The following is a 53,786-nucleotide window of genomic DNA, read 5'->3' as shown; positions in this document are numbered from 1 at the left end:
CGTTGAAAGAGACTGACAATTGGCGAGTAGATTGCATGTTGCAAAGGTAAAAAGGTGTGACAATGATCTTTGCCAGGCTCAGTTTTAGCATCCAAAGCTTCAGGTAGTCTGCGATTTGGGCCATGTCATCTGTACGTGCTTCCTTTACCACATGCCAGTATGCTTGTCAGAATGGAGTAGTGCCAGATCATCAGCATAGCCGTACTGGCGTGACATAGTCTCTGGCATGTCACTGATGTAGATGTTAAATAGTAGAAGTGATAAGCATGATCCTTGCGGAACACCATTTCTTAAGCGGCTGGGCCGGCTGCACTTCCCATCACTCGTCTTCAGCAAAAAGGTCCGATTTGCCAGAATGTTGGCAAGAAATCGCACTACCTTTTGTCTGGTATCATGCGGAGAAGCATTAGGGTTAGCCCTTGATGCCACACAGTATCATAGGCAGCAGTGAGGTCTACCAAGATAACTCCTGCTTCATTGCCTTTCTCGAAACTTTCCTCAATATCCTCGGTCAGCTTGACTGCTTGATGAGTCGTACAGTGTCCGTGCCGAAATCCAGCTTGTTCTTTTGGTAGCTGGGAATCAACAACTGGCTCGAGTCTAGTTAACAGGAGCCGTACCAGGATTTTATATGGAACGCAGAGTAGTGATATTGGACGATAGCTCTTAGGATCATCAGCTGGCTTGTTTGGTTTAAGTAGGCTAGTGTTACTACAGTTGCTTTTTGCCAGATTTTAGGTATGGCCTGGAGGGTCAGGCAAGCAAAATAGAAGCTTTTCAACCATGCCGAATATTTGAGATCACAGTGCCTTAAGAATTCTGGAGGGGTATCGGGCCCTTGTGCTTTCCACTTTTAACTTGTTTAATGACAAGTGCAAGTTCTCTGTTGCTGAAGGGGGCTAATGACTATCTACGCTTGGGGCGTTCCAGAGCCACCTGCATTCCTGCTTCACCGCATGGGCATACTTCTTATTTACCACTTTAAATTTGCCATTGGTAGTGATATCCGTAAGCTTGGACTTAAGCGAATTCAAAAAGCTCGATCAAGACATCACGAATAGAGAACAATGCGACAATTCTGTATTCCGCCCTTAAAGTTTGACGCCAACGAATACTACGATATGGTTAACTGGCAGCTTTTCAATCTCACCGAGCCTCCTGTGACAAGAAACATGGGGGACAAAGAATTGCGAGACATGATTGCAGCTAAGGACACTCCAAAACTTTTATTCCCTCGATTTCCTTGTCACACACAGGTGGTAGAAAGGTGCGTCAAGTTGGTGACGGAAGCTTCAGCGGCGGTGTGCGGGGTTAATTCGCGAGATGGATTTATGCGCTCACGCATTGAATCACGACAAGAAATGCCCAAGTTCGAATAGAAACGTGACTATTTCATCGAAAGTGAGGAAGTTTGATACATATTATCATTTCCATTGCATTGTAATAAATCTCTATGCTAACGTCAAATTCAAATACATTTGCATGTATTTTTGTATTTTTGCGTTTTTAGTCGATAAGTAATGGTCTGGTTGCAGATCAAAAATTTGCTCGATCGAAATATACTTTTAGCACAGTGTTCTATGTGCCCAATGGCAAGTTTTGGCTACCCAAGCTAAGCAAAATGAGAAAAAAAGTTTTACACCCCCCTAAATTGATCCACCCTAATATAGAAGGAAATAGTAAATTTTCAAGTGGCTGGTGGCAGATCAAGATGTCGTCAGATTACATTCTAATTTTGCACAACTGTTTTTAATAGTAATTGGCAAGTTTTCCAACCCCAAGCTAAGAAAAATGAGGAAAAAAGTGTTTTCACTCCACCCTATTAAGCAAGGCTTTGATGACTCAAAATAGCAAGTTTTACTAAATTAAGCACAAGTTTAAAAAATTTTCAAACAAACACACCTTTTGTATGTGTCAATTTAATTTAACTCTGATTTCAAACTTAATTCAATGAAATGGCAATTGGTGGGTTGGCTGCAAAAATTGTGTAAACTTCCTGATTGTGAATTTCACAACGCCCAGAATCAAACAATATTTAACGTAGTGCAACGTATAAGAGATTATATTTAATGAGAGCGATTACACAAAACAGAAGAAAGAGTTTCCACGTCAAACAATTGACACAAAACTAATTGGCTGTTTCTGTAATTCAAATAACAGTCGACCTTTTGATTGGTTGAACTTGCAATGTAATTTCAAAATACATTTTGCACTTTTTAATTTGTTAGTATTCGTTAGGTGATAATTACAAACCTACGTTTACCGCTGAAGCAATATTGGACCATCTGCACGTGTTTCCGCTTTACTGTGTGGGACGATGAATCAGAATGATTACGTGTCATTTGTGATACGTTTTCCGCGTCGAAAGGTTCAGTCCCTATGTGCAACCAGCTTTTCATGGCGACTCTCTAGCCCAGTGGTTCCCAACCTTTTTGACCTTGCGGCACCCTACCAAAGAGATAAATAGTTTGCGGCACCCTGGCAAAACTGGATTAATTTTACGAGGTTTCTGTATTAAAAATAACTGTATGAAGTAACACAGAATGAGTTGTACAGAACAGAGCGCGTAAACAAATGTATTTATTCAAAAGTCAGTGTGAAATTTGGGCTTGACTTGGCACAAAGGCCCTTAATATCCGGGGCACATTCGAAAAAGCCACCCGCATTTCTTTCTCGACTTTTAGCAGTCGTTCTCGTTGTATAGTTTTTATGTTCGATAATACGAAAACCCACTCTCACATAGATATGACGTGGAAAACTGCAGCAAAAGCACAATAGCTTTCTTTCCAACGCAAGGATATTAATTTTGAATTTTTATTCAGAACTAGTCGAGATGCATCTGCTTAAAATTTGCATCGTTACGAATGTCAATTAATTCTTCTCCATATTTAAGATTCAAAACAATATGAGAGTCTACCTGGATTTTTTTCTTCCAATGATTTTAGTTGCTAAGTTACTTGTTAGTGAGACAACTTCTTTGTTCTTCATTTCAGAGAAGTGTGAAAGCATGTCAAAGTTTCCGTTCTCCACTTTTAAGGACCTCATTTGTAATTTTTCTCTCAGTGCTTTCCTTTTATCGTTTGAAGTTAAGAGAGTTTCATTTTTGCCATTTACGTTATTTAAATGGTCGAAGATATCTAATAAATACGCTAATTTGGAGACCCAATCGTGCGCCGTGAAACACAAAATAAAATCATGAAACCTGGCAAGAATGATACGTTTCAAACGTTTTTATGGAAAGAACAGCAACGAGTCAAAATCTCTTTCACGCTGTTTTTCCTGGGCGAGAAAACAAAGGTAGCCTATAAAACGGATTATCTACTTACAGCCAGCGACTTCCCCACTAAGCAACTCTCCTGGGGTTCCTGAGACACTGGGGGTGTTCCATGAGGATGCAAATGCGGACAGGAGCAAACAATGCAACATCTACTTGAATGCCCCCACCTAAAAGAAAGGTGCTCTGCACAGGATTTGGCCGAGTTCAACGATAGAGCAAGAGCTTGCGTGATGCTCTGGGCTACGGCCGTGTGAAACACGATGAAGAAGCAACTCTCCAGAAAGGAGCCGGGAATAACTGCGAGACGCGAAACTCGGTTAAAAATAAATAAATTTTGGGTTAAAGTTAAAACAAAAAATGGGCCGCAGTATTGCAATATCTCACGGCACCCTTGAGCATTGCAATTGGCACCCAGGTTGGGAACCGCTGCTCTAGCCATTGTACTACGCCCAGTCGGTCATGGTTTCTCTGTGTCATCTGAAAGTGCATTTTCAGCTTTGTTCAACCGGTTGCCCACAAGTTGTATCACGATGCTCTTGGTGGGAGTGAGTTGTTGAAAGTATCGTGTAGGATAGCGCAGCGTATCATAAAGAGGGCAAAGAAAACAAACAAGACGGTAGGCTAACCTACTTCATAACATTTTAACAACCCCTACGTACAGATAGTAAATTCAATTGCTGTCGGAAGCCAGTGTATGGATATGATAACAATATGTATAAGTATATAATAAAACAACGTTCATATAGCATAGGCTTGATTGTAATTCCTTAAAATCTTTGCTGCAGGGTTAAAAGAAAATTTTCTTTCTTTGCTGTTGCAACTTGCAAGCGACCTTTCAGACGAGGTACTGCCTGACAAAAATGTCGTCTGCGGTAAACCACTGTGTGTCATCTGACCACAGAAGGATGGGTATTGTTTCCATTTTCAAGTTGGTATCGCTTGGTGCCGGCACCCAGCCAGCAAATCAGTCCTTTTTTTACCGTCTGCAGACGTTAAATCGATGTAAAAAAAGGACTGATTTGCTGCTAGATGGCTCCAGACGCAGAAAAAGACATTTTTTGGCTTTCGCCGTTGTAATTGCCACTAATTCTATAACGCGGTTTTTGATTTCCAACTAATCGTCTGCAAACCAAACATTTCTAACGTTCGGTTTCGCGTGACTTGACGCAATTATGAAAAGAGCTCGATATGATAATTGATATAGTGTGTTTTAATTTGTTTATTGCTAACCTCGCGAAAGACTTCATAAAATTATTAACTCTTTCAAGTGATCATTATAGCCTAATCATCACTACCTCTTGCTTGGGTGGCTGCAATAACGGAAAGAAAAACCGTAGTTTTTTTTATCCTTTTTCGACGTCTTTAGACAATTTCATTTCGCAAGGGAGTTGCAATGAAGGAAGCCTATTTGCAGACAACACATCAACTCAATCCACATTATGTTCACTTTTCTTTGTTCTGATTTATCTTACACAATGCAAATCAAATTTACGTTTTTTTTACATCAGGTAACCGTATTTCGACAAAAAAGATAAAGGTCTTAGGAACAGGATGTTGCATGATAGACACAACCCCATCCAGAAAAATCCGTCATTTTACATTGATTAAACGTCTGCAGGCAACCTAGCAATGACGGATTTTGCTGTCTGGAAACTTACCACTAGATCAGAAAGCAATGAGTATCAAAATAGACCCCGACAACAAAATCCATCATTTTTACATTGTCTGAAGACGTTGAATGAATGTAAAAATGATGAATTTTGGTGTCAGGGGAATATGAAAGAACTTGAAACGGGAGAAAATATGCCGAGCGAGGGGAAATACGAAAGAACTTGCGGGAATAATTAAATTTCGGACGTTGTGACCAGAATTTTACGCGGTGAAATTTGGTCAATACATAGTAAGAATGCGTGAAAGGCACTTTTAAAATATCATTTCAAATAGATCAAGATTGTCAATCCGCCATCTGGCGGAAACACAACTAATATGCTGTTTCAACAGATGGCGCTATACACAGTTCGCTAATCAACCAACAAATTGCTAGTGATTTCATCAGTAAAAAATAATTCAGCCACCACCATGCAGTACATCATATGACTTTAACGTAATATTATGTAAAGGCAAAAGTTATTCAACACGTAGAAATATAGCGACACTAATTGGCTTACGCCTCAGAAGCAAGCTGGTCCTTTTTTACATTGATTCAGCTTCAGTGCATTTGAATGAATGTAAAAAAAGAGCTGATATGCTGCTGGACAAACTTTTACCAATTCTTCTCTAAGAAACCAAAAGAACCTACCTTGATTACCGAAAAAATGATTAACTGAATAACTTTTAAGTGGTTGCGTTGGTTTTACGTTGATCAACATATATATAATCAAAACAAGATAAGATTTTTGTTCAACATTTTCCATGCTTATAGATCAAAGAAGCAATGTCACAAGTTGCGTTTAACGATGTAAAAAAATAACTGCTTTGTTCTTGCAAGTGTCCAAGATAGAAAAATTGGTCATTTTTACAATGATTCGACGTCTGCAGTCGTCAATGTTACCAATTTTGCTAGCTGGGATAGGACGGATAATTATGTAGATGGCCGTGCCAAACATCGTTTTTGCGTCTAGCGAAGTTTATATGATGTAAAGCAATAACTTTACTTGTTGGAGAGGCCAATATTGAGCCAAGATAAATCAATTTTATTTACAAGAATTCTATAAGAACGTCAGGATACTTTCAACTAAGCAAGTCAGTTTTCTTTTCACATTAATTGCACATTTGCATACGTTCAAACAATGCAAAAAGACCGTTTGGTTGAGGTTTACTTTCAACAAAACTGACAAACAATTTTATTTCGTTGCTTCACTTTCAATGGACGTTGAAATTACATGAAAACGTTAACTCCTATTAACACTTTACAAGTTTAAGATATTAAGAAAGAAGCGTCTTCAAAAACAAAAATATCGAATCAAAGTAACCGCCGCCCCAGACAGCAAAAGTTGTCATTTTTACATTGCGTTGACGTCTAATAACGTTACCCGATGACAATTTGTGCTGGCTGGGGCGTATATATAATATATATCTGTGATAAAACATGATTGAGATCATATTACCTTTACGTTTTGCATTATATCTGGTCAGCTAGCAAAAGGTTGCCTTGGCAAAAGGTGATTTTTGCTTGCTGGCCAATCACCCGGGACAAACACACAACTGGCCACCGCTGGATTAATGTTTGGAAAGAAAATAGAAATCGTTAACTATTTTCTTATCCAAATTTGAAACTGAATATATTTAAAAAATCGCATAAAGTGCCCACTTTCAGTTCTACCATAATATAACTACACCCAATTATATTTCACCATTTACAAAATAAATCGACAGAGTCGCATTTTTTCAATTTGACCTATTGCGTTGGAAGTACTGGTAGAGATAGAGACAGCAATTGAGAATAATGAGCAAGAAAACGGAAACAAAGGAGGAAAGTATGTCTTTGCCAAATTGTTCGATGATTTCAAGAAAAAATGACTTTTCTTCAATAATTTGATCGGGTTTCTGTAAATCTCCTTTTCGAAAAATCGATCTGTAAAACAAATAAAAATGACATTTCTCTAAATCTTTTTGTATTTGTCCGTCTTTGTAAAGCATTGAGAGCAACGCATATCTGCGATGGCTACCACACCCTGTAAAACATATATTGCTATGACACAATTGAGTGCACCATGAATTAGAAAGATTAGCTACCGACATAGCTTTGCTACAACAAAGTCTAGAAACTGACCTCTAAATTGCCTGCTTAACTCATTCAACACTAATACTCATAGGCGCCGACTTTTCAAAAAACCTTGGGGGGCGAGAAAGGTGATGACGTCATAACCGTAACGCTATTTTACTCAATTAAAATAGTCTTTGATTAAGCTTAGTGTCTTGTTTATATCGACAAATAGGTCGCAAACCGAATTTATTAGAACCGCTGCTTGAAACGATTAGTTTTACGCATGCAGTAGGCCTAGTCGTAAAAATTTTGATATTGTTAGCTCATAATTGGAACAGTTGGAAAACAAGACGATTCGTTTCCTTTTCGTGCGAGTGAATAACAACGATCAAGACAGTGAAGTTATCGAAATAAAACGCAAAAAATCATGATCTCAAGCAGAGTGAAAACCCGCTATCAGTTTTATTAACCTCGTTTCGCTAATTACTTACTTTCAAAGCGTTGACAACGGCGAAGTGTTTTCTCTTCTGTTTTTTTATCGAAAGTCTTTGTAGTCTTTTATTGAATACAGTAGGCTATATACTCGAGTAAAGGGCGAGATGTTCGCAAGTGATTTTCACCTCAAAAAGGCAAGTTCAACTAACACGGGACATGCTGTTGTCTCCAGCTCGGCAGTTTTCAAAATGAACGCACTAAAAATCATTGTCGACGTAGATTACGGATTGTGAAATCGCGTCGGCCTAAGTAAAAGTTTTGAATACGTTTATTTGCAGTGATTCAAACTTAATTTTCAAATTCAATGATTTCTTGTCAATTCAAAACTTTATGCACTTGTTGAGCAATATGCAAAGCTCACGAGACAAAACAGAAAGAGCTGTTTTAAGAGATCATTTTTTTTGCGTGTAGGATATAATCGTTCTTATTATTACGTAACATTCCATGATCGTTAAAGTCGATGTCAAACCTTAGCGGCCGCATAAAACAATGATGTCAGGTTAGCTTGGTGATAATAGCGGTAAAAGACGTCGTTAATGCAGACAATATCTTCGACCAAGACCATTAAACACCTTTTCTTTTATCAGTTTTCGATTTAATTCTCACACATTGCGAAGAAAACAATGCGTTCTGTTGAATCATAATTGCCTCACAGCGGGGAAGACCTCGTTGAAAATAGCGCGTCTAATTTAGCTGGTTTACTGAATATTGCCGTGAATAGTTACGTGACTATTCCAGCAGCGTAAGTTACTCTACCATCTACTTTGAAATTTCCATACCGTAATACCGTATGAGAAAGCCATGCGATCAGCTGCTGTTTTGCAGGCAAAAGCAACGTAGGCTTTTCTTGCTTTCGGCATTCTTTGAGTCCGTTTAAATTATCTAAATCTCTTTCGCGAAGTGTTTTATCTTTAAAACACCACTTGTAATCACCATTTTTGTTGCCCCTCAACCATAAATTTACGGGGGGCGCCGCCCCCCGTAAGTCGGCGCGTATGCTAATACTGACAATGACCATTATCTGCGAATATACGATAAAATAACACATACCATAATCATATGCTACGAAAGAGATCTGTGAATCTTAACACTGAAAGCACTCACTCGTAAGAGCCAGTACGGTGGCAATGTTTGCTTGTCCCGGAAAACCGTCACGTGACGTGTCCGACCATTTCCGAAAGTTGCCGAAAGTAGTCTCGACGCAGAGGCAACACAAAAGTATGTTCCTGGGTAACTTTATCGCAATGTCTCTGAAAACAAGAATTCGTTTCACAATTTATTTCTCTCCTAAGCCTATAAGCAGTCAAAGCGTTGGGCTACTCATTACAAAAAAGATGTCACGTTTATGAACGTCATTATGACGTCATTTTAACGTCGCAGTGACGTTATTATTATGAACAATGTTCTGACACCTTGGTGGAAGATGTGTTGAAAGAACCTCCTTCATCATGGCAGTAATCAAGGTAGTCCTCCCATGGCTTCTCCAGTTGGGTAGGAAGAATGTGTCCCTCTGTATTAAAGATCGTTTGCATAGACGCTGCGTGGTGGAGCGGATTTTCGAAATCAAACAACTGAAAAAAAGTGTTGATTTTGAAGACAAGTGATGAAAGTTAGTTATTACTAACTAAAAACAAGCGCTGCTCACTCGCACAGGGTTTTTGTTGGTAACTTTGTGTGCTGGTAGTAATGCAATGGTTGCTCGGGGTATTTATAAGGAAAGACCCAGACAGCAAAATCCTTCATTTTTACATTGATTCAACGTCTGCATACCTTGAATCAACGTAAAAATGAAGGATTTTACTGTCTGGGACGTTTTCAAGGCGGTTAAGCGCAGAAGATTTGCATAATCAATCGGCCAAAGACTGAATTCTGGTTGCTCAGCTCTCCGCCTGTTTGGGCTAATCATACACCAGCGAACTTTGATTTGAGCATCCGTGTATTTCCGTTCTGCTTACACAATATCAACTCTTTAGCAGCGCCATCAAGCTTCTTACCAAATATAGGTACTTGCACGTCTCGCTGAGGAAAAAAGACTCCATTCTGTCTTCTTGCGACTTGTCCAGAACGTTGTGCAATGAAGCATAACCGCAATCCGTTCGAGCGTGACGCTCCAACGAGTCAAGAATCTCACGGCCGACATGGAGATAGAAGGGATTTTTTGTCGCCTGCAAAAATTTTCCAGTGATGTCATGTTACACTACACAGATTTGTTTGCAAAGCATATAAAGTTTATTGATTGTTCAAAGCGAGGGAAAGACTCATCAAAAGGTATTTTATTCGTGATGAAGTTATCTCAAATGTAATGCAAAATGTTAGGAAGAAAAAGTTTTTAGTAAAGTAAGATTCGAACCAGTGGCCATTGGTTTCTGAACCTAGGCTTTACCAACTGAGCTATACATTCCAAACCGATAGAAACGCTCAAATACAGCCACAGTGGTCAAAAAATATTTTAGTTTATATACTCAAAAGCAGTAGAGAACATTCCTGTATAGTGGCACCAGGATGTTAAGCTGTGGAACGTCGCAGCGGAAAAGAGCTCATTTTCAAATCACGCGATCCTACTTTGACACTCTGGTTGTTGATAAACATCGCTCATACTCAGGGTGTAATAAATTGGGTTGGCGCACTTGCTGAAGGAAAGGCGGCCGAGAGAAAGGAACCACACTACTTTCGTTAGTGTCGAAGGGTTAGTGTGATGAGAAACTATGTTCTCATCACCCGATGCTTGAAATCAAGTATGGAAGTCCCCCCTTTTTACCAAGATTTTATCAAGTATTTGCATTCTAAATAAAAGGTGCTTTGCTTAGTCACAGCTACTTCACATGAAGTTACTTATTAGACCATAATGTGGGATAATAATAATAATCGTGTTTTTATTTGCGCCCATTGCTATAACATACAGTACATTGCGATCACAGATGCGATACAACAGACGACAGGAAGCAGCGAAAACATATAATCTTCGAGTCAGCTGCTCCCATTAAGCGCGCAGACGTTCTCACCACTCGGCTACGCAGCCGACATTAATATGATATTAATAATAAGACAAGGACAAATGGGTCATATTATTGTATTACACTAGGTATTGTCTCCAAAGGTAAACAACTGAAATATTCCGACTCGTGTTGCAAGTTCAAAGAAAAAAAACGTGCTAGAAAGAGACCAACCTTTTTCATACATCAAAATTTTTGTGAAAAGTAGCTCACCCTGTAAAGTAAGTAAGTGCTCTCGATCAATTCCGGGCGGAGAGGGTAGAACCTGACGTCGGGTGCTTTCAGCTGCCAGTTGAAGCGCTCTGGTAAAGCGTCATATCGCCGCCAGATAGCGTAGTACAAAGCGTGGCAACAAATCGCTTCTTCAATATCACCATTCAACACCTAGAACGAAGAGTGGAATTTAACATAAGCTTGATTGTTGTACGAGCAGTTAACTCAATTAGAACCACATTTGCTGAAGATCTGTTTCAAGCAACTTCTTGTACTTGAACCATCGACACAAGCCACAAAAAGTCGAAAAATTGCAACTTTTGCTGTGCGGGATTGATCAGCGGTCTCCTATATTAATGATTTTTGACTTCAGTCTATGTTGTTAAAGTGTTGTTTTCTTTAGCAGGACATGATGTATCTACCTTTTCAAACTAAAAATTTGTCCTTGAAAAACTTTGCTCATTAGAGAAAGACTTGAACCAGCGCTGCTAAATCATCCCATGCAATGGCATGCATTCTCGTAAAGTCGGGTTATACGTTTAGCATAAATCAAATCAATAACTTTACAAAGTTCTTTCGATCAAATTTACATCTGTCACAGCCCACGATGCTATGGATAGCAATGCATGCACATCGCAATTAAGCTTCTACACTCCATTTTGTTCATACAGGCTTGCACAGGAACAGCATAAAAATAGACAGGCAAGCAATTTTGTCAAGCAACATCGAATGAAAACATAACCTATAATATATTTTAGTTGGTATGTTCACACCACATCTTTGTGGCGAGGGCATACAAAGGCTATATGGTTGTCAATAATTTACCACTTACAGAATGCAAATTAAAGGGTGATTTGTTAAGAAAATCTTATCCTGCTAAATCAAGTGATAAATATAAATAGAATAAGCTGAAAGAGAGAGTGCTTGATAGGATAAATGCAAGATAGAAATGAACTTCAATGAAAAGCACAAAAACCGTAAATATCAAATCGACTATCTTTAATTTTGTAGTGTGAAAAACTAACTTGTGTGGCTCACGAAACAGAAAAGTCATTTTGCAAACCGCAGCACTTGAAACCACCTCGTAAACCTGGAAAGTATCAAGGTAAACAAACCAACAAGAAGGTGACCTCGCCCCCCACACGACCTCGAAGTGAAATCGACTTTTTTTTATAGATTGTTTGATACTTTAAAAGGGTGTAACAAAACATCAAACAAACTCGTTTGGTTGGAGTACGCGGAAAGAGATTTGCGACTCTTGTGAAGATGCTCAGGCAGCAAAATCCGTCATTTTTGCTGTCTGGGTGAACATTCCAGGACTCTCATTTCTGTGTTACTCTGCTGCAGTTGCATATCAGGCACAAGGACTTAATTAAAATTAAGACCGCCATTTCTGCATTTTATCACAGATAGATGATGGATGGTATGACAGGCGCGAATGGAGCTTAAGATTGTGTTGACCTAGACAGAAAAATCCGTCACTTTTACATTAATTCAACGTTTGCAGACGTTAAATTAATGAAAAAGTGACGGATTTTTCTGTCTGGGAAATCGCAACAAACTCTTTTATATGCAAATGCATCCTTGACATGACAATGACCTTGCGGGGAAAGTAAAATATAAAATTAGCTCTAACTTTACTTATAATAAAATGCTACGCAACCATAAGTTGGCATCAACAACAAACAAGTTTCAGCTCGCCTTTTGCACTTGTAATTGTTTTTTGACAGTATTGCCTGCACTACGAATTCCACTATTTCGCAACATTTTGCTTAAAATGTGGTTAGGGTCATCAGACTCATCAGAGTACAAAAAGAGGAGCGAAAGACTTAATTTCAGCGTTAAGAGCAAGTAATATGACTTGGAAATATGAATGCAAGTGTTGAGAAAGACTTGTGGATTAAGATTCCTGGAAGGGAATAGACTAAACTTGAACTTGTAATGAGGCGGTCATGTGCTAATGCGCATGCTTTTTTGTGAACTCGATGCAAAAAAAGACCTGGCCTACTTTGTTTATTGATCACCATAAACTAACAAGCAAAGGGTTGTCAGTTATTGACAATAGGGTGATGTCGGCATAAGAAGAGGCTAAAAATTGCACCAGTGATTAAGATATAATCAGAAATGCAATCAGCATATGGTGCCAACCTGAGAAACAAAATCAGAAAAAACGGCAGACAAAATAGATTTTACCCGGATAATAGCACGGGTGAGACTTGGAATAGTCTGAACTGTTCAACTAATACCGTAATTAGCATTTTAACCTTCGGATTAGGGAAATCCCGGAATACTCCGAAAAGCTAACTCAACACTGTGCATTTCAGTCACCTGTCACTAAGTCAGTCAAAAAGTCGAAAGGCAATTGGTGTGGCATTGACAAAGCAAAAGTTATGCTCATACGGTAAGCAAAATAAGAAAAAAATGAACTTGTCGCATGGTACTGTCAAATTATCGACATAAAACGAAATTCCGAAGACATTTGGAGCAAAACGAAACTTTGATTCGAAGAGACAGTGCATCGCATCAGCAGCCACTGCAATAATGTCGGTACGTTTCAACTTTGTTGCAAAAAGCATCTAGTTTGGAATATACTTTGGCTACTTTCCTGACCATCTTGTTTCTATGACAGGGGACCAGGGGTAGGAGATTTTTCAAAATTTGTGGTAACTTAAAATAAAAAAAAAATTCCAACAGCTGCATAGCTTGAAGTCAAATATCCGCAAACATATATCGAGTAGCTTACAATCTTTTTTAAAATCAAGTTTAATAAGAATTCGATTTAAATATCTTGTAATAAAACCTGCTTTAGTGCTTCACAATCTGTCACCTGCAAAAGTGACCCCACTACGTAAAAGCGTAAATAAATCAATGGAAACTGAATCAGACAAAATTATGCAAGCAACACGCAAAGGTAATCGAAATTTCTTTTACACAGACCAGGGAGCTGATTAACAGCAACAATACGCACTTGTCCATTTCATAAACAATAGATTCCTTTTCACAAAGATTAATAGTGAATATGAAGCACTTATTCTGAAAGTACAGTATAAGTAAACTTTTTTTTACCAAGAACAAACTCACCAAAAGCCCCGGTAGAAAAGCTTGCAGGGAGTCAATCCAAGTATTGACCATGTGCCCGCTGAAAACATCAACGTTGACGTAGATGGGGGGATCCCCACTTCCGCGATTGCAGTGTTTCCGACTGAATTTAATAAATGTAAATATAAATTTCTTTAAAAAAAACGAGTTCTGAAAAGTGAAGCGTGTGTTCTTAATTACGCTGATCAGTGCCAATGGCTTCGTCTGCCGGTGAATGATCACGTCATAGTCTTGAAAATAAAACGCAACACTTACCCTCTGCGCAAGTGGTCTTTGACACTTTTGAAAGCTTCGTTGAACATCTCCAAATCTCGTTTTTGCCCAAACAAAATGTAAGCCTGATTGAAGAAAGAGAAAACTTTTTGAAATGATGGAATCCAAAATGATGCAGTTATTAAGAAAAAAACACAACTAAGTAAGACAGTGCACTACAGTGAGTGGAGAATCAGTACAATATTATGGTAAACATGAGTCAAGGACATATTGGCGATGCCTCAACCGCCCAAGAACTGGCATCGGCAGATGTAAAACGTTGATGCAGTACTGGGGGCATTCCTGAGGAAACACGAGTTGCAAAAGGAAACAGAAGCAACCGATGCAACATCTGCTCGAATGCCGAAAAGTGAACTGCTCTGCACAAGACTTGGCCGAGTTCAATGATAGATCAAGAGCTTGCGTGATGCTCTGGGCTACGGCCATGTGTAACACACGAAGATTATGCAATGACTTTCAACTAGACGCTTGAAAGCATGCTGGTTGCTGGTATGCACAATGTACATTAAGCAAAATTGAAGAAAAGCGTGCCTAAGGCAGACAAAGACTAACCTACTAAAACTAACAAAAACAACACTAATGTAATATACACCTAATACACACAGTGACACAGCAAAAGACCGTGAATCTTGGAAACTTTTCATACAAGAGGCTTGGAGTCAAGTACGACAATCGTCGTCGTGTAAGCCTCTGGGGCCAAGGGTCTATCCTTTTACCACCATTTTGATGTGAAAGTGAAGTAGTGTTGCCGCGAGGTGGCAGTAATCAGCTAGCGATGGTCCACAAACGATGTCGGCGTTGTTATCTCGTTGCGTTGGCCATGTACGTCATCTATGCTTTGTTGTTATAGTTGCAATTAAAAAAAAAATCAGTGGAAGCTTGCAGTGCAGCGCGTATGGTCCAAGGTCAACAGATTGCTGTTGCAAGAACTTATACGGAATAGATTGAAAAAGTAACGGGTTTATCAAAAGACAGTGATCTGAAATAGTCGATTAGTGTGGCCGTCACTGCCTATTGCAGCTGCTGGACAAAAAGTTACGTGCAATAAATTAACACATAGAAACAAATTACAAAAGCCTAGGCTAGATTACGAGCTTTGCAAGTAAGTTTTCGGGCGTCTAATCTGAAAATTTATTTTTTATTGACTAACTTTAGTGGGTTTCATCTTAGGAAGTTTAAAATCGCCATAAAAATAATTTGCAAATGTGATATAGGTTTAGCTATCGTGTAAACTAACGTTGTAACAACACTAAAAAGCATTACCTTGAACAAATACTCAAAAAAAGAATCCACACCAGCGCCGAGACCGCTCAGACGACCAACCCATTTCCCCGTGTTGACATCGATAGCAACTCCTGCATGAAAGTCACAACGTAAACAACAGGATTCAGCGCTTTCACCGTCAATACGATTCCATCCTTTTGCAAGAAAGTCAATCACAGGTGGAGCAGTTTCATAAAATCAAGTTTCCGGCAAGTTGTGCGCCAGTGGCTACAGCTACATGAAAAATAGTTCTTGGGCCATCTTGTGCGCAGCGTTGACAGTGAAACGTAATTTTATTGGCTTCTCAATCCTCACACATACGAACTGCTTTATCCTCTAATGAACTTCAAACAAATCTAGCGCAATAGTTTCTGCCTGATTTTTATAGAACGTTGTTGTTAGAAAAACAATTGATTGAGCGATCGCCAAGAACTCCATTTCTACGTCGAAATTGAGTTTTCAAGCTCAGAATAAGAAACTTTCATAAAAGGAAAAAAAAAAAAAAATAGCAAGTGAGTTATTTGAAACTTTGTCGTACCAATGAGGCCGGTTGTGCTGTCTCTTCTCGCCCAGATTGCATCAACTGCTCTCCGGGCTGCATTTTCGAATGTTGGATCTCCTATGAGACGACTGAGCGTGCCAAACTCGAGTAGAAGCGAACCAGCTCCAGCAGTGGCTGTATGAGTGATGGTGTCGTTTGGTACGCCGAACTTCAAATTAACCTGATTTAATCAAATGGCATGAAAAATTCATCTACGTATGACATTAAAAATATTTGGAAAGCGTTTTTATATCATAAGGTATATTGTATACAGTTTAAATATCTTTAGCCTTCACAGAAAGTAGGCGTATTAAGTTCTACGAAGAACATTTTTTTGAATTAAAAAAAATTATTTTTTTCTTTATATGGTACTAAGTTGGAGAGTTAAGTTCTAAGTTACAATTGATGTCGGTTTTGAGATAACGAATGCAAAAATTCACGTTGCTTATCAGATCTGTTTTTTTTTTCGCTTACAATTTTCGGTCATTTGTCCGAAATGACTTGAAAAAATTCGGTCATTTTTTATCTATTTCGGTAATTTTTTCTGATGAAAATATTTCCTTTCAAGTAGCTGATGCAAACCAAAATTTGCACTTTCTGACTAGCTACAACATTAAGTTTCGCTGAGAAACGTTGTCGTGTTTCTCCGCGAAACTTTGAAACAGCGTTGTCGTGTCATTTTGACCGAATTGACTATATATTTTTTCGGACATTTTGACCGAATTAACATTTTTTTTTTCGGAGATTTTGCTAAAAAATCAGTTAATGGCCGATAAATGACAAAAAAAAACAAAAAACCCAGTGACTCAGATTGCTTCTTCAGTGAACAATCAAAATGAAGCAGACCGTACCCGGGGAAAAGGAATTCCACTCTTTGTCTTCTCAAACGCAGGTAGCAACCGTACGGCGAGATCATGAGCTATAGACAAGAGTTCATCATTGTAGTCATCAGGTCGCATGTCTCCGAACGGTTGATTTGGATCGGTTATAATTATATGAGCAGATAGCAAAGACCCAAGCACCCTGGCCAAAGCAATACAAATGAATATTACATACATTTAACTTTAGTTTAAAAATTGCTAAAAAAGGTGGTTGCAGTGATACGAAAGTAAGATTTTTAATTTTAGGATCTTCTATGGGCCAAAAACTTAAAAAAAAAAAGCAATATCATCGGCTTTAAATTCACATATTTAGAGCTTAGTTAGGATAACGAATCATCAACTATCAGGTGAATCAATAACCTGACAGCAAATTAGTTTTTTTTTGTATTGATTCAACGTCTGAAAATGCTCAATCAAAGTACTAAAAAAGGACTGATTTGCTGGCTCATCTTTGATAAATAACTGCATCATACAGCTAGATCGTTCATACTAAACACCTGCGCTGAATTCTGAAATTAAACACACCTATCAATTGGCAACCATGTAATCATGTTGAAAAAAAAAAAACGGTTCATCGTATGCTTTTGTTAGCTAAAGAAGAACAGATACAAAAGCCTTTTGCAATGTAGTTTATCATGCTAGCTTGAAATGCAAGATCAAACAGTTGCAATAAATTGATTAAAAACAATAAGCTTACATTTCAAAACTTTAAAATTTTCGCGAAAATTATGATATGATAACCACAGCCACAGGTATACAAAACTTCACTCAAAGGCTAAGGTAACTTAATTCTTTAACTTTGGTATTTTTAAATGCATGCATTTAGAAGCACACTTCTACCTAATGTTGGTTTCAAACACTTGAACAGTTGAATTGAGGTCAAAAGAGACATTGTCTAACACGATTTGTACAGCATTCTTGAACTCAGATGAGTTTCCCATAACCTAAACAGAACATAGAATTATTATTGAAGAACAAAAGTTGCTGAATAAGAAGACTCCATCAAATAATGTCTACTTACAGCTAAAGTGTCCAAAGAATCTATGAGTCCCAGTGAAAAGTTGCCCAGAACATCATTGATGTTCAAATTGGAACTGCAAAATAGTAAACACCAATAACATGATAATTATCACACAAAACAAAATGTTATCTAAAGATAGGTGTCATTATTCTATATAACACTATCTAATATTTACATACAATTATATATACATCTTATAAGATTTTTAATCTATTTATGATTTAACCCACCACCTCTGGTTCAGTACTAAAATTTTTATTGCAAAAGTTAAATCAGTCTGCAGACTGCTGAGTATGCTGACAAGAGTCCATGTAATACTGAAATAACCACTAAGGTTACTTGCATTTGTAAGAAAAAGATACAAAACTGATAGAAACTGTTACAAATTCAAATATATTGCTTGGTTATATATTTAATCTGAAGATGTTTAACGAGAACATGACATGTTTGAGGAAGGATTGTCAGATCTGTCATAAATATATATATAAATATGAATTAGAGATAAACATCATATTTTGCTACCATGGAAGAAAGGGGATGAAGAAAAGCAAGAAAATTACATCACATTTTAATGACAAACATTGATAGTGAATATCACAGTATGTATTTCTATTTTATCGTCCTTCAGGAAAAAATTTTAATAGCCACCTATACTGTATGTTGGTACTACAGTATGTACCGTATATATATAGTGTAGTACCATTTGTAATTGAAACAATAAGTTTACTCACGGATCAGCAAAGTCTGGACCTCGACCACAACAAGCAATGGGATTGAGCTCATCTTGTGGAAATGCATATTTCATGTAGCTATCATACGCAAAATAAAACATATTTTTGGCATCATTTTTGGTTTGCATTCGCCTTGTTTCCGGAAAATGATGATACTTGTCTTCATAATATTTTCCCCAAAACTCATTTATGAAAAAGGCACTTTCATCTGTGACATTTAAGGCACAGCACACAATGGTGAGGAAGAAAAAGCATCCAGCATAAAGCTGTCCAGTGTGAGACATTTCAAAACAATTTTATGCATTTTCCTGTTACTAAATAGCTACTTACATGGTCCTGTCAAAAGTAAAACTGTTACCAAGCTTGCAGTGCACACTAATAGGCTAGTTTAATAACAATAAGATTTCATTTTTAGTTAGGAAGAAGTTTTTAATGAAATGTCATCAACATTGAAGTCAAATACAGACAAAATTGGTTGAGTGCATACTGGTTAAATGCATAGGTGCCTAACCTGTTTGATTGTATAAAATTTCTAAATTCCAAGCCATAAGATAACCAGATAATTGCTGGTATCAGTTAAACACATAAAAAAGTCTTTGAAAATTGAGATCCGTCTTTCAACAGGCAGTTATTCGCCTGTGGCTCATCGTTTTTTTTGTGTGTGTTCTAATTGTTTGTCACATGCCTGTACTTTACACCTTAAATGATCTGTTTAATTGTTCCGCGGTACAATTTACTCACAATCATTCTTGTATCACTTGTTTAGGGTGTGATTTTCAGTATGGTGTGTCGCTACAGTTCTAGTGCATAGTCAGATTTATCTTATAATTTTCATTTCATGTATATACATTGCAGATTTTTAAAGTAATCCTGATGAAGACACATGTACGAAGTACCGGTACATGTCAAAAACGTTTGAGTTGATTTTTTAAATTACCGTATGTTATATCTCTTTGCAATAAAAAATGTTAAACCCAGTAAATTTACTTTGTTTTGTCTGGCTGTAAAATTTAACTCGATAGAAAAGACATGCTTTGATGAAAAACCAACAGTTTGTTTACCATAGCCCAGATAGATGTTCGTTTGCCCAAAAATATGATAGGCAGGTACTGTTTAATTCTACTGTATCAGCTTGTAGTAAACTTTATAACACCTTCATTGACCTGACTGCAAAACACAACAATATTTTTGCTTTCTCTCAAAAAGTCTTGCAAAGTCAGTCATGGTTAAATTTTTTTGACAAAGCACTTGTCAAGCAATGGAATGGTTCAAAGAGTGAGGCAGCTTTCCAATGATGAAAATCTGGTTTAACCCCCAGATTAAGCTAGTTCATCATCATTTCATTTTTTATCATTACTATGTCTGGAATGAAAAAGATAGTGCTAGCTAGTAGATACAATATTTCAACTAACGAAGTCAACAACATGAGAAAACAGAATTGGCATGAAGAAATTAACAACACTTGACTATTGCTCACAATATCTTTTTAGACTTCCAGGGCTATATATTTAAATCATTGCACACAATGAAATGTAAAATTCAAAGGCAATTTTTATCCACACCAAGTTAGTCATCCGCATGACAATTGTTTCATTCACATAAGTTTTCTCCGAATTTGAGACACAATTTTTTTATCAAGCAACAATGACATGAATCCAAGCTCTTGGAAAGAGAGAAATGCTTATTTTATTTGCCCACTAACACTTTGACTGCGGTAGCATTTCTTGCTGTGCACTAACCAGGAATGCCAGTTTTGCAGTTTTAAAGCAGCAACGTTGGTCGTTGGTGCTAAAGTGTTTTGCTTTCATTTTGCCTAAGTCGCATTTTTTGCACAGACTTCATTGCTATTGCAGTAAAGAGAGAGTTGTGGTATAGGTAGCATAACGACAAGCTTACAACATTTGAAGACTGTGCAAAAAACAAAAAAAATCATGTTGATGCATTTGTATAATTTGATAAAATAAAAATGTTTTCTTCAGGCAAAGTGCCACTGTTCAAATGTTTATGTCATTCTGAAATATCTTGGAGCAGCAAACCATGCACAGAACAGGTTTTGAATGGCAAGTTTCATACAAATAATGGGTTTCCTTTTAACAGCCTTGTCAGTTGCAAACTACACAATTTCTTGCAAGATTTCGCTTTGAAAAAATGTAAGCCATAATTATAATGCTGCCCAGACAACCAAAAAATGAGCTTGAGAACAAACCAAATAGAAAAAAGCCTAGTCATAATGCATAGGCCAGGGCCTACTAAAATATACAGCTTATATCTCAGCGCTGAGATGCTTGCATTAAAACTAGTCTGGTAGACGTACCGTACATCATAACTACATATTCAAAGCACAAAAACCGAAAATGAAATCATAATATTACTTTCCTTGCAATCAAAGTGTTAAAAAAAGCAATGGAGAAACACAATTACACAAAAAAAGAATACCGTACGGCAATAGAAAGTTAAGACGGTTTGGTTTTGAATCTTTATCCTCGCACTGACAAAGCCTTGATAGGTTATTCCTGGTAGTTTCGCATACTTGTAGAGGCTCTTGAGTCTTGACGCAGGGACAGTTACCGAGATTGACAAAGTGAAGTTTTCCGATTGTTGAAGTGTTGTTGCCGGGGAATTATTCCATTCACTAGGTACAACTGAATAGAGAGCAGTCCTTAGAATGTGTTGCTCAAGCGTACACCCCGAGAGTCGAACCAGCGCCGGTTGATCCTGCAGCTTTTTTGTTCATGAAGTCATGCGCTAACCAGCTGAGCAATCGGGTAGGATCCTTGACATCAGGCTTCTTAGCCTACATTGCAGGGTAAGGCATTTTAAATTTTACAATTACATTATAGCCGAATCAATATGCAGCATGATTGAACAGAACAGTTGACAAAGATCAGTTTGCAAATACGAAATTACATGTACTACCGGAGTACCGGTAGTTCAAATGATTGAACTGAACAAGTTTATTTAATAGGCTAGGTACCGTAAGTAATAAGTATCTAACAAAGTAGTAAAAAGTACCATAACTTTTAGAAAGTTTTGATCACACACCATACTTTTATAAAGTTTGGATGACACACCATGGCGGAAAGCTTCATTAAAAAGCTTTCAGTATTCAGAAATCTAAGAACAAAAAACCTACATTAAGTCTAGTGTTCGATTCATGTGGCTCTTCTGACAAACTCAGTGACCAAGGCATAAACTACATGACTTTTGAGTAGCGTAGCCATGTCCACTGGTTCGGTGCAGGGTTGCCAGATTGATAAAACAAAAAAGGCCAAATGCATCCCCAAAAAAGGCCAAATTATAGAAAAAAAGGCCAAACCTGAGGTTCTGTTCGCTTTGTTGAAATCAGTGGTGTTTTTGCACTTACTTTCAACAACAAATTAGATAATATATACCCAGTTTCCAGAGGTGGGCAATAGCGCACTACTTTTTTGGTAGAAGTAGCGGCGCTACTTTTTAGTTGGAGTAACGTCTGCAGTAGTAGCGCTACTTTTTTTCCAAACTAGCGGTAGCGGGAGTGGCGCTACTTTTTGCCCACCTCTGCCAGTTTCTATTGTTCTACATGTTATCTGTTAAAGAAGAATTGCTTAGTAAAATTCCTGAAAAAATGCAATCCATAAAATACAAACAGATAGGCATGGAAACAATTACAGTACAACTGAAATATGTAGCCTATAGGCTATAACATTAGGCTAAGCATCATCCTCTAGACTAAAAAGCCATTAACGTCCACCAGTGAGAGCCTGGTGACTAGTGAGCAGAGGAAAAAGGAGATAATATTGGCATATTACTTAATGCAATATGAAATAGTATATATGTACAATATTTATACCCAATACAATTACTTGTAGGCTACGGTACATGAAACACCCAACACTGCAAAATCAGAGAAATCAATTGCATTTATGTCCAACATCCTTCCACAATGAACACTCCTTATTGTAGGAATGCTAGCGCCTCTGCCATTTCGTTACTGCTAAATTTCACTTTAAACAATATCAGATGTGAAACGCCTTATCATTATGGCACTGGCATCAAACTTTGTGCAACATTTTCCATTCAGCATGTCCGTTCAGTTCAGTTTGTTTTTATTTCTGACCATCACAACGAAAAAAAACAATATATGACAAACATAGCAGAGGTCTAGAAAAAGGTAGAAGCGACAAAACGCGGACGTTAAAACGTGCATGATACCAAAGCAGGACAATCAGTTTGAAAGATGGCACGGTCGCAATACCTTAATAACTTTTTATTTTATAGATTTAGAAAAAAAAAGAGAAAAAGGCTAATAATTTTTTTTTTAACAATTTATAAGTAAAAAAAAATATGTAAAAGGAAAAACAAAAAGACAGTTGCTATGTTGATCGACCTTGGTGGGTTATCAAAAGTGTTGATGGTCTTAAGGGGAACACTCTTGATGCGTTAGCTCATCACGTAAAGCAAGGTAGGCAAAAAAAAACCCTGAAAGAAATCCTACCACGGGCAAAGCCATTTTAGATTCGCAAAGCCATTTCAGTTCGTATTCGCAAAATCGCTTCCAAAAGCTCACTCTGCATTTTGTTTCGTGGTTTTGTTTTCACTGCAGTAAGTAATGAAAAAATCCTCTCTACTACTGCATTACTGCCAGGGATGCAGAGACAAGTTAAAGCATAGCTAGCAAGGTCTTTGAAATGGGCATGATTTAAAACGCTACACCAAAACTTTTCACTGTGTAACCAAAAGAACTATGAAAACCAAAAGAAAAAAAGGCCAAACAAATGCCAATCGGAAAACTAAAAAAGGCCAAAGAAAGGCCAAACGGCCAAACAAAAATTGTCCGGCCAAACACTTTTCAAAAAGGCCAAATTTCTGAAATTTGGCCGTAAAAAGGCCAATCTGGCAACCCTGGTTCGGTGTCAAACCATGGCTCTCACACCACCGTCATTCTGGCAGAATAATTTTTCCGCTTTCCGCCTAAAAAAGTTATCCGTGAATAAGTGCGAGGCACAAAGTACGACAAGATATACCTTCGAAAGATCTTCAAATAAAACTATAATCCGCAACACGTGCCACTTAAATTTTATATGCATCGGATTCAGTATTAAATTACCTTTCCAGGGATATGCACCAATAGGTCGGCATTTAAAAGGAACTCCCAGCAGAACGCTTCAAAGATGCAGAAAGATATATCTACGATAGACATTAGCATAATACGATTTTTGCATAATAGACACCACTTCAAACATCTTTGAATAAAACTATAATCCGCAACACGTGCCACTTAAATTTTACATGCATCGGATTCAATATTAAATTATCTTTCCAGGGATGTGCACCAATAGGTCGGCATTTGGAAGGAACTCCCAGCAGAACGCTTCAAAGATGGAGGATGATACATTTACGATATTCAAGAAAATAATACGATTTTTGCAAATAAACACCACTCCAAACATCTTCAAATAAAACTATAATCCGCAACACGTGCCACTTAAATTTTACATGCATCAGATTCAGTATTAAATTACCTTTCCAGGGAGGTGCACCAATAGGTCGGCATTTGGAAGGAACTCCCAGCAGAACGCTTTAAAGATGGAGCATTTATTTACGATAAACATTAAAATAATACGATTTTTGCATAATAGACACCACTCCAAACATCTTTAAATAAAACTATAATCCGCAACACGTGCCACTTAAATTTTACATGCATCAGATTCAGTATTAAATTACCTTTCCAGGGATGTGCACCAATAGGTGGGCATTTGGAAGGAACTCCCAGCAGAACGCTTCAAAGATGCAGAAAGATATATTTACGATAAACATTAAAATAATACGATTTTTGCATAATAGACACCACTCCAAACATCTTCAAATAAAACTATAATTTGCAACACGTGCCACTTAAAGTTTACATGCATCGGATTCAGTATTAAATTACCTTTCCAGGGATGTGCACCAATAGGTCGGCATTTAGAAGAAACTCCCAGCAGAACGCTTCAAAGATGGAGGATACATTTACGATAAACATTAAAATAATACAATTTTTGCATAATAGACACCACTTCAAACATCTTTGAATAAACCTATAATCCGCAACACGTGCCACTTAAATTTTACATGCATCGGATTCAGTATTGAGTTACCTTTCCATGGGTATGCACCAATAGGTGCGCATTTGGAAGGAACTCCCAGCAGAACGGTCCAAAGAAGGAGGATATATTTACGATAATCAAGAGAACAATGCAATTTTGCATAATTCAGAGCTCTCCAATTAACCTCAAATAAAACTATAATCCGCAACATATGCCACTTAAATTTTACATGCATCAGATTCAGTATTGAATTACCTTTCCATGGGTGTGCACCAATAGGTGGGCATTTGGAAGGAACTCCCAGCAGAACGGTTCAAAGATGGAGAATATATTTACGATAGACATTGAAATAATACGATGCATGTAAAATTTAAGTGGCATGTGTTGCGGATTATAGTTTTATTCGAAGATGTTTGGAGAGGTGTCAATTATACAAAAATTGCATTATTTTAATGTTTATCGTAAATATATCCTCTATCTTTGAACCGTTCTGCTGGGAGTTTCTACCAAATGCCCACCTATTGGTGCACACCCCTGGAAAGGTAATTCAATACTGAATCCGATGCATGTAAAATTTAAGTGGCATATGTTGCGAATTATAGTTTTATTTGAGGTTTATTGGAGAGGTGTCAATTATGCAAAAATTGCATTGTTCTCTTGATTATCGTAAATATATCCCCCATCTTTGAACCGTTCTGCTGGGAGTTCCTACCAAATGCCCACCTATTGGTGCACACCCCTGGAAAGGTTATTTAATACTGAATCCGATGCATGTAAAATTTAAGTGGCATGTATTGCGAATTATAGTTTTATTCAAAGATGTTTGGAGAAGTGTCAATTATGCAAAAATCGTATTACCGGTATATTAATGTCTATCGTAAATATATCCTCTATCTTTGAACCGTTCTTCTGGGAATTCTTACCAAATGCCCACCTATTGGTGCACACCCCTGGAAAGGTAATTCAATACTGAACCCGATGCATGTAAAATTTAAGTGGCATGTGTTGCGGATTATAGTTTTATTTGAGATTTGTCGAAAGTAGCTCTGGTAGCCTTGTATACCTCGCACTTATTCACGGATGACTTTTTTAGGCGGAAAGTGGGAAAATTTTTCTGCCAGAATGACGGCGGTCACTTAACCTTGTTGTTTCTTGTTGTCATCCAATCAAGGCTTGTAAAATCAGCTTTACATCATCGAACCAGTCATCTATGATCGAACCTAATTTTTCATAGAAATCTGAAAGGTTCTTCATCTCTCTTCGAACAAACAATAAGTTCTCTTGAAAGCAAGAAAGATAAAATGACTGTAGCCTAAATTAAATATCATTAATTTTTATTTCAATATGACAAGTAAACTTTGTGACTTACATGAGCCGTACCGGTATTGATTTTATGAAGTTAAGTTAACCTATAACAATCCATTTTTGCAAAGAAACACTGTTCTGTTGATTTTTCTTGGGTAGGCACTTAAACATTACAATTTCCTATGAGACCCGATGACACCGCCAACCAATCAGAACCTGTTTAAGTGATTACTGTCCAATTGTGACCCTTTAATTAATTTTTGCCATTTCCAATAGGGGCCCGTTCCAATTTTCCAAATTCTTTCTTTTGCATTGGTTCAACGTAAAGATTGGAAATGACAAATACAAACTAAAGTGTTTCCTTGCTACAAGAAGTAGGGTTTCTGTTAGAAAGGCAATAATGAGTGAGAAATCTTTTACAATTTTCACATTGAACAACGAGTGTTATGTCGTGTAAAGCAATGATGACGTTCTTAATAAAAACTTGTAGTTGAAAATTAGACCCATTCTAAAATATGGCGTAGCAAAAACCTGCTTCCTGCAAACTGTATAATATGTTCTTCTACGCGAAGTTCAACAGCATAAGAACACTACTAGGTCAGTGCGCTTCAACAGGTGTCTCGCGGAAAAACGTTGAGTAGGGTTTCGTGAGTTTAAAGCGTTCCAAGAAGGTCCCCCTTTTGATATAATTTCTTGCGTCCTTCTGAATGTTTACATCACCGTACCGCATTCACACTTCAAGTACCGTAGTCCAGTTAATTAAACAAGAGGCTGAGTGCAGTCAATAGCCTAAAAAAAAAAAAAAAAAAAAAAAACATTGATAGTTGTTATGCTGTTAACAAAAACGTTATTGTTTCAACCTAAACTTTTGTTAGAGGGGGTTTCGTGCCCAACACGAAACTACATCAGGGGTGCCGCGATGACGAAAGGTTGAATACTGGCCTAGATCAAGACAAAAGGAAAAGGCAGTCCATGAAACAATCGCTGCCTTTGTTAGTGGTAAGCCACCATCAATCTCATCTGCAGGATAGTTATAACGTCATCAGTAGATTTACGGTAACATAATCATTGCTTTCGGTGACATAAAAAGAAAAATTGGTCCACACAGAGTAAAACTTTAATTAAACGACAGTTATTATTGCACGATTTAAGATTTAGCCTACAGGATTACACACTGCGTATAGCTCTATAGTTGCGACCAGTGCCGGTCTTAGGGTATTTCGGGCCCTGTGCGGAATATCCTTTGCGGCCCCATTGACAATGATCCAATTCAGTAGCGTAGCTACTAGCTAGGTATTTTGAAAGGGAGGGGGGGGGGTTGACGGCCGGCGGGCAAAATTTAAAAAATTACATTGAATTTGTTGCATTGTGAGAGCATGTTCAACAAAAATTGAGTATGAATATTACTGTAAAATGGTGCTGTCCCTGTTCGGTGGCATCAACGAGATATAACACAATGAGTTGAAACTCCTCTTTTTGCTCCGTTTTACGTGTCGGCCGTCACGCTTCACTACAGACACTTGCGCAGTAGATTAAACGGACATCACAAGAGTTTTAGATGGGATGTTCCTTTGATTTTATGTGCGTTGAGCTCTACCACTGAGCTATCTCACCGCCTAAGGTGCTTGGCTAATTAGAAACATAATTTTGTACCATGGGTAAGGTGCTATCCACATGTTAGGCTATTTTCAACCTATTATTTAACATTATGTTATTGTCAGAAGCCTAAAATTAAACTCTAGTGCAGCCCTAAAGTTAACCCAGCCAGGCTACTGTTAGCCTGTCAGCAACTTAATCAATTTTGAAGGACCTGAATTTCTAATAAGCCGTCTAGACTAGCGTCGTAAGTCTTACAATGTTTTTAAAACCTTAGGCTATAGTCTTGCACTGTTGCTAGTTGAATCGTGAAATTATAATAATAATAATAATGATAGCATTTATATCCCGCTCAGATTAATGTAACAAACTAAGCAGAAATTTTGTGAACTTGACTGCTCTTGTTTCAAATATAAGTTTTTGAAATGTTGGTCAAATATTCAATTGTCGGTCGGTAAAGACCAGTCTCTACATTTTACATTAGAACTTGTAAGCGAATGCATTCACTCTATGTTATGTTCTTTCAGAGGGAAGTCGTAAATAGCTAGTGATTGGTGCCCTGCCAACTTTAAAGCTGTCACAGAAGTCAATTCCTAAAGCTGTAGCCAAAGTCAGACCTTCACCTAAGAAACGGCTTCTCTTAGAAAGAACTTATGCAACAAATTTGAAAGACTTAATGAAACAAGCAAACCAACACTTGCGGCAACCATGGCAGTTTGTCGCCGATGATGATGAGAAATACATTATTTTTATTTACAAGGAAGCACCCTGTGACCAAACGAAGTACACCGTTACTGTAAATGAAAATTTGAAAATAGGTGTTACATTTTTTGGGTGGGCTGTCCCCCTCACTGCCACTTCTGCACTAAGTGCCAGAAACTGTACTATTTCTCAGTTATTAAGTGCAATAGAAGCATACAAGGTATGCATTGGATGTCAAAATGCTCAGCCCAATGATAACATATTCACGCACATTACCACAAAATCTGCTGAAGCATTTACCACAGGCAAAGAAGCTGTCCCAAAAACAACCAGACTGGCACTAAGGTATTTTTAAACTAGAACCGCATCAGGATCCCCTCTACAAAATGGTGGCTGAGAAAATGCCCTAAATTTTTAACCTAAACATGCCCAGCATTGTATAGCTTCTCACTTTATATTGAGCAGTGTGAAAATGCCCAAACAATTTTGCATTTCTCTCGCCTCAGAGGGAACACTGAACCGGATGAGTTTAAAAGAATGTTTTGTTGTTGATATAAATTCTTCTATGTTTATTGTTCATGTTTGATGTTGATTTGAGTATTCCAACAAGTTAATTTACAAACGAAAACAAGCTTCCATGTGCAAGCAGTGAACCATGAAACGAACCACGTAGAGAAACGAGAGAGATAAAAGAGAAACACTAAGAGAAGAGTGAGTTTCAACTCATTGTGTTATATCTCGTTGGTGGCATAGCAAAACGACAAGATCACGTTTTCTTTAGCATTTTTCGGAAATACATCTGAAGCCGCAACTGACTTCAAGGATACCGGTACTTGCTTGTGAATCGAATTGAATTTTTTCCATTGGAAATGACAAAAATTACTGCATCTTCTGAGTAAATTGCGGGCCCCCTAATTTGCGGGCCCTGTGCGATCGCACGGTTTGCACACCCCAAAGACCGGCACTGGTTGCGACACTGATAAAGAAACCCAACAAGTGACTCTACTACTGCACACTAGAAAGCAAACTTTCTATGAAGGCTAACTGCAAATGTAGACTACACTTTCGTTTTGTGATTGTTAAAATATCAATGTGACAATTATTAATTTCGTGCTATTATTGTTTTAGATAAAATATCGTCTTTGGATGAACAACTCGCAATTCAGTTTAGTATAATTAATTATCAATTGTTATGTAAAACAAGATTCATTGTTACAAAATAATTGTCATTAAATCCAAATAAGTAACATTGATAAATATCACTCTCGTATATTTTAAAATTAGTGATTGAATTGTTCGAAAGCTCTATTGTAGCTTATTATTAATAGCTTTTTTAGTAGTTGTGAACTTCCAAAGCAATGTGTCATTTCAACAACGTTTTATGTAGGCTAAATAAACAATAACATTATTCTCAACTATCATTAGGCTATTATAATGCGTCAAACTCAACCTCTTCCGGAGTGTGTTATTTATTTGACCGAAATGAAAATAACAGATTCTTCAATAAACAAGATTTTGAAAAATGTATCATTTATGATATAAAATGAGTAAAAGGGTTAAAAAATATAATTTGAAATTTATTTTTTATTTGCATCAAACCAGGGGCATCAAACTCAAAATGGTCTATATTACAATCAAAAATAAAAAGTAGAAACAAAGCAGATACTCAACTCGGAAGAACTGAGTCGTAATGTAGGCTACCAAATACACAGATTGATGGTAACAGTCTGTTTGCATTATAATTCATAAATCTAATGATTGGAAGACAGGTTTTTTTAAATAAAAATTGGCAAGTGTTGATAAAAATTGGAGCATTGCGACTAACTTGCAATTAATGTGTGTAGGCCTATGTCAGTAGTCACAAGATCCAGCCAGAAGATCCAGCCAGCTTCTGGTCCGGAGCTTCTGGTCCGGAGATCCACCCAAAAGATCCAGCCAGCTTCTGGTCCAGACGCTGGGGAACGGGCACCAACCCTGACACACAGACAGCTCTCTTCCTGACAGACGTGTGCTAGAGAAGTTCCCACGTTCCCAACACCGACCTTCGCTCATCACTGCCCCTAAGCTTGTCTCTCCCATCCCAAGTGCCCCACTGAAGCGATGGAACTTTAGAAAGGCCAATTGGAATCGCTACAGCCTCATAACCAATCAAAATGTGGCGGAACTACCATCACCTTCTACCGCCAACGTGGATGAGGCCTACCAAGACTTCTGCCGTGCTATCAAATCCGCAGCTAAACAAGCTATCCCTCGCGGCCGCCGAAAGTACTACACGCCGTGCTGGGATTCAGAGTGCGAAAATTTATACCGCTCTTACGTTCGTGCCTCACCAGGTGCTGCCTCTACCTCAGTCGCAACAAAACTGCTCGATCGGCTAGACTCACGGAGGCTAGAGCGATGGAAAAACACCGTCAACACTATCGACTTTACACACTCTAGCCGGATAGCATGGAGTACTGTCAACAACCTTACGGGTCGTTCAGCACGCCCTTCCCGCCAATGCCCCGTTACTGCCAATAACATCGCATCAGAACTGGTGAAAAATGGGACCTACAAAATAGGCGATCGCAAGTTCTCCAAACTTGTAAAGAGGGAAACGTCTGATCTCTGGAAAATCCCAACACCAGACGAGGAAAGCATCTCTGATGAGTTTACGTCAGATGAGTTCACCGCTGCCCTACAATCTACTAAGACCCGTAAGGCCCCTGGTCCCGATAACATCTGCCCCGAACTTGTACTCCATGCTGGTACCGCCATGAAGTCTTGGCTGCGAAAATTCCTGTCTTCCTGCTTATGCCAACTCAAGATCCCCAAAATTTGGAGACGAGCCAAAGTAGTCGCGATCCCTAAGCCTCATAAGCCACAAGAGGATCCGAAGAGCTATCGACCTATATCTCTTCTCTGCATCCCTTTTAAAATTTTCGAACGTCTTATCTACACTCGAGTCGAACCAATTATAGACCCACTCTTGCCCCGGGAGCAAGCTGGTTTTCGACGTGGAAGATCTACTGTGGACCAAGGCACTCTCTTGACTCAAGACATCGAAGACTGCTTTGAGGCAATGAAGAAGGCTGGTGCTGTGTTTCTTGACCTCACAGCTGCATACGACACCGTATGGCACCAAGGCCTCACCTGCAAACTGCTCCGCCTGCTCCCGGACAGGCACATGGTCCGCATGATCATGGAGCTCGTTTACAACAGAAGCTTTACTCTCAACACCGGAAGTGGTAAACCAAGCAGGTTACGACGCCTTAAGAATGGCGTCCCTCAGGGATCTGTCCTGGCCCCCCTTCTGTTTAACATTTACACCCACGACATGCCAATCACGGTATCCGCAAAGTACGCCTATGCCGATGATTTGGCCATTCTACACTTGTCGAATCAATGGCAAACATTAGAAGGGACTCTAAACCAGGACATGTCGACACTTTCGGCATACCTCCAGAGATGGAGACTGAAGCTCAGCGAAACCAAAACAGTGACGACAGCCTTCCACTTAAACAACCGGGAAGCAAAGCATGAGCTCAAGATCAGCACCAATGGAAAAATCCTGCCCTTCTGCCCAAACCCTAAATATCTAGGGGTAGTCCTGGACAGGTCGCTCACTTACCGTCAACATTTGGAGTCACTACGCAAAAAGATCTCAACACGCACAGCTTTGCTAAGGCGTCTGGCCGGCTCTGGCTGGGGAGCCGGAGTTGATACCCTGCGCATTGCCACCATCGCGCTAGTTCACGCTCCAGCAGAATACTGTGCACCTGTCTGGAGCCGCAGTGCCCACTGCCATCAAATCGACACTGCCATAAACGACGCCTTGCGTATCGTGACAGGATGCCTGCGACCCACACCATCGGAAAATCTCCCTGTCCTTGCAGGCATCCAACCAGCTGAGCTTCGTCGCGAAGAAGCCATCCTGTCTCTCTCTCGTCGCGCTACGAACCCCAACCACTTGCTCTACTCAAGTCTCTACGAGTCTGTGAACGAGAAACCTCGGCGACTGAAATCGAGACACCCATTTGTACGTGCCGCACAACTCCTGATGAAAAGTGCTGAAGACCAATCCATCAGTGCGGCTACCTGGGCGGACCATCAATGGAGCTCGGAGTGGAAGAAGAACTCCTCAAGACTCCAAAGTTTCATCTCCGATACCAGCCACCACCCAACCGGAATGCATTTGCCAAGGAAGGCCTGGGTGCGGCTCAACCGCCTGCGTACAGGCGTCGGACTATTTCGCTTCAACATGCACAAATGGGGGATGGCTCCATCCGCGATCTGTGAGTGTGGCATGGAGGAACAAACCGTAGACCACACCATCTGTAACTGCGCCATCTACCATGCGCCAAATGGTGTGCGTGGTCTGCGTGAATTGGATGACGAATCAATTCAATGGCTGCTCGACACCTGCCCAAACATCTAGACCGCGTCGCCGCCACTGCCCAAGGGTGGTAAAAGGCAGAGCCCCTCGACCCTTGAAGTGGCGAAGAACAAGGTTCAAACGAAGAAGAAGAAGTAGTCACAAGATTGCAAAGTTTTGGAGCAACAAAAAACTAAATTTTTTAAAGTTACATGTGTCGGCCATTAAATGAATATGTCCACATATCCTCTTAAAAGGATTTGTTATCTTAAGTAAAATAACTTGTCCTTTGAGAAAACTCAAAAACAATGCTCAAATGCTCTCCTTTTCTGCATCAAGGCTTTGTCAGTCCGAGAATAAAGATTCAAAAACCAAGCCAACCACCTTCACGTTACAACCACAACAATTTTTAATACAGTCAAATATCGTGATAAATAGCCTACAATAAAAAGAACCAGTGGCACGAGAACTATTTTTCTCTAAGGGGAGCTGAAGCTGCCGCAGTGTTGTCAGTTATCGAAAATTCCAGGGGGCTGAATTAGCTCTAGAGGGGCTGCAGCTCCTTGAGCACCCCTACTTCCGCGCCCCTGGAAAGAACTGTGTATGAACTGTGGTACATCAAAGAGAAAGAATGTTACAATAGCCTACAGTCGATCAAAAGGTTTATAAGCTGCATCGACTATATTGTCATCAACTTGAAGGGTTTCATAATGGCTTTAATTGATAGAACGAATTTTCATCTCAGCCCTTTTCATGGAGTAATAAGTGGTCTTCCAACTTCTCCAGTTGATCCCAGTGGCAGTAACTTGACCTCCCAAGAGATAATTTCCATTTAAGTTGGAATGATGACATGAACGGTACCACCAGGCACCATGATATGATTGTGCACAGTTGTTCTCCCAATCATCATGGTCACGATCATGCGTAGAGAAGACGCCGTTGTTGTGGAGTGCGAGGGAATCTCCTAAAATCAATTTGAAATATAGTTTTGGTGGAGAGATTCCTTTTTTGTACCACTTTAAGCCTATATGACGTTTTAAGAAAAAAGCAAAAGCATCTGGGACTTCAGTTGCAAATGCAAACTAATTTTGAATGTTTTGTAGCCTATGTTGGAAAAAAGTCAACATTAATTTTTTTTTTTCATAAAGTGTCCGATTTTACGAGTAAACCCAATTGTGTTGTGGTGCTTTGCCTGTCTGTAGTAAAATGAAATACTCTTTTAACGTTTCACGTTTTTCATGTGATCAATTAATTTATTAAACTTTAAAACAGGTTAAATGTAGGTTACAATTTTAAATCAGTTGAAGTTGCTGACTTGAACGTGGCTTTTTGCAGTTTCAACGTGAAATATGTAAGTAGCCACTGTAAGTAAAAAGTTTTGAAACAATTTTTTAAACATCCTTAAAGTGTTTGTGTATTTGATGCTATAAACTTATAAGAATTATATCAAGAATGCCTTTTTTTGCTAAAGATCACAGAAAGGCCTATTTTTTGACGTTGTTAGAAAAATAGGCTACTGTTAGGCTGTAGCTCTGTTTATCTGCTCAACATGGTGAAAAGAAGAAGTAAAATGCCTAACTGGGCTTATAACTTTGAAATACATACAAAGGAAAACTATTTTTATCCCAATACAGCAAAATATATGCAGTGTCGTCTTGGGGTTACCTGCGTCTCCACTGTATCCACTAATCTTCAGCTGGTAATTTGAATCCGAACTCCCAACCGAAAACGAGCTGAGTAAATAATCATAACTTATTCACGCCGCATTGTGCATAAGCTAGTTATATTCATCACGATCTATATCAGACTCATACCGCGTGAAAAGAAGTCCAATTAGTCAAGTCAATCGGATTGGTTTGATAGTGCTGTATAAGTATAATTCTCCCAAGGTGTGACTTCTAAGTAGAGTGAAAATTGACGACTTAAACAAAATAACGACCTAGCCGAATTGCCACACATTAGGTTAAAAACACAACAACAAAAACAAAAGCGTAACAACAACCGATATTTTTATTTTGGGCTGAAATAATCAAAAATGGTTGATAATTTTTCTAAGCGAAAGTTCTAATATTTTCAATTGGTTTGCGACCCTTTTTTTTAAAGCTTCCCAGCCTTCCAGTGGGCCTCGGCCTACTGGAAGGCTGGGAAGTGTTGTTTAAGCCTACAGTGATTTTGATACAAAAAGGAAATCTCGACCACCATTTTTTCATCAAGATTGCATGCGAATACACAGGCTTCTTGTAAATGTCATTTTCTATAGCTAAACTAGAGCTCGAAAATAATAATGCTTTAACTGAACCTGGTAAAAGTACCGCAATCGAGTAGGCTACCGTACACCATTTCAGTGGTTTTTTAAATTAAACATGAAAAAAATTTAATACTTGTAAATTGATTGATTTTGAAATTACTGTAGCAGAAGTAGCCTTTATGGTGACTTGTGAGGGAAGTAATTTGGACTAGCCTTTTAGTTTTCAAAGCTTCAACCAACTTAACACTTTCACTATGCTATATCCTAAATTGGGAAAAGTTTACAGGAAGGAAGTTTGCTTATTCTTCTTCACTGCACGCCGATCAATAACAGCAACAAACACCAGGCATTGAAAACATGGAATTTACTCCGGATGCATTGACAACGATTTTCATTTACGTAGTAGAACTGCTTGATTAGGCTAACCTGTACAGAGCGTAGCTAGAGAATGTGCCGGAATGTGCCGCCCGGGGCGGCTTCAGATTTTGTCGCCCCTTCAAGAAAAAGCATGTGAAAATGAAATGCGTTTTTTAGTCAGATTATAATCAAAATCAAAATTCGTAGTCTGAAAGTGCCGCCCCTCCCGCCCCCCATAGCTACGCCACTGCTAACCTGTACAGAGCGTAGGCCCGATTTCTTTCAAAATCTTCTACGTCCACTCGAAGTTGATATGTTCGTCCATTACTTAGAATTCGATGCAAATTCTCTAATCCTAACAATACAAATATCGCTGGTCTGTTATGTCTATACTTTATGTCAAATAATAACAGTGACATAAGCTTGAATTTTTTAAGAAGGGGCAAAAGTAATTGTCGGGGGAGGGCAAACATTTTATTATTTGAAATAAAGAGTTTGTTTAAAATACAGCTACTGAATGCAGCCAAGCATTTATGAAATGTCATTCAACATGTAATACAATGTTATTAAAACGTTGTAATAACATTAATAACTCATTTTTTGAGGGCAAGAGAAATTTTGAAGGCGGTTGATCCCACAACCCTCTCTCTAATTAGTCGACTATAGATTCATTTTTTTCTCTTTGAAGTAGGAAATACACTTTGCTCTTGTTCAATGGGTGTCACAACCAATAGGTATATTGCCCAGATGGCAGGCTACAAGACCATTTTCATATCTCTTTCATTGCATTTTTCACTGATCATCACTATAATATCATGTTTAAATTATTGTAACTTATATTCCTGAACCCATCAGTCCCATCAGTTATCGATTCATGTTTTAAAACTACACCACTGTTATTGCTGCAAACATTTCATTTTATTTAAAAACAATACACTGTATATAGTTTTTTTGTATAATAAACTCACCGTACGTTTATTCTTAAATGATCTTGTTATTGATTTTTTGTTTTTGTTTTGGTTGTGAGGTTCAGTCGTCCTCACATGGCTTCTTCAACTGTCACACCTCCAGTTGCTTTAGGTATGTGGAGCCAACTGATCCTTTCAACTAATTCATCTATTTTAAACTGTTAGGTTTGGTGGCCGTGCTTAACTTTACTTTCATGGACGTATGCTTTAAATTTACATCGCATGCACGTTTTAAACTTTTGTGGTTTTGCCGCCGTTTCCTTTTGTTGTTTTGTTCCCGTAAACTATTAGTAACTTTATCATTGCTGTTGTTTTCCGACAAAGAAAAATAAATTGAATTATATGTTCTTGAGTGTCACAATTACTTCTACTGTAGTTCTTACACGTAAAGAGACCTTGGAAAGATTGATGACGTAGTTTAATATTGATTTAGTAGACTTGTTGACCAGAAGAATAAGTTCTTGTGATGTAATATTACCATAGCTTCTGGAAGCTTCTGGAAGCTTCTGGTCAAAGCAAACCTGTTATAAATAGCCGCGCGATTTGAATATGATATATAAAGAGTTGTAGGCTATATTATGGAGATAAGAAGTTGAGAAGTGTTAATGAAAAGTATGTTGAAGACGATTATAGATTTCCAGCCGATATTGAATAGACAGTAAAAGCGGAAGTTATAGCCGATTGTAAAGTCGCTTTTGCAAGTAGCAAAGTAGCCTATATCTATTTTGAATTCGACCAAGAAGTTTGCTGTATTTCTGGAAGCAATCTACAATAAAAAAAGTAGAGTGATTTGTCGCTAAATTGACTGTCGTAGTGTCGTTTGATATCTCAATAAACTAAATGAATGGAATAGTTCCACGGCAACAAGACTTCAGCAATCGGAAACTTCACTCTGTCAATCTCGGTGACCGGGCCTGTGTCAGTGAAGCCTCTACAAGACTACAAGTATGCGAAACTGCCAGGATTAAGCTCTGCAAGAAGCTTTCCCAGTCCGAGGATAAAGATTCAATCAATCAATCACATTATCAATCTTTTCAAAGTTTCTTTACGTATAAGAGATAAAAAAAAAACAGTGACAATGGGTCATTGTGTGGTGTCAACCTACCAAGCCAAAATTCATGGCTTAAGTCTCCAAAGCCATTTACATAAGAATTCCAACCCAAGAAAAAATCGGTGGCTCCATCAACTCTTCTTTGAATAACCTGCATTACAATTAAATCAAAATAAAGCAATTAGCTCGGCAGGTTAGTCTGTTTTTATAGTTACATAAAAACTGCAAAATAATGATGAAATTTAGCTCAGTAAAAATCGTCTCCAGTTTTTAGAAGTTTATAGCCTACTCTAAAGTTGTAGCCTAGTCTGTTGCCACTTATTCATGCCCATCTTAATTTGTTGCAAGAAAACTTTAAGAAATATTTCAATGCTGAACAGAATGCCACACTTAATGCCAGTTCTTGGATATCACAACCTTTCATTTATGACGGGCCTACTACAGAAATTGAAGATTTGATTGATCTCCAATCGGATTTTGGTATGAAAGTATTATTTAAAGAGACACCATACACTGACTTTTGGGTGCACCTGTTAAATGTGCCAGAATACAGAAGCATAGCAAAAAGGGCAATTTCCGTACTTATTCAAATGCCAACAACGTATTTATGCGAAAGCGGCTTTTCTTGTTTGTGTGAAATCAAATCTCGAAAGAGAAATTCAATCACACACATCGATCCATTGATGAGGGGAGCAATTGAAAAAGATATCATACCTCGGTTTGAGTTGTTAGTTAATAATGTGCAACAACAAAACAGTGATTAAATAATGATTTTTTATATCGCTTTTACCTCAGTTTACCTTTTAAGTTAAAAGAGTGCATGAGTTCGTCACAACAACTTTAAGAGTTCACCAAACCAAAAAAGGTTGAAGAGCACTGGGCCCTAGTGTACGCAAATATGTCTTTAGATCTAGGCTATTCAATTCATCATGTTTGTTTTTGTAGATGCAAGAAGTAGGCCTACACAAGTTAATAGCCTTACCGCAATTACGTAGCTACATAGGCTACTACATTTACGCAATAGCCTCATTGGGAATTGGGATAGTGGGGATACAGTGTATTTTTTTAGATGTGTTTTAAATTGGAGCCCAAAGATCTCATTGGCCCCAAACTATCCTTCAGAACGTAATTTATGGGTGGGCCTAGGAAGTATCTTGGTCGGCTTTCACCAATAATGCCACGGCGGACCAGCATACAAAAACTTAGTGTTACCGGAGCTTATACACAAGGCGGAGTCTCTTAGGTTTCGAGTTAAAAAAGTGGATTATGTCATCATAATCCGAACTGGTAATGGGTTGTCTTGAGCTCGTTTGGATCCTGTTTGTTGCGGAGAAAAGTCTCTCAACGTTGCAGGACGTGACAGGCAGTGGTATGATGGTCCTTAAAACACTGTTAATGTTCGTGAAAATATCAGCAGGGCAGCTGTCCAGTACTTCTATTAATAGAGAAATACAATAAAGTAACTTTAGCGGGTTTAACATGATGTATTACATACACAAATATAACACAATTAAAATGTTATATTTGTAATTAAAAATGTTAACATAATTAAAAATGTTATATTTGTGTATGTAGCCTAACACATCATGTTAAACCCGCTAAAGTTACTTTGTTTTATTTCTCTATGGTTCAACAAAGCAAACTCTCTACTAAAGCTTTTATCACTTCCATTAAAGGAAAGTTTTCACGATCCATTTTTCGTCTGATGTGTTGAATGAATACAGCATGTTCAGCATCTGCGATCTCAATGCCATACTGTGCACACGGACCATTTAGAATGTTTATTTCGCCAAAAGTGCAGCGAAAGAGGCCGCTGCTCTCATTAATCCATAGCTACGTGTCGTCCATAAAGCGGCAGTTTACTCCGTTATCTGCCTGTCAAGAATACAGTTCCACAGCGCCCTTAAATCCTCATTGCTCTTGACAGCCGACGTTTTTCTTAGCGTTGTGGTGACAACAGACTTGTGAAACTTCGAAGGCAGTTTGCGTTCACGAGAAGCAACCACGTCCCAGTTAGTTAGGCTATCTCATGTTTTACCATCAGTTCTTCTGTCAGTTTGAGCACGTCACCAAAGTCACCCTTCGAATCCTCGCGGAAAGTTGCATATGTAGCTTTCAGTGTTTCAATCAGTGATATACAGCCTGAATACTGAAAAGTTTGGGTGTTCATCAGGACAATTATTGTTTTTAGCACTAGTTGCTACGTTCATCTGATGAAATTGAAAGTAAAATTAACAACAAACAAGATGGTTTATCACTTCACTGACGTTTCGCGCACCATGACAATGCGCATCCTCAGAGCGAATAATAACCTGGTGAAATTTTATTTTGTATGTTATTCGCTCTGAGGATGCGCATTGTTACGGTGCGCGAAACGTCAGTAAAGCAATAAACCATCTTGTTTGTTGTTAACTTTACTTTCAATTTCATCAGATGAACGTAGCAACTAGTGCTAGAAACGATATACAGCCTGTCACACAAAGTGTTGAGCTCTGCAGGCCCTTGGTGGCAAAATCGCTGTTTTCAAACAGTTTGCAAAAAATCACAAAACGATTTTTTTCGTTTGCATCTGCTGCAGGAGCTGCTCTGCTTATATTTTGTTTTGTCCACTGGTTTCGGAAAAGCCAGTCAGAGCCTCCAGTAATACATCAAGCAACTGCAATATCTTATGCATTGACCCTGATTTTGAACTCTACCTGCTGGTGTCATATGAGCGCTCCAGCTCCATAGTCTGCCGGTCGGGATGCATTTCCTTGTGTATCTCCATCAAGCGAGAGTGCCGGTGGGCCCCGGTAAAAAGCTGTGTATTTGATTAACAATGTCAAAAAATGTGATCATCTGTCCGGACGCTTTAGCAGCGGTGCAAAGCACTAAGTTAAGCCGATGCGAGTTGCAGTGTAGGCTACACAGTAGCGTAGCCAGGAATTTAGAATGGGGGGGTTTTGACCACCCATCGGCGGGGGGTCTGGGGTCCTCCCCCAGAAAATTTTGAAAAATTACTTTGAATTTGGTGCATTCTGAGAGCATTTTCAACAAAAGTGTGGGTATAAATATTCCTGTAAAATGGTGCTGTCCGGTGGCATAGCAAAAGGATAAGATCATGTTTTCTTGGGCATTTTTCGGAAATAAAGCTAAGTTTCTATGTTTTCTTGTTGCTAATTCCTGGCTGAGATGTTTGAATGTTTGGTATTGGCAAAACTCGCTCTTTTAATGCAGTTTTGTTTAAAATTAGGCATTTTTTTTTAGACTGAAAGCATCATTCTCGAGCATAAAGAGACTGAAAGCATCATTCTCAATATCGTGACGTCACACGCGTGCCAAAGGGGGGGGGGTTGTAACCCCCAAACACCCCCCCTTGGCTACGCCACTGAGGCTACATATAGCCTATGGCTTTTGGAAATGTTTCTTTCAAACTAACCAGAACCCTTCCCGTGTGCCCCGACATGACCGATGCTCCATCGAAACAGAACCGACACAGAGAGCAGGATCCAATTCTAGTGGTTGAAGCACCTCCAGGATTTTCTCTGATATTCCTTTTGCGGACAAGTCTGCGGTCGCAACAAAGCCCACTGCCCGCTCTTTGATGACACCTCCGTGAAGGAATCGCACACACTCGGCAACCAGCTCACGTTTAGCCAAGTCTTTATGTTCATTTCAAACAGCGGACAAGACCATCTGTGAAGTGTAAACCATCAAAAACGACAGTAGCGAAAGGCTAACTTTTTTCCTGGGAAACATCGCTTTGTGTAAATTGTTTATGAGCTGTTAAAGTGGTATCATGCTGTGAAATAGTGATGCCACAGACAATTCAGTGCCAGTTGGTTGTTCTAGTGTTAAACATTAATATGTTTTTTTTTCATGAACCTGATTTTGGGTGGGCTCACTGTCAATCTGGGTGGGCCTGTACCAATCAGGCCCACCCGGTAGATCCGCCCCTGGTCTCAGCATTCAGCAGTTGCCTATAAGCTGCTAAATCAATAATTGTGAAGCTTGACTACAAAAAGTTTCAATTGTGGCATTTTAGTGTAAAAATCCCAAAAGTTTAAAGAAAACGTTGCCTATATTTTTGTTAGAGTGCATTTTTTAGCAGTGTCTTGTTTTGGAGACCTACGAGTGTCATTGGCCCGAAGTAGCCTCTCAACGGGCCTGCCTATTTGTCTCTTTCATTAAGTATTTGGCAGATAAAATAAGTTTAATTTCATAATTTTCATGAAAATTAACTACAATATCTGGCCTAACTCTTGTACTAACAACCTACCAGCCAATCTCCTCCATTTGCTTCCAAATCACAGTAAACTTCGGTAAAAATTCCACCTCGGCCGTCTATAGAAATGTTGTAGATTCCACTGCGGGTAAACCCCTGATGCGAAACATCGTTGCAGTCTCTTCGAAGGGAAGCAGAGAGAGTTTGCACTAAACACAAATTCATCTAAATTATTTTTTGTTTCATAAAGTAAGCGCGGGTGTAACAGTAAAAGAGAAACTCAGTTATCTGAGTTCAGCATCCTTAAATTACCCCAAATTCTTAAACTCCAAACAAGTTGAAACTAAGTTTTTTTTCTTAATCTATGACAACCTATTACCATGGCGTCGAACTATTCCGCCCCAACATGCACAAATAGGGAAGGGCTTAATCCGCGATCTGTGAGTGTGGCAAGGAGGAACAAATTTCAGACCACTGGAGTGGCGAAGAAGGTTCACACAAAGAAGACCTATTATCAAACACTCCCTACCAATAATTTCCAATGAGAAGGTGTTGGTAGGCTATACTAAACTGATCCCTTTGTGCAAGTAAAACTATCCTGCCATCATTGTATCTCTGGTGTGTCTCTGCTGTGGCAGTAACTTCGATGCTGTGGCGCCAGTGACATTCAAAAGATGGTTAAGCTTCAAATTTTAAAAAAATGTTTAAAATATTCTAGATAAAATTAGGCTGTAGCTTAGCCTATGTTAGTGAATCGACCACAGAATTAGAATAGTCAAAAAAGGATTAGTGTATTCAGGTTAATTTACGTTTTTTTCATGACTGATGGCACGATAAAACTTAGCAAGCCGTTTCGATTAATTTATCATTAACAGAGTTAACTCTATCCAAGCAAACCTAATCCATGTTGAAGATGGAACTCTAAATCTTGAACCCGCTGTTCCAAAGCCATGATTTGCTCCTCGGATTCATCTGTTTGGCCTCTGTCACCTTTTTCCCCTGATTCACCTACGTCAATTTAATGTATTCAGTGATGTGAACCTTCTATTCCACTACCTATTCACAGATGCATTGTATATTTGGTACATCTTGTAACTTAGTCTTTGAGAATAAACTATCTTTCTCAGCAGCCGAGTGTAGTAAGAATTGACAGCGACAGATAAGTGATTCGCTATGCGACTGAGTTAATCGGTATTGCACCACTACTCATTGATACTAATGGCCCCAGCCTCATGTCTATCGTTGTCTGTTCTTATGAAACACTAGTGCCGAAAAACACTTGTTGATTGGATAGGCGAAAAGTAACGCTTGTTGTTCTATAGTGAGTAGGCCTATACACAATACAACCTTGCGCTGACTGCAAGATCAATTGTTTCTTCTTTATAGACAATGTCTTGCCAGTCATATTTATTTGCATTGTTGTCTTCAAACCAATCCCAGCAAGACGTATTTTTTGAGACCACGTAGCCAAGAAATTGTTTCGCAAAAGAAAAAAAATGACAAAAAAGTTTGATAAAGATTTTGAAATTGGATCAAGAATGTTTTTAAAAATTAGTGTGATAAGTCTTGCTTTCTGTGATACTGCATTTCTATAATCAAAAAATGTTGCAACATCAGTTTGTAATTGCACTGTTACATAATGTTAAAAGATCAGTGATGTACGCGCATACAAAAAATATTGACGCCGTCAGCGTTAACGCAAACGTTCGAAAAACCATACGCCGTATGTGCCAATTACTTCGTCTCTTCGCAACTTCAACTTCGTCTCGCCGTATGCGTCAACTTATGATCTCTTCGCAGATTCCCGTTGCTGGAAATTTCTTTTTTATTGCTGTATTTATTGTACTATATTTACCTACAACGAAATAAAATCAATCCATCAATCAATCAACGCAACTTGTAATAAAAGTTGGCGGCGTCAGCGCATACACTAGTGTAAACTAATTTTGTTTGCTAGGTGCCGAACATTCACACGGTATAAACCACTTGAAACAAACAAGTTTTATTTTGAATTTCCACGAAGAAACACAAGCATCTGAAAGTGTTTATCTGACATTTTGCTGTGTTTGGTTGCAATATGTCTTTGCCAATTGGAAACATTCTTTCAACTTCAGCGCTGGAAGGTATTGGCGTGTTGTAGCGAAAAAAAAACATTAACCTTTTGCGGTCCAAGTTAGATTCCTGGGATGCAAAATAAAATTATGTAATATGGTCCAACGTCACCCTGGGATGATGTCTACAATTTTTTTCTGAACAAGGTCCAAGCCTCTCTGTGGGATATTTTTGAAAATTGGCAAATTTAGAAAATTTGAAAAAAAAAATTTTAGACCTCAACGGACCAAAATCGGAAAAAAAATTTGGACCTCAAAAGGTTAAAAAGTATGCGTTGATGTTATGCGCTAAAAAACCGCGAAAACTTTACGGCGCAGCCTCAAGCGCAAACTATCCAAAAAAATGTGGCCGCAAGCGTTAGCGTAAACAAAAAGTCTACGCCGCATGTATGCGCGTATACGTACATCTCTGTAAAAGATAGGACTTGAAATAACAATCGGATTAGTGATAATAAAAGTACAGTAGTCTCCACTGATTAAGCCCACCTACATACCGGACAATTTTGAACTTATAAAGCGGGTGGGCCTATTAAGCGGGAAATAAATTTCCGCCACTTCCATACGTATAATTGACTATGGCCCACTGTAGTATGGCAAAAAGTTGCTAAATATGTTAACAACTGTGCACAGCGATTGGTTCTTTGCTGTTATACGTCATACATTTTTGCGGCTGGCAAAAATTGCATTTTTTACAAGTTGTGTCAGCAACGAGCAGTGTTTTGTAGCCTACAACCCAACATACAATTTGGGTAGAGAGGTAACTCTTTTAAACCTTTAGTTATGTCTGTCTTGTATGTCTTTAGTTATGTCTGTTTATGGTTTACAACCCAACAGTCACAGTATATTAATAACTTTGTTAGCAACGTAATAAAGCGTGAAATTTCCGAAAGCACGATGACAATCAGAAAATTACGACGCCTTTTTATAATTTTAAAGTAAATGCAATCAAAAACTAGGCTTATAAAGTGGAGTTTTGAGCTTATTGAGCAGGGTTTTTTATTACTGGAATAAAAAGGAGTAATTCGAGACAGGACCAAATCGGGCTTAATAAGAGGATGGGCTATTAACCGTGGGCTTTATAAGCGGGTACTACTGTAATATAATTAGTTATTTCACTCGTATTGTGATGAAATACGGTACATTGGGAATTACAGACCCAACAATGACATCTTGTTGTAGGAAAAACTGCTTGCAGCTCTGTACAATACCATTTAATTAGCAGTTGATCAACCAAGCAAAAGGTCGGCCTCTTATGTGTTGAAACCAACCACCGGTTTCTCACTGATAGCCTTTCCAGTGCAGTCCGGGAAGCGAATTTTTTTTCCCACAAACTTTCTGTCTCATTTGTATATTTCTGTAAGTGTAGCCATTACTGGTTATCGCGCGGAGCGCGTAGCTGTTTTTACCGATTTTTGCCCTCACAGCAGCCGATTTTCGCCCTCCAGGTCCAAATCTAAACATTGAACTTAAAAAAATACGTAGCCTGGAGACACACCTAGTCTAGTCAAGTTAAAAAAAGTTGAGAAAATACATTGATTGTGGTCACTAGTCTCAAAGTAAGATTTTCCGAATTGATTAAGAATTAAGCCTAACCAATTACCCCTAACCTTGCTTTTTTTGAAAAGCTTTTGTGCACCGCAAAAATTAATGTAGGACTGAAAAAAAAAATTGACTTCGATGGGCATCGAACCGATGTCCTCACGATTATAAGGCAAAAGACGAAACCACTGAACCAAACGTGCCAACTGTAAATGTTTGCATTTACACGGTATAAATACAAACTCTATGCGAAGTAGCAAAAAGTTCGTGGAAAAAAAATTTCGCGTCCGGGAACATCATAAACCTGGAGTAGTAAAAAAATAGATCCTCGGACCTCGGCCCCAGTAGCTCAAAAAAAGAAGAAGAAGAAGAAGAAGAAGGAGCAGTTGATCGCACTTGAAAAGTTATACTGTAAGGTAGGGAACAATACTCTTGTCTACCTATAACACAAGCCAACTTATGCTGTATAGAGTTAATTACGAGAAAACTACTGTATGGTCTATCACAGCAAAAAACAAGATAAGGATGATTTTTTTTTACCTTTTGGTCCAGTCTCTCCTTGAACACCTCTTTTGCCTGGAGGTCCTGCAGGTCCTCTTTCTGCTTCTTCGTCTGCTCCACATGACAGAGTGACTTCTCGTGAGCTAGTTACTGAAGAACACAGACATAGTCCCAAAAATACGAGAAAAAGAGTAGGCCTACTTTGCATGGTTAAAATATTTGTCTGCTGCGAAAAATAGTATACGGTACAAATATAAACCGGTACAAATATATTCAACAACAGACAGGAAGCAGCGAAAGACTATATTAGTCATCGAGTCAGCTGCTTTCCGTGTTTTTAATGTGACAAATGTAAAGCATCGGCATTACGTTGCAAACAAGATTAGCATAAGTTCCACAAAAATGTAAACAAAAAAGTGGATTCCTGTGGTTTCATTGTAACATCAAAGAATATCATGCCCATTGCCCAATATCATATAAAGACACTTTTATTGCAGCTCAGTCAGACCTAAATCAATAGTTGTGTAAAGAGATGCTCGGTCAAGTAGTAGAAGATGCAATAGGTTTGGTTTCGCTTTTAGCAGCATGATCGTTGCTTATAGCCTGCTTCACAATGTAAATACTAACGACCTGTTTTAGCCTGATGCTGCGAACTCGCTGTGGTAATAGCAGTTTGCACTGGTTTTGGAAACACAGTTCCCTAGTGATAGCACATGATCAGGAAACTGTGCTCCGAAAGCTAGTGCAAACCGCCACTACCACAGTGAACTAGCAGCAATGCAGCTGTTCCAGCCAATTGTTCACCAAATCAAACGTCATATAAAACCGTTATGGTCTACTTAACCTAGCTGGCATCTTACGTCATGGAAATTGCTAGAAAATGTCCAAATATTGCACCATCGTTTGTAAGACCTGATGAAACATTGCATCATCACCTTTGAACACCTGTTTGAATTGCTTCACAGTTCCTTTCATTATTACGTCCCATAACTGCTTGCGTGAGTTTGAGATATTGCAAATTATTCTGACCATTCGTAAAATTGTTACTTGGAAGTTGGTCGCAAATTTAACTGTTTTGCTTATTGCTTGCTAGCTGGACAAAGTTTCCGTCTTTTATCTAAGTAGTTTGTTGTAGTGACAAGTTTTAGTGGTGTACGGTGTTGCATCCCAATTTCGACAGCCAGGTGGCTAATTTTACAGAAATACAATTTTAAATAGACGGTTTCAAAAAAGTGTTTCTTTCGGTCATTACATACAGACGAACGGATCCGGAAATCTTATGTTACAATTTTCCCACGAAGAGATTATAGTTTACCGCTGTGACCAGCAGCATCAGGCTAAAACAGAACTTTTCTGAAAGTACGATTCGAAATAGTAGCCTAAAAGTCATTTGCTTGTTTTTCAATAAATTCTAAGGTCTTTCAAGTATGTTATTGTTTTACATTCTTTATTTAACATTTTATTCGCCTTTATCATTGCATCTAACTCAACTCAACGATTTTTAACCTCGTTTCGTTTATATCCATTTTTGTTTTGATTTCTATGCTTAGAATTTGTTATGCTTAGAATTTACCAGCGCGCTATTCCGCTAACTTTCTTTGATAAAGTCAATATTCATCCTATTTTGGTAAACACAAACCCACTCCGCCTACTCAAGCAAAGTAATTTCCGGTAGTTTCTCTTTTACAAGTTTTCAAACGTAGGATTTTTCTTGCAACAATAGAGTCATTTAAAATTATAAACACAACAGTGGAAAACTTCCGTTACCATCAGCCACGATGCAGTAACGAATCTCAAATTAATGATTTGAATCAGAATGACGCAGGTGGTTCACAAATAAAAACATGGTATATTTTCATATGATCATTTCGAAGCTGTAGTTTGTTTTGTTATACTGTAAATAGGTTACAACTGTAAACAAGCAAAAACTATGGTAAAATAATCTGCCACTTTATGGTTTCTACATCTGCGTTTATGAACACTACTGCTAATCCAAATGAGATTCTATTTATTCTATCACTTGCACTGTAGAATGTAAGCATCGGAAAATTGTTAACACATCTGATATCAGCTTTCTATTCAATATTATGTTTTCAAAGGGCAAGGATACCCCTAACAGTATTTGATGAGCACAACATTAACTCATCACTAAATATACTGTAGTTATTACTCTCTGAAACCTCTAGCTTACACCTGTTTCACCCTAAAAGGGGGATCGTCAGAAGGTCCTTATTCAAATAGAATTAACTACATACTCAACATATTATTTTGTTTTTATTAATCATGAAAGCAGTTTATGTATCACATATCATAGCAGAGGAACTCGCTTTAAAACCTTTCAGTTTGTGACGCTATTATGAATCAGGCAAACAAGTATTGTCACTGTTACTCGTGTAGGGCGTAGGCGATTGTGCTGGCTTTTTATTGTAATCGTTGGCTGTTTTTTTTGATTTGTTTACGTAGGTGGACTCTTTGGAAATAGTCTTCCTGTGTATTTTTTCAAGTGGAATTTCTGAGCAAATCTTCGATTACCTTTTCTGGTTAGTTTTCAATGATTTTGAAGCGTAAGGATTGCACAGTTTTTTTAGTACTTCCTATGATTTTTGGTTGATAGTGAAATTTCCAAAACTTTACCTCCCAATTTTGCTTGTGCACAGACCCGTTTCACTTCATACCTATATTCCTTCTACAATAGTTTAATTCAATTGTTCCTATTGACGGATCCAGAGGGGCACTTGGTCAAGTTGCAAGCCCCAAAAATCATTCCGTGCCTTGGCCCAATTGTAGGCTGGCGGTTATTTTCTTTCCAAAAATAAGTTACTTTAGCAATTGTAGAGCAACAATAAATAAACAATACAATTATTATTATTACATCGATGATAGCATTCTGAGCAAATCTTTTTATTTCTTCAAAACATTCAACGTTCAAGACATAAGTGGAAAACTTTGTGGCCTCTCAACCAGCAAATCACTGATTTTTTGCATTGATTGCTAGCTGAGATTGTACTGCAGTTCTTGGTGTTGGTGTTGCAAAAGCGCGTTCGTAGTGTCATCCGTTTTAAGATAATAAATAAACGAAATGTTAAAATGATGCGCTACAACAAATCAATGCTGTTTTGAATAAAATCTAACGTAAACATAGCAAGCAGTAAAATTATGTTTATTACAATGGGCGTCAACCTTACAGGAGAAGATATCTTTTGTCATGGCTTTTGAACCAAATTTTCAGTTTACACAGTTTATACAGGAGGATTTGCTGCGTTAAATTTTCAGGTCATTTTCTGACTTTGTTCAAAGAAAACAGGTTTACACCTTGTGGTACGTCGAATCCAACAAAGATGGTGAAAAATTGATTTTTCATCTTGGTTATCTACACGTTTCCTTTTCCAGGGCCCATCTTTGCCGGAGTGGATTGGGCATCGGGTAGCAGAAACGACCCTCGTACTCAACCAGCTCCCATCCCAATACTTTGGAGAAAGCATGCAGAAATATATGGAATCGCCTTTGATCATATGTCACAGGCTCTGGCACCAAAGACTCGCAGTTGATAATGCGATGAACGTTCGAGTCTATTGCTTCATGGAAATCTTCAGAGGAGATACGCACCGCATCCTGGCATGTGTTTGTCATGTAAAATTGAACAATGCTATATATTTCCAACCAAAGAGAACGTGGCACTATCACTAACCAGCGTAAATCAGGAAAGTTGTTTTCCTCAATAAATGCCTTGACCGCCATGCAGAGGTCTCCAATCGCACGAAAGCTAAAAGAAAAAACTATAAAAATAAAATCCTAAAAAAGGAAAGCAGTATATTATGTGAAGCAATTAATATTTTCAAAATGATTCTATGATAAGCCTATTTTTCCGCAACTTTAAGAACTTGCTTTGTTGACAAACCTATTCAATTTTTGATGAATCTTAAAACCATTCAGGTTATCCTTAAGCTTTACACCAGATGTGTAAGTTTTCTGGACTCCTGCTTCACTCCACTCCGAAGTCTGTCACTTTAAACTCCACTCCTGCTTCAAATATTTTGAGGAAATTGACTCCAAACTCTGTCTCGACTCTGAACGCAAAACATAAACAATAATCCAGATTTTTATGTTATAACTAAACCTGTCATTGAAAGGCATATTTTTACTGTAAATGAAAAAATCATTGCTTTGAAATTAAAACCATAAAAGTTCACAAAAATAATTACTGCGCCACGTAGGCTACAGCGTAAATATTTGTACGCTAAAAGTATAAGCTGGCAAAAAAATAGACTCAGCCTCCAATCCTGTTCCTGCTTTAGCCAAGAATTTCAGAATCCGGCTCCACTTCCACCGGACGAGACTCCTGCTCGGAAATACTCCAAAACTCCGACTCCTGTACATCTCTGATTTACACGCTCAGTGAAAGAAAGCTCAGATATTGAAGCCAATAAAGATTAATGGGTAGATTTACATCATTTAAGGGAAGGCGGGGCAAGTTGTGCAACGGGGCAAGTTGTGCAAGTCCCCGTTTGAAAGGAAATAAAGAGCGTAATGAATCTTTAACGCCATTATTATATTTTACCTATAATGCCTTTGAAGCACGTGAATTGCAGTTATCAGTTTTTTGGGCAGGTTAGGCTTGATCAACGATATAAGGTGTTTAGGTCTTAGGATCTAAATTCGGATGCAAATGAAATTTTGATTTTTTGGATGCACAATAGAACTAGTCAAACTTTAGCAGTAGGGGTCAGTAGACATGTGATGTAGTTGCATTTTCGCAGGTAAAATTTTTTTGTACATTTGTTAGTTTTCTTGAAATTTTTTGTTCTTTGAAAAAAGTGTGAATGGGGCAAGTTGTGCAATTGATGACGGGGCAAGTTGTGCAACTGTAATATGGTCGTAATATGTTGCTCAACTTTCCCCTGGCACTAGTGTTGCTCAACTTACCCCATGGTGCTACACAGCTTGCCCACCATGGTGTTGCACAACTTGCCCCGGAAAAATAATCCGGGGCAAGTTGCGCAATCGTTACTTAAACTTGAATACAGTGCAAAATAATAAATAAAAGCAACCAGTTTTTGTCTTAAAACTTGGCTTATTAGCATGTTTTTGAAATGCAATACTTGAGTCTTCGAAAAAGTTAGTAAAATAAAAAAAAATTAGATTTGAAAAAAACCTGCTCAACTTGCCCAGGTCTCCCCTACAGTAGGCCTAAGTGTTCTTCTGTTTGTGCTAGTTAATGCCAAAGCGGCCAGCACCTTTCTTGGGACGTGCTCGTAGATAGTGAACATATTCATTTAAATCTGAAGACATTGCAACTTAAGCAGCCAAGAGCACTTGGTGTTACTACAAGACAACGGGAGAACAGACACTATCTGCAAGCTCAATATCTGTTTCATAGACCACATCTGCTATGGTATCAATATAGCCTACATATTTGACCACAATTTCCTTAAAAAAAACTTTCAAACTATTTTAAGCATAATCTCTGCTGTTACTACCTAAATTCAAACTTATAATTTTTATTTAAAAGCATCTCTTGTTGCCAATTAAGGCTGCAGTTCCACAAAGCGCTTTTCAAGTGATACGCCAACTTTCCAACTGCATGACCTAAACGTTCCAAAGGCAATCTGCAAATACACGAATGAACACTCAACACAGTTCTTTCTCAATGAAAATCAAAGCTTGCTTTTCAGTATATGAGTAGAGCCATCATAAGATGAAGATTTTGCATCAGTTCAACGTTTGGTCATGCAAAGAATGCATGAAGGGGTGACCTCAAGAACAACAAAATAATGTAATTTGAATTATTGCAAAAGTGCTCAAGAGCAACTACAGTAGTGTTTGCATGCTTACAATAAGCTTTTCATTTTTATTAATTCAGTAGTGTACTGATGACCAGCTAAGTGACCGAGTGGTTTCGCCTTCGGCTCTGGTGCTGGTAGATCTGAGATCGATTCCAGGTCGGGTCAAACCGAAGACTTTAAAACGGTACCGATTGTGTTCTATCCTGCATAGCGCAGTGAGAATGAGTTGGGTAATAATGTGATAACATCGTAAACCTGATAAAAATTAAAAATGAGCCCTGTCGCTAAAAGACCTTAGCTGTTGTAGAGCGACAATAAATAAAACCATAACATTATTATTATTAGTGTACTGATGAGTCTCTTTGCTTAAGGTTTTGATAAGCCTTGCTTCAACTTCAGTTTTGACTAGCTCAGTGGCCGAGTGATTTCGCCTTTGGCTCTTGTGCTGGTATAGATCTGAGATAAATTTCAGGTCGAGTCAAACCGAAGACTTTAAAAACGGTACCGATTGTGTTCTTTCTTGCAGTAAAGATAGGTCGGGTAATAATGTGGTGATAAATTAAATATGATAGAAAATTGAACATGAGCCGTGTCGCTAAAAGATCAAAGCAGTCTGTTGTAGAGCGACAATAAATGAAAACCATAACATTATTGTTATTCAATGGATTGAGTTTCGCTTTTAGCAGCATGATTGTTGCTTACTTCACAATATAGATATCAACGACTTGTATTAGCCTGATGCTGCGAGTTCGCTTTGGTAATAGCGAATTGCACTAGCTTTCGGAACACTGCTCCGTAGTCATGTGCCATGATTCGTCATAGCACATGACTATAGGAAACTGCGTTCCGAAAGCTAGTGCAAACCGCCATTACCAAAGCGAAATCGCAGCATCAGGCTAAAACAGGTCGTTAATATCATTATACATTGTTAAATTATTATTATTATTATAACTTCAGTTTTGGTGATACTTTGAGACTTTAAAAACTTGGGTCTACCGTTTGGGCTTCTGTTTATGCAAACCACTGGGAAGTAAAGTTGCAGTTGCGTTGCAGATGATACAATTTGAAAAACGTGCAATCGTTGAAAGATCATACTCGTTGTAAAGTGATGATAAATATACAATAAGTTACCATCATAATTCCATAGCCATGTTTGGCCTATCGGTTGACTTAAGCAATAGATCTACGAGCAAAGTCTACCACAGTCTGCTAGTATTACTTGTGTCTCATTGGTGAACAAGTTTTTACTTAATTTTTCAATCACAGATAAAAGGAAACTTTCTATATGAATGTTCTGTGCATCATGTCATCATGTCACTTTTATAGATGAATGTTCTGCGCTAACTATTCTAAAAAAATTTTCTCTATCATATCAGGTTTTCTAAACATTCGCACTTCTATAGTTTACGTGTATGAAAGCCCAGTCAAGCTAGTCATATTTATCAATTAAGCCAAACTTTATTCATATTAAGTGTTTTAAAATGTCCAATAAATGCTCATTTCATAGCTTCACAATGCTTGTCGTGTGCTGTGGCCACTGGCCAGCAGTAGCGGGGATCTACTGCAGAAAAAAAGCTGGAGGCACCAAAATTTCAACGACGCAAAAACTCCAAGCGAAATAAACAAGTTGAATACAGTGATTCAAAAATACGAAAAGGCTGACAGAGAGTCTTGGGGGCTCACCGCCCAGATTTTCGCAATTTTTATTTTAATTTGGTTGCTTTTTGAGTAGGCTATTTTGTGCTCCAATATTCTTTCTTCTTGCTTGAGACTCGTGCATTATTGACTAAACTCATCCAATTAAAAACTAGATTTCTGTAAAAATTAAAGTGGCAAAATGGTTTGGTTTAAATTGAAGTTTAGTTTCAAATAATTTCGTTTAATGGCCACAGAACGATTTCGATAACTTATTTTTTCACGAAGTGTTGGTTTGTCGTGTACAGTATCGCATGTTTTTTTTTAGAAAAACCTTAGAATATCCTTCCGCGATGTCCCCACCTTACCGCATAGGAGATATACAAAGCCCATTTCACATCATACCTCCATTAATACAGGAATAGATTATTTTATTTGTTGACTATAGCGGGCTGAGCAATGTGTTTTAGTTCGAAATATTGTATTATATCACTGTGACCACCGGTTTTCAACCAATAGGTTACGGCCCACTAAAAGGGCCGGAGAGCTCTTAAAATAGGGCTGCAAAGTATTTTTAAAGTATTAAAATCTGCAGCAGTAAACGTTTTTTTGAAAAAATTACCCATATGCTATAGATTTTTAGTAATTTTTCCGTAAACCCTAAATCTTCCGACGAGAACCGTGCAACTACTGATTGTTGCGTTAACAATTAGCCAACCGCGTGGTCAGTTGACACAAAAAAGTTTAGACTCTCTCAACCTATGGTTTGCCTAGGCCCTAGAGCTTGCGTGATGCTCTGGGCTACGGCTGTTTGACACACGACGAAAGAAAGACAAAAAGTGTTTACTTTGGGGTATGCGCTTCTAAATAT

At 38.3% G+C, this 53,786-nt stretch overlaps 2 protein-coding genes across 2 annotated transcripts; both read right to left on the bottom strand.

Moving 5' to 3' along the window:
• Positions 1–4,733: 4,733 nt before the first annotated feature.
• LOC145766202 (ER degradation-enhancing alpha-mannosidase-like protein 1) lies at positions 4,734–18,815 on the bottom strand. Its single transcript, XM_082577865.1, has 13 exons — positions 18,494–18,815; positions 17,763–17,835; positions 17,582–17,685; positions 16,712–16,883; positions 15,858–16,041; positions 15,320–15,411; positions 14,039–14,121; positions 13,766–13,886; positions 10,685–10,855; positions 9,473–9,643; positions 8,891–9,049; positions 8,583–8,728; positions 4,734–6,851 (listed from the first exon to the last, which is right to left on the bottom strand). Exons 1-12 carry the CDS (start codon positions 18,775–18,777, stop codon positions 8,630–8,632), a joined length of 1,713 nt encoding a protein of 570 aa, XP_082433991.1. The 5' UTR covers positions 18,778–18,815; the 3' UTR covers positions 4,734–6,851; positions 8,583–8,629.
• A 14,088-nt stretch (positions 18,816–32,903) lies between these two features.
• Positions 32,904–45,717, bottom strand: LOC145766922 (microfibril-associated glycoprotein 4-like). Its single transcript, XM_082578630.1, has 7 exons — positions 45,537–45,717; positions 42,244–42,354; positions 41,401–41,555; positions 37,197–37,293; positions 35,379–35,478; positions 34,184–34,251; positions 32,904–33,482 (listed from the first exon to the last, which is right to left on the bottom strand). The coding sequence occupies exons 1-7, from the start codon at positions 45,703–45,705 to the stop codon at positions 33,235–33,237; spliced, it is 948 nt and encodes a 315-aa protein (XP_082434756.1). The 5' UTR covers positions 45,706–45,717; the 3' UTR covers positions 32,904–33,234.
• Positions 45,718–53,786: the final 8,069 nt, after the last annotated feature.

Source organism: Aplidium turbinatum, chromosome 3, assembly GCF_918807975.1.
Source record: "Aplidium turbinatum chromosome 3, kaAplTurb1.1, whole genome shotgun sequence".
Taxonomy (NCBI): Eukaryota; Metazoa; Chordata; class Ascidiacea; order Aplousobranchia; family Polyclinidae; genus Aplidium; species Aplidium turbinatum.
This window is presented reverse-complemented; position numbering and strand designations above follow the sequence as displayed.

Coding starts and splice junctions, on each gene's coding strand:
- LOC145766202 (XM_082577865.1), bottom strand. CDS start 18,777: ATGTCTCACACTGGACAGCTTTATGCTGGATGCTTTTTCTTCCTCACC. Junction 16,884..17,581: donor GTGTTTGAAACCAACATTAG/GTAGAAGTGTGC, acceptor TGCTTTGGCCAG/GGTGCTTGGGTCTTTGCTAT. Junction 16,042..16,711: donor GTGGAATTCCTTTTCCCCGG/GTACGGTCTGCT, acceptor TGATTAAATCAG/GTTAATTTGAAGTTCGGCGT.
- LOC145766922 (XM_082578630.1), bottom strand. CDS start 45,705: ATGCAAAGTAGGCCTACTCTTTTTCTCGTATTTTTGGGACTATGTCTG. Junction 42,355..45,536: donor AGGAGAGACTGGACCAAAAG/GTAAAAAAAAAT, acceptor AAATTGACGTAG/GTGAATCAGGGGAAAAAGGT. Junction 34,252..35,378: donor CGGGCCTACGCTCTGTACAG/GTTAGCAGTGGC, acceptor TTATTTACTCAG/CTCGTTTTCGGTTGGGAGTT.